Source organism: Bubalus bubalis, chromosome 16 (genome assembly GCF_019923935.1).
Source record: "Bubalus bubalis isolate 160015118507 breed Murrah chromosome 16, NDDB_SH_1, whole genome shotgun sequence".
Lineage (NCBI taxonomy): Eukaryota > Metazoa > Chordata > Mammalia > Artiodactyla > Bovidae > Bubalus > Bubalus bubalis.
This window is the reverse complement of record NC_059172.1, coordinates 66,651,939-66,724,027: the sequence shown is the minus strand read 5'-3', so window position 1 is coordinate 66,724,027 and position 72,089 is coordinate 66,651,939.

Below are 72,089 nucleotides of genomic sequence, written 5' to 3'. Positions count from 1 at the left end.
CCTTTCTTTGAATCAAGCTGCTTCTGGACTGCAAACTCACAATGCTGCTTTTCAGCTTGGATTGAATTTTTACAGCAAGTCATAAACCCTTGGAAATAGGATTTATAATGGAAACGCTGATACAGGCCTAGCTAGCGTGGCCAGAGAAGTGTTCAAATAATACTGGAGAGTAATATTCTTCAAATCTAATACTCTATAGATTTTTCTCCTGCTGTGATTCAAACTGACCCAATTCTTTCTCTGACTTCTTCAGTGCCAAAGCCTATGTCCTGCCATGTCCCTGACTAGAATGTCTGGGTCACATTGATATGTGACAGAACATGACACAGTTAATTCCTGTAGGCTGAGACCATCTGGGCTGAATACATGACTGAACCCCATTAAAGCCTTTATACAAACTTTTAATGTTCTGGTGGGGGTGCAAAAACCAACTTGTCTTTTGGGCACCCAAAAGCTAGCTAGACTTGGGGAAGGGGGAGTTCTGGAAGGAGCTGAGATCCCTAGAGTGAGGGGGGCTTGGGATGGAGGGGACAGGCATGGCGAGCTGTGCTAGTCTAGGAGGCAGACCCTCACGGGAGGGAGAGCAGACAGGTAAGCAGACAGGCTGCCCTGGCAGGTGTGCAGAGTGCAGTGATGGGGAGCCAGGAAGCATTCATAGAAATCCAAGCAGATGGCTCCCAGAAGGGAAGTCTGGTGGCAGGTAGCACAGTTTCAGATCCTGGCCATGATTCCTAGGGAATGGGGGGAAAGTTGGAGTATAATTTAAACAACAACAAAAAAAACACCATAGCCTTTGCCCTCAGTTCCTGGCACAGAGATTCCAAAGCCCTTGGAATTTCCTGAGTGATGGGAGTGTCTTTTGTTATTGATAAAGAGCCCCTTTCCTCATACCTGAGTTCCTGCTAGTGAGATGACTCAAGGTGGTGCTTCAGACAGTTTCCAGGGAAAGGCTCGCTACCTATGGTGACTAGAGTTGGCACTTTCAGCCCACTCTTCATTTTCTGAGGAGGTAAGGAGGGAGGGGGTTTCCCAGGTGGTGCTAGTAGTAAAGAATCCACCTGCCAAGGCAGGAGACAAGAGACACAAGAGACGCATGTTCGATCTCAGGGCCAGGCAGATCCCCAGGAGAAGGGCATGGCAACCCACTCCAGTATTCTTGCCTTGAGAATCCCATGGACACAGGAGCCTGGTGGGCTATAGTCCACAGGGTAACAAAGAGTCAGACACGACTGAAGTGACTTAGTGAGCATGCATGCACACAAGAAAGGATGGAGATTAAGTTCAATCACCAATGTCTTACCAATCATGCCTATGGAAGGAAGACTTGATAAAAACTCCTGAAGAGCAAGTTTTGAGGAGATCCCAAGTTGATGAAGACTTGACATGAGGGGAGGCTGGTGCACCCAGAGAGATCATGGAAGCTCTGCACTCCCTCCAGCCCCACACCCTGCCCTGAGCTTCTCTTCTAAGTGACTGTCCTGAATGATAAGTATAGAGTTTCCTGAGTACGTGAGTAGATTTAGTGAGTTACGAAACCGTAGAGTGAGCCATAGGAACTCCCACAATTATAAGTGGCTGGGCAAAAGAGCAGATATCCTGGGGACTCCATTTACAGTTGGTGTCTTGTGGTGTCTTATAGCTGTGGGGTCTGTGCTAGCTTCCATAGTTGGTTCATGAATTGAATTAAATTGTAGGGCACTCAGTCAGAGAATATGAGAATTGGTTGTTGTTTGGGAAATGATATAGGGATCGAGGGAAGTGAGGTACTGGCAAAAGCAAGGTAGGACCCAAATCTCAGAAGGAGGGAGACCCAGAATAAAGGCTACTTCTGCTATTTACTAGGTGTGGGGTGACTGATGAGAGAACCTCTCAATTTCTGTTTCCTCATCTGTAAAATGGGCATAATGACCTATTTGTTAATTGATTGCATTTTCTCTTTTTCATGATGAATACGTAGCCAATAAGAACTGTTTATGAATGAATGAGTGAAGAACTCAGAGTAAATAGGTAATCTATGTAGGGTCTTAAACTCAGGGAACAAATGAGGAACTGAGCTATGCGTCTGGGTACAAGATTAGAGCTACAGAGGAGGGTGTCTTTGTCTCAAGTATATGAACGAAGCCCTCAAATCCCTTTTCCATCTTATGCCTGAGATCAGAATTGGGTCTAGTGTCTTTGAAACCTGCAAGTGGAGGTTAGAAGACCCACCTTATGGGGAGAGGAAGGCTATAGAGGCTGGGACATAACTAGGGCCTGGCTGGCACGGTGCAGAAGAGGAGCGAGCACAGCCTCTACCCTCAAAGTGCCTGGGTTCTAATCCTGGCTCTGCTAACTAGCAAGAAAGAGGCACATCTCTCCAGATTGGTAGGTGGCAGGTTTAATAAGCAAGGAACTTACATATGAGGCTCGTCTTGGGCAACCAAAAGAGAAGATTTCCACACCCCCACCAGAACATTAAAAATTTATCTAGAGGCTTTAATGGGGTCCAGTCATGTATTCAGTCCAGATGGTCTCAGCAAAACATTAGTCTGTCTAGGCTGCACCCCTGAAACCATTGTGGGAATGGTGGGCATAAGGGTACTTAAGGATGTATGTGGATGAGTGAGGAGACTCCACTGCCCGGGTCCAGCTCACAGGTGAACCTTTGGTCACATCCTCTCCTGCAACAGTAAATGGAGACTGTATCAGGCACACCTCTGAAGCATGGGACTTGATTAGTTACTGTTACTAGGTATTATTCTTGCTTTTGTTCTTTCTGAGAGAGCGAGCTCAGTAGTAAAGCAGGGGTGGGTGCTAAGGGGCACATCCTTAGCAGCTTCCAGAAAAATCAGAATCCAGCAAAGAAGATGAAAAGAGCAGACACCTCTCTGCAGCAGCTCCAATTCATCCCAAACTGAGTGGAAAAGTTCAAAGGTAGGGTCGGAGGCACCTAAAAAACCTCCCATTGTTCATCATTTCTTGTCAGAACCTGGAAGCATGGTTTCTTTCTGCCAGGGCTTTGTTTGTGTTCCACTGGGCCCTGACCCAGGTTAAAAGGCTGATGAAGGAGCCTTGAGCCTTGTGAACTCCTGTTCGAATGAGGTGTTGGGATGGGTTACCACAATACCAGGGTGAACCGAGGATGGAAGAAGCATCTACTTTGCTTGTCTCTCTATGAGAGAGCCTCACAGACAGGAAGGAAAGGGGGAGAGCCAATCGCTTCAGCTCCAGAGATCTACACAGGTAGATGGACAGTTGTTGTGGTTCAGTCGCTCAGTTGTGTCTGACTCTTTTGTGATCCCTGGACTATAGCCCATGAGGCCTTCTGTCCATGGGATTTCCCAGGCAAAAACACTGGAGTGGGTTGCTATTTCTTCTCCAGGGGATCTTCCCAACCTAGGGATCGAAGCTGCATCTCCCATATTGGCAGGCTGATTCTTTACCACTGAGTCACCAGGGAGGCGGATGGACAGTAGGTCGGTTTAACTCTACACACAGAGTCTCACCTCTCAGCCTTCAGGTGAAGAACCGGACACCCAGAGGGAGGTGAGTTGCCTAAGGACACCTGGCTAATTAATGCTCACTTAATACAACTGGGAAAATCAGTTGCTGACATAGTTGTTTTTATAAAAGCTTTTAATGAAAATTTGCTGACACTGTTTTTGAACAAAATAGATCACAGAGGGTCTTCTGTGGATAGTGAACAGGCAATTAGTGGAGAGCAACAGGCCATGCAGGTCCTTGGGAGCTCACTGGCCACAGGGGATGAGGTAGAAGCTGCGGAAGCTCTTTCGAAGGAGGCATCTCAGGTACGATTGTGGGGTGGGGGCTCACAGTGCCTCTGAGTGGGCTCCTTTCCTAATGTGACCTTTTGCAAGATTCAGTGGAAAACTTCTTTTTTCCCTGCTAGTGTTTGGCTCTTCTTTTGATTCTCTTTTAAAGCTTTAGGTAAGCAAGAGCAGCAGTTGGAGGCTGGATATTTTTCTTCTTGTTTAGCCTGAAGGCTGTGTGCAGCTCTGGCAGTTAACCTCATAAATTAAGGCCTTTGAAGAACATGCCTGTTTTTGTCCAACTTGGCAAGTCTTAAGAGTCAGTATTTTCCCAGAGAGGCTTCATCAGTATAGAATGAGAGAGACTGAGGGCTGAGAAACATTCTTCCTCTTCTCCTTGTGCTGATTTATTCTGGCCTCCATTAAGTCAGCCTGGCGCATATGGCCTCCCAGGCTATGCACTGCACAGCTCCAGGGTCATGATCCTAAGACATGACTGAAGCCCAGTATGTAGTGCTGGCACTCTGGGCCTGACTGTCTCTGCGATGCTACAGTTTTAGAAGCCTCTGAGTTCACTAATGATGGAGCTTCTGCACTGGCCTCTGCTTCTTTTGGCTTCCGGGGTAGCGCAGCTAATAAAGAATCCACCTGCAATGCAGGAGACCCTGGTTTGATTCTTGGGTTGGGAAGTTCCCCTGGAGAAGGGATAGGCTACCTGCTCCAATATTCTTGGGCTTCCCTGGTGGCTCACATGGTAAAGAATCCACCTGCAATGCAGGAGACCTGGGTTTGATCCCTGGGTTGGGAAGATCTCCTGGGGGAGGGCATGGCAACCCACTCCAGTACTTTTGGCGGGAGAATCCCATGGACAGAAGGGCCTGGCGGGTTCTTGGTGTCACAAAGAGTCAGACATGACTGAGCAACTAAGCACAGAGCACAGAGGTTCATTAATGACAGAACTACTGCACTGGTCTCTGCTGCTTTTCGTATTTTAGCTCCAGCTTGGTTGCTCATGTGGGTTCATGGCGTGAGCTCAGAGTTTCTTCCTGCTTCTGTGCTCAGTTGCTTCAACTCTGACACTATCCCAGTTGTGGCGGCCCTTTCTACTTGCCTCTCCCCCTTGGTGTGCTTTAGCCACAGGAGAGAGAACTGTCCAGTTGGTCTGCAAGCAGCCTTTCTTGGTTTTTCATCCTCCTAACATCACCTAATCCTGGGTTGGGCCCCTACACCTCCTCTCTTTTTCCCTTCAGAACAGCTGAGAAAGAATGGTTTTTTTCAGAAAGAACTTTTGTGGTATTTATGCTGGTGAGCCTTTAATAAAAGATGCAGGAATTCTACATAAAATTTTTTCTTAACATTTTCATAAATGGACGAAATAAAAAGAAATTCAGAAAATAAGAGGACTAATAAGTTAAATTAAAGGGAAAGTTATTTAGAAAATATTAGCTAAAATAGACAACTAGAAAGGAATGTAAAGTTAAGTATTGAGCTTGCTCTGACAGGTCAGAGAGGAGACACCATGACCATGTAGGTATAAGTGAAGGGAGAAAATCCATTTATTTGGAAAGTAAAATTTTTCCTACAATTCCAGTGGCAAAACCAAAACAGAACAATTAAAAAAAAATCTAACGGGGTATATTTTGAAATATTTTAATGTGATTTTTTTTTCCGTTTTTGAGTTTCTCCTTACTTAGCTAAGGATATCTATCTGCTTGCATGTATGCTAGAAATATTTGGTAAGGAATACAAAAGATCAGACATATTAAGTAGTATTCAACTTTTGTCATATAAAATAGAACACATTTAAACAACAGGTTTGAAAACCAGGCATTTGAGGATGATAAAGTTTTCCTAAATTAATATAGGTCCCATCTAACTAATTAAGGCCTAAGCCTGTAGGATTCACATTATAGCATACTCCTGCTATGTAGAGAAATCATATTTATTCGAAAGAGAGTTCAGATCATAGAAGTCTTTCAGTTTGTAGAAAAATATCCCTTTGTTTGGAATGCATTATAGTTGCAAGTTTGGAAGGGAAGAATACTTCTTACTATTTCTCACAGTGTGGTACCCAGAGCAACAGTATGAGCATCATTTGGGAACCTGTTAGACACGTAAATTCCTTGGTCCCACCTCAGACCAACTGAAAATAAACTAGGGATAGAGCCCAGGAATTTATTTTTCAAACAAACCCTCTGTACTATGCTTATGTACACTAAAATTTGAGAAGCAATGATCTAGAAAAGACTTCAGCACTTTCCAATCTAGGATGTTTGGGAGGATGAAGAAAAGAGGCACAGCAATTGTGTATCCCTATTTTTCTCTTCTCTGAACTTCAGCTCAGAAGTGCGATATGGTTTAGAGCAGTGAGAGCAACACAGAGGAAGCAGGATGCTCTCACTCACGCTCCTTACCTGTAACTCTGTGTGGTGGCCACCCATTAGGATGACCTAACCAGTTAGGCCTAAGGAGAGTTTGGGGTTGGTGTGGTTAGGCAAAGGAACTTTGCATTTTCAGTCTTTCTAAGCCTCCCATGAGTCCCCTGTGACATAGACAGGTCTCAGACCAAGCTGAGAATCCAGCTCAGGGGTTTGTCCACAGGAATGTCTATCTTTATTGGGGATGAAGGAGTTTTGAACAAGGACTGCATGAGGGTTCTCCAGGTCAAGGTGATGGGAAGCACAGTCATATTTCAGGGTTTTCTAGAGTCAGAAAGATCCATGCTTAATTATGATGGTACAGGTCACTTGTCAAACTGACAGAAAATGACAGCAACTGTGGGGTGGACACAGAAGAGCACTCCGGGGTCCAAGACCAAGTCACCCTCTCTTTTCTTGCTACATGAGTTAATACATTCCTTTTTGACTCTAGTTAGTTCAAATGAGGTTTCTGTCACTTGCAATGGAACACATCTGGAGAATATGCCAATTCAAACTCACTAGTGCAAAATGACTTCCCTGATAGCTCAGTTGGTAAAGAATCAGCCTGCAGTGCAGGAGACCTGGGTTCGATCCCTGGGTTGGGAAGATCCCCTGGAGAAGGGAAAGGCTACCCACTCTAGTATTCTAGCCTGGAAAATTCCATGGACTGCTAGTCGGTGGGGTCGCAAAGAGTCAGATACGACTGAGCGATTTTCACTAGTGCAAAATGAAACTCATCTTTCCCAATCTGGTTCTGCTCTTATTCCATTTCCATTAATGATACCGCCGTTGGTCCCATTATTTAGGCCAGATATCTGGGTTTCATCATTGACTCTGTCATCTCCTTTCCCCTCTTCCTATTTTTCTCTTGAATCTGACCACTTTTATTTACTCTATCCCGGTTAGGCCACCACAGTCTCTCCCTTGGATCTCTGAAATGGCTTAATAACTATTGTCCCTGCCATCATCCCTGCCTCTTCCTTTCATTCTCTGCAATCCAGCAGGAATGATCTTTCTAAGATGAAATTTCATGATGCAATTCACTGACCTCTGTTCCACTACCTGGCCTTTCTTAGGCATTGTGCATCTCTAAGACGCTTAATGAGACATGCTATTTCCTAATAATCTGACCACAAAGTTTTTATTCATGACATATTTCATGGGGCTAATGTTCTGCTGCATACAATTTGGGAAACAATATTCTAGAATAATTTAAGGGCAAGGATTACAAAATCTTGTCTCTACTATTAAAATACACTAATTTGATTCTTATAGAATGTGCCATTTTAATAATCATGGTATCTGACACTTACTGGATTTTTATTTTAAGATAGGCAATACTAAATATTTAACATGCATTATCTTATGTAACCTCCAAAATAGTTCTGAGGTTGCTATTATTGTCTGCATTTTATAAATGAAGAATAGAAGCTTAAGTTACTTTGCTCAAATTCACATAGGTGATAAGTGGGAGAATTGGTATTTAGAACTAGAGTTTCCTGATTCTGAAGCGTGTATGCTTAACTACTAGCCAGTATTTTTCAAACCATGTTTTATACAGCCTTGAGGTTCTACACTTATGCCTCAGAAGTAGCCACACAGGAAGGAACAGGGGGAAAAGGAGGTGAGGGGGAGACAAACTCTGAAACTGTGGGTCCCTAATGGCCACTTCAACCTATGCCTTTATCTCTTTTATAAATGGGGGCTCTGTGGAAGACTTTTCTTGTGCAAATATTTGGAACATGTTAGAAACCACTGCATTACTTGATACTGATATTCAAGGGAAGTTTTCTATCAAGAATCCTTTCCTCCCTACTTTTTTTTTCTGATTCTCAAGTTTGCATTTCCATGAATACACAGATGGAGCATTTGACTGACACCGTAGAATTTGCTCATTCAACTGACATCATTGGTAGATTCTGTTTATGTATAGTTTCCTTAGTTGTATTCTAAATTATATGAAATAGAGTAGGGTGAGTATAACAGAATACTCCATCTAAGCTTGTCTGTTCCTTATCTCAGATATTAGAATTAGGGAATTGTAATTTTATTCAGTGGAAAGTTGGCATAGGATATTGAAGGATATTTAGGGGATTGATTGGTCTGAGGAACTTGAAAAGTAAGACAAAAACAAAGCAAAACAAAGAAAGAAAATACAAACTGAATAGAAGAATTTTCAAAGGGCAAGTTCCTTTATGTTCTAAGTAAAATTAGTTGGGAATTTGATTCATCATAAAATCCCTTTTATCTCAGATATCTATCCTCAAGCTGCAGACTGGCTGGCATAGAGCTCTGCCATCTGGCTTGAATCCTTCTCTTCCTCTCCTTATTATCTTCACTTAGACACCATCTTGTTTCCTGTCAGTCAGGAACAATCTGCCTAAAGATGGATTTATGTGCTGACTTCAGAATTTTTCCCCCTTGATGTAAACTTCCCACACTTCTGGGGATTTCTATTTTATTTCAATTTTCTGGCTTGGGACTCATTTCCCTAAACATGGTGGTTAATACACCGGGTTTCAGTGAAGACTCAGATGTTCCTAGTTTAGGTCATTCTAGTAATTCTATAAGTTCTAAGGGATCTATTCTCTACTAATATATTTTTTGACTGAGGCTTCTGAGAATCCATTCTGATTGGTTATTTAACTGGTTGTTAAGTTAATTCATGCTTCTAATGAATTAGATATGTTTGATTGGAGGAGTTTGAGTCCCCTTAATGTGGGGGAATTGTACAATGGATTCAAATCTTAGGAAGAAGATGGTATTAGGTGATCTCCTAGGTCTTCTGATCTACTCATTTCTATTGCAGCTTGTTTGATCCACATAACTCTTTGGATTTATGCATCTCAAGCCAAGTAGGAGGGCTATCATTTGTATTCTTCAATTCATAGGCAGCACATTAAGGCAAGCTTAAGCATAGAATTAAGTATTGTCATAAGCTATAAAGTATGGATTCAAGTTAGAGACAGATTAGGGGAGGATATGGATGGGGAAGTAGTGGGTGGGAGATGTATTGTCAGATTACCTCCTCCCATGTGCTTGTGCATGGAGTTACTTATGTTACTGGGATGTCTTAGCTATTTGGATAAGCTCCAAAGATAAAAAAGTATTGTTGGTGGAAAATTCTTTTTACTGTAGTCCTCTTCATTTAGATACCTTTATAAAGAAAAGTTGTTCAAAAGCCCTGAAGAGATCCCAGGACCAAATGTGTCTGATGAATGGTGGTTAGTTAATTAATTCAGTCACTCAGTCATGTGCGACTCTGTGCAACCCCATGGACTGCTGCACATCAGGCTTCCCTGTCCCCCCAGAGCCTGCTCAAACTCATGTCCATCGAGTTGGTGATGCCACCCAACCATCTCATCCTCTGTCGTCTCCTTCTCCAACCAAACCTTCAATCTTTCCCAGCATCAGGGTCTTTTCCAATGAATCAGCTCCTCACACCAGGTGGCAAAAGTATCAGAATTTCAGTTTCAGCATCAGTCCTTCCAATGAGTATTCAGGATGATTTCCTTTAGGATTGACTGGTTTGATCACCTTGCAGTCCAAGGGACTCTCAAGAGTCTACTCCAACACTACAGTTTAAAAGCATCAATTCTTCAGTACTCTGCTCTCTTTATGGTCCAACTCTCACATCCACACATGACTACTGGAAAATCCATAGCTTTGACTAGACAGACCTTTACTGTAAAGTAATATCTTTGCTGTTTAATATACTGTCTAGGTTTATCATAGCTTTTCTTCCAAGGAGGAGGCATCTTTTAATTTCATGGCTGCAGTAACCATCTGCAGTGATTTTGGGGTGCAAGAAAATAAAATCTGTCGCTGTTTCCATTGTTTCCCCATCTATTTGCCATCAAGTGATGGGACTGGATGCCATGATCTTTGGTTTTTGAATGTTGAGTTTAAGCCAGATTTTTCACTCTCCTCTTTTACTTTCATCAAGAAGTTCTTTAGTTCCTCTTTGCTTTCTGCTATAGGGTAGTGTCATCGGCATATAGGAGGTTATTGATATTTCTCCTGGCAATCTTTATTCCAGCCTGGGCTTCATCCAGTCTGGCATTTCGCACAATGTACTCTGCATATAGGTTAAATAAGCAAGGTGACAATTTACAGCCTTGGCTTACTCCTTTCCCAATTTGGAACCAGTCCATTGTTCCTTGTCTGGTTCTAACTGTTGCTTCTTGAACTGCATACAGATTTCTCAGGAGGCAGGTAAGGTGTTCTGATATTCCCATCCTTTGAAGAATTTTTCAGTTTGTTGTGATCCACACAGTCAAAAGCTTTGGTGTAGTCATTAAAGCAGAAGTAGATGTTTTTCTGGAACTCTCTTGCTTTTTCTATGATCCAGTGGATGCTGGCAATATGATCTCTGGTTCTTCTGCCTTTTCTAAATCCAGTTGAACATCTGGATGTTCTTGGTTCACATACTGTTGAAGTCTAGCTTGTAGAATTTTGAGCATTACTTTGCTAGCCTATGAGGTGAGTGCAATTGTGCGGTACTTTGAATGTTCTTTTTTATTGCCCTTCTTTGGGATTGGAATGAAAACTGACCTTTTCCAGTCCTACGGCGACTGCTGATTTTTCCAAATTTGCTGGCATATTGAGTGCAGTGAATAGTGATAGCATATGTAATCTTGGTGTATTTTTTAGTTAAAATAAAATTGGAGACTGTCAGATACTCAACACCAAGACACACAATTAATCAAACTTAGCACCTCTTTTCCTCAGGGATTCCTAAATCCTAAATCTCAGCTTTGCAAAAGTTACTGCAAAGATCCTAAGGGATAAAAACGGTCATTTAAAAACTCATGGAAGAACATTAATTTAAATTATGATAATATGACCTATTAAAGAGATGCACTCTGGTCTCCCATCAGACCACACTAATGTAAATCAATTTTGGTAATCTTTTGAGAAGAAAATAGAAGCTATTAAACTAGTGGTCAGAAATTAAAAATAAGTGAAACTAGCTACAACATATTTTTTCTTTCTAATGGTGTTTACACAGGGAGTGGTGATCTTTGCCATTTTCTTAGGCTTTTAACACTTTTTTTTTTTAATCCAAGCTCTATATGTGGGTAGAAAATAATCAAAAGCACCACAAATTTAGAGAAATGCTAAAGCAGATTTCTGCCCACATCAGGAGGAATGGACAGGTGTTCACACTGTAGGAGAAACTGTACTTAAAATTAGTAGCATCTGTGCCAATTAAAGCTAATGATTAGAGCTAGACAAACACTATACATGAAAACTCAAATCTACCAACACCCAAGCCATCCTTTTACCTACAATACCAATTACAGAGGAATGTAGTCCCCATGAGAACCTCTCTCATCTTGCCTTTAAGTTCAATAGGCAACCAAAGTCTGTTGTGTTAAGTGGTGGACCTTATAATCAGGATTGGAGTACCTTTATTCAGCATGCCAAATAAAATTTTAAAATGTTGAAGATTTGGGTTGAGTTTGAAGCAAAAATATATTTAAGATGGGAATAGACATTGGAGAAGGAATGCTTTCCCCAAGGTACTAATATCACAGATACAATGTCTTGGAAATAATCTATGACATCATTTAGATGTAGTGAGTATCTCGAGGAGTCTTGACTAATTGTATACATGCACACATGTTTTGTTTCTAATTGTCATGGTCAGCTGAACTATGTTGAACTTACTTTTCATTCACTCATCATTTATTTCACAAATATTTTATTGAGAACTTATTAAATGTCAAGCACTGTTTTAGGTACTAGGTATATAGTGATAAAGCAAAATCCTTGTCCTTATGGATTTTACACTCTTCTAGATAATAATTCCCTTTATTGTAGTCTGATTCCATACTTTTCCCAGATACTTTCATTTACTTAAAAGCCACTATGATCTACTAAGGTTGCCTTTGTTTTATGCAGTAAGCTCTCTATACTACTCTTAATGCAAGGTACAAAGTGCAAACAAGTCAATATAAGCACAAATAGAGGTATAGAGATATGTTTTTGGTTTTGGAATATAGGCAATAGGGAAAGAAGTTGGGCAGAGAAACTGGTGTAGGATAAGCAGGACCAAAAAAAAAAAAAAAAAAAAAACAAAAAACAACACAGACAAAAAGCACAGGATAACAGAATAGCAGTGTTTTAGAGTGAGTGCCATGAACTGGTAGCTGGAACCAAATGAGAAAACCAAAATGAGAAAACCAAATGAGAAAACTGGTAGCTGCAACCAAGTAGAGTTGGACGGAGGATAGATGTGATACTGAATGTCCATTAAGGAATTCCCAAGTCAAAGTCAGGTAGGGAAGCTGGTGGAAAGGCATAAATAACAAATGAAACTCAGATGTGTGTGTCAGAAGCATGTGCAAGCGAACACCAGGGTATGGAGCAAGATCAACTTCACTGGGAAAATAGTCAGAGATTAGTAGACACTGAAGGAGAAGAGCAAAGCCAATGAGAGGCCAGAGGTAGATGGACTGAGTGGACTGTATCCGGGGTTGGGAACCAGGTGGTCCAGGCAAGTAAGATGAGGTTTACTTGCCAGCGATAGGTATAGCAGGGTGTTGGAAAACCTGAGTTGGAACTAGCATGTGCTAATGCAAACTGAATGAGTATTGAGATGGAGAAATCTGAAGTAAAGAGAGAAAATTTTGAAGTGGAAATGAAGGTAGAAATCTAGGTCTGAACCTCATAAGGAAGTTCAAGGGCCTCTTAGCAGGAGGAATAGGCTAGTGTGAGGAAGGCTGGCAGATTGGCTGTCGTAAGGTTGGAAAATCTTTGTTGAGAATAGAAGGTTGACAAACAAGAATACTTTTTTTTTTGTGGGGGAGTATCTCAGAGCATATGGGGTCCCCCTCACTGGGGGACAGTCCCTGAGAAAACATGCTAACATTTGTGAGCACTGCAGTTTCAGTTTATATTAAAGACATTGCATATATAAGTAATAACAATGAATATTTTAAATACAGAGCTTACTGCTTCTACTTTGTTCCTGTTCTCCACATAGCAGGGAAAATTATTGTTTTAAAATATGAGTCCAGATTGAGGCTTCTGGAGTAATGGTATGAGGAGTTCAGTGAACTCCTTCCCTAGAAAACAATTATTTAACTGATGAAAATTATATATTTTATATACCTATCTATATAGTTAAAGTCTATAGAAATTGTCTTTAGAACATACAATAAATGGAGAATATTTATTCAAGAAAATCTACCAAATCTCAGTAAAAACAGTGATTGTGTGGCATTTGAACCAGAACCTACACCCATTTCCCCCTCTCTCCAGTCCCATGCAACACAAGCTGTAATGTGGGCATTTCACTTTGAGCAGGTACAGGCAAGAAGAAGGGGGCTTTCTCTCACCTCAGCTAGTAGGGCTACTGTTTCATTCCACTAGGTTTAGTGTCTCTTACCTACCTTCCACTCTCCCAGCTTGTGTCACAAAACACTATTCCAGGCAGATACAGCTGAGAGAAGGCTTCCCTGTGTTGGCTCATATGGTAAAGAACCCACATGCAATGAAGGAGACCTCCATCTCTAGGTTGGGGAGATCCACTGACAGTATTTCTTGCTATAGAATCCCATGAACAAAAAAGTCTGGTGGGCTGCAGTCCACGGGATAGCAAAGAGTCGAACACAACTGAGCGACTAAGTACACACACACACACACACACACACACACACACAGCTGAGAGAATTGGTGCTCCTTTCCTTCATATAGCTCCTATTTGTATGGAAAGGGCTGTGACTGCCTCCAGCTCCAGTGAAGTGGTGCCAAGTTTCTTCCCAGGGAAAGAGACAGGCTTTAAGGACAGAGAGGCCCACAAGTCTGCCTGAGTGGACTGAATTTATTTTACAGGATATGGAGAAGTTCATGCCTGGGTTTTTGCTGAAACAAATAGATATCGAGGTGGTAAGCAGTTATGGGGGTCAAGTAGTTCCATGATTGCAAGTAGTAGAGAAAGAGCTAAACAAGGAGAGCCCTCCTGGTCACTCCTATCCCTGGGGATCCAGAAGGCTGTGCATACGTGCTTGTACCTGCTCAGGAACAATCAAAGCTGAATGTGGGGCAGACTAGAAAGCATGACCTAAGCCATATGCAGATCCATCAGCAAAGTGTGGGATCCTTAACTGGCTTGAGGGAATGACCAAACACTACTCTGATCCTAGGAAACCAAGCTTCACAATAAAGTTACACTTTCCCTTGGTGGTTTGGAAGACTGTATGCATGCACAAGATTGCCCTCTCAGGAGTTAATGGTGACAGAAACTGAGCTATTAGGCTTGGCTGAACATGGGACAAAATTGCAAACTTCCTGAACTATGAAGCGGCCTCTTAGCCACATACACGTGTAATCTAAGAGTGTATATCTAACTTGCTACAGAGGCTTATGCACAACCTTTAATCAAATGTGATTCACACAGACCTAAGGGTGACAATGCCAAGAGGTAGGAAAAAAGCAAGGAAAAATTCTAGTAGGGACACCAGAGGCTGCATACTATGGGGGGAAATGGGCTTCATATATTAGTCCAGTGGAGTCACTAAAAAAATAAACAAATGATGAAACAAGTTTACTTCTCAAACACTTCCCAAAGAGAGGGAAGGATCAGTACTGAGTTGCTATAATATATTAATCTGGGAGAGGGAGAGGGTGGGAAGATTTGGGAGAATGGCATTGAAACATGTAAAATATCATGTATGAAATGAATTGCCAGTCCAGGTTCGATGCACAATACTGGATGCTCGGGGCTGGTGCACTGGGACGACCCAGAGGGATGGTATGGGGAGGGAGGAGGGAGGAGGGTTCAGGATGGGGAACACATGTATACCTGTGGCGGATTCATTTTGATATTTGGCAAAACTAATACAATTATGTAAAGTTTAAAAATAAAATAAAATTTAAAAAATAAAATAAAATGTACAATTTTCAACAAAAAATGAGATATACAAACAAATGAACCTTAGGAAAGTGTGGTACATTCACAGGGGAAAAAAACACACAACAGAAACTATCCTTGAGCAGACCAGACTTAGCCAACAGAAACTTCAAGGAAGCTAAGTAAATACATTCAAAGAACTAAATGAAACCAAGTTTAAAGATTTACAAGAAGTTACAATAACAATGACTCATAAAAAAGTGTAAAAGAAGATAGAAATTATTTTAAAAAACCAAATGTAAATTATGCTGTTGAAAAGTACAATAAATGCAAGGAAATATTCATTAGTGAGACTCAATAGTAGATTTGAATGGCAAAAGAAAAAATCGGAGAACTTGAAAATTGATAAATAAAGATTACATGATCTGAAGAACAGGAAGTAAAAAGAATAAAGAAAAATGAACAGTCTCAAAGCAATGTGAATCACCATTTATTGCGCCAAAATACAAGTAATGGTAGTACTGGAAGGAGAGGAGAGAAAGGTACAGAAAAAATAAAATATTCAAAGAAATGACTGAAAACTTTCCAATTTAGTGGAAAGCACTAATACATCTAAACAGCTGAACAAACTATTAACGTGTTAAACACAAAGAAATCCATATTCAGAAACATCATAGTCAAAATGTTGAAAGCCCAAGATAAAGAGAAAATCTTGAAAACAGCAAGAGAAAAATGATTCATCACAATAAGAGTAACAGCATCAGAAATCCCAGACACAGGATAATGTAACTCCTCTAGTGGCCTCCCATCTTAAAGTAAAATATTTAAATCAGCAAGTGCCCCTCACTCCCTAATCTCATGCTATCCTTTCCTGAAAATGCCTTTATTTTAGCCCACATTTTGATCTTAGTTTGGATAGGTATAGAATTCTTGGTTGGAAATAATTTTTCCTCAGAGTTTGAAACTCTGCTCTATTTTCCCTTTGGAAGCTTTCAGAATACTGAATGTTTCTCTTCAACCTCAGCTCCGAAATGTCATAAAAATGTTTCTGTGTGGGTTACTTTTCTTTCATTGTGTTGGACACTCAGTGGGCCCTTTTGACTTGTGAATTCCCATGTGTGCATGTGCATGCATGAGTGTTTGATTTTTCTTCCACCACCTCTCAAGTGTCAGGTTTCATTAGTTTTGTCTTAAGATATCTTCCTGTTCTTTGCCAAAGTCTGGGAGGAACTTTCTGCAACCTCAAGTGCACCAGTCTATTCTCTTGATCATCACTTGGCACGCAACTGTGCCTAATAAATATTTATCAATTGCCAAAGTGAAACTAGCTGTTAGGAGTGACTAACAAGATGAACTGAAATGTGATGGGCTGTGCATACATCAAGGGCTTCCCTAGTGGCTCAGGAGTATAAGAATCCTGCAACACAGGAGACACAGGAGACGAGGGTTCGATCCCTGGGTCAGGAAGATCCCCTAGAGGAGGGCATGGCAACCCATTGAAGTACTCTTGCTAAGAAAATCCAAGGGACAGAGGAGCCTGGAGGGCTATGATTTGGACCATAAAGAGTCAGACACAGCTGCAGAGAATGAGCACAGCACACACGACACATACATACATCTCTGCTCTAGGCTGGATGGCCCTGCAACCCTTCTTTCTGTCCTCTTTCTCTTGTTGGCCTCTGTGGGTTCCTGACTCTGATTCTCAAAGATATTATATGTTTCACTTCTGTCTTGATATCACCTTTATTCACCAATTCTCCAAAACTATCTCCGGTTTAGCCCTGACTTCTCCAGAAGTCTTCTGGCTCCAGAATCATGCATTTAATCATTCAATTCTTCTAGCTATAAAATTCCTAAAATTAATAATCATCTAAAAATAATAGTAGTTTCCAGTTATTGAGCACAGGTAGATATTATGATCCCTATTTTTCATATAAAGCTTGGAAACTTGCCTGGGTGAAAAGAGAAGATTTCAATCCAGGTCTGACTCCAGGGCTTCTTGCATTTTTAGCCTCTCAGTCTTCACTGTGTGGTCCTAAGAGTTAAATGAGGTAAACTCTGCACAGACTTTGGTTATATTCATGGAAATGCAAATTCTCTATTGAAATTTTCTTTCTAGAGCTAGAGAGATGAACACAAACGAATGCATCTGTGATGATAAGATGTAAGATGAGCTAGCAGTTATGGGGAGGGTGGAGGAGGCAGACTAGGTTTCTGGGGGGAGAAGAGGGATTTTGGCAGTGCCCTTGAAGAGCCTCATCCAGGTGCTGCTTGGACAAGCAGAGCTAGGTGATAACAGCAGAGCTTTTGTTGGCATTGCTTCCTCCACGGATGACGAAGCCAAGGGCAGTGTGTTCCTGCTTGCAGGGTGGAAACAAGCTGTGCATTAGGAGGTAAATCTCTGGCTTGCAAAAGGTTGAATAAGATACTCCTTTAAAAAACTCACCATTTGGCTAAATTTAGGGTGGTGAACACCAACAGGCCAAGAATATTCTTTGGCCTTGGGCCCATAGCATTTTCATTTGACTGGGAATTGGATGTATTTCCTCTTGACTCTTATCACCTTTGTCTTTGGAGGCAGAAGACTAGGTACTGATAATTGGGTAGGGCCCTGTGATGATGACTAATGTCCCTGTTGAGTATGACAGTTAAAGATGGCCCTGTTTTTTGGGATCCTGTTTTTCTGTGAGTGGTTGAATGTGCCCTGTGAGCTCTTTGTATAAATTTGTTTCATCAGTTATCAATCTAGATGAGCCTTTCTTGACTCTGCTCTTTTTTTCCTCTGAATTTCCTTCTCTGAACCTTATTCTTTTCTTTGAAGATATTTTCAAAGACAAGAATATCATTGGCATGAGGAACCCTTTGCTGGGCATATAAAAAGGGTCTGAATGACTGTTCGTTTGGTTACTGATTCAATGCCACCACTCCATGTCAACTTCTATGACTTCAGGGAGGCCCATCCTCCAAGCCAGCATCCTGCTAATTAGACTGTGAAAATAAACATCCAAACCTATCAGAATTGAGAAGCAATAAGACAAAGGGGAAAAAAAAGTGTGGACTCCGATTAGCAGGTCCAACTTCCAATACCAACTTTGCTATTTATTGGACATATTATTTGCCTCTGTGAGCATCAGTTTCCTTATCTATCAGAAGATGATAATACTTTCATTGAAAACTTTTATTTGGCTTAAAAAGAATGTACTTAGGTGGTATATAAGTGGTTATTCTCTTCCTTCTTCTTTTACAAAGAGCCTTTAGCCTTTCCTCTGCCCTCTGGCATTGCACATTCAGCAGCACCAATCCCTGGCCCTGTCACAGTGCTAGTTCATTGTGAACCCTAGGGAGAGTACTCAGTTTTCATACCTAGGAACCTCTACTTTTCCTTTTCTCCTTTTATTGGTTTGTTCCTCAGTAGACCTTAGTAGTTTTTAACTACATCTATTAGTCTGGTTCAGATTTATTCATTCACTCAGAAAATGTGTATTGAGAGCTTTTATATGCCAACGTTGCATTAAGTGCTAAAGGTATAATGTCTCTGTCCTCAACAAACCTGCAGTTTAGTGGAGAAAACAGTTGAGTCAACACACAACTGCAACTGAGCCAGCTAATGCTAAGACAGTGCAGACACACATAGGAACGCACCAAAGCCTAACGTGGGGGGCGGTCACTAAGGGCTTCTTGAGCTCCCCTAGTGGGTCAACAGTATTCACCTGCAGTGCAGGAGACATGGGTTCAATCCCTGTGTCAGGGAGATCCCCTGGAGGAGGTCATGGCAACCCATTCCATTACTCTTGCTGGGAAGATTCCATGCACAGAGGAGCCTGGTGGGCTACAGTCCATGGGGTCGCAAAGAGTTGGACATGATTGAAATGACTAAGCACAAGAGCTTCTTGGTGGAGGGGACCTTTATACTGAAATCTAAGAATGGGTAACAGTCGACAAGGTTGAAGCCTGGAAGGCGTAGAGTGGTATGAAGAATGGTAATGTGAGGGCAGTCACATTTGTGCAGCATGGAATGGCCTGGGCCTGGGAGAGACTGTGCTCACATTGGAATTGTCTACCTAGAGGCTTCTGAGAGGCTGTGGGGCCTGGAGATGTTTCAGAGAGGCAGAGGATCATTGGGGATGACTGTGAGAATTGTCCTTTTATGGAATATTTTAAAAGATACTTTATTATGTTTTAGATACTATTCTGAAATAGTCCCAGTGTGATACTTGTGTTTGTTAATGGGTCAGTATTTTTGTGCATTTATGTGTGGAGAAGTGCAAAGTGTAGGGGAAAGTCACTTCTCTTAAGTTTTATGGCATGACAGTAAATGTGTTTTCTGTGTAGGCTCTTCATTTTCCAGGCCTAGGCAGTTTGAAGAACAGGCTATGACATATTTGGGCCAAATACCCATCTCTACTTAGGTATTCATGAAACTCTCATTGACCCTAGAAAAGATTCAGCTGCTTTAGACAAGGTTTAGGCTGACAGAAATGAAGGGATATATGATACCAGAAACAGGGCCATGGATCCCTGCCTAGATATGAGAGACATAGAAGAAAAGTGTAAGTGTATAATTGTGTGTGTGTGTGTGTGTGTGTGAGTTGAAGATGAGTGGGAGGCCAACATACCACCAAAGCTGGCTGCCACTTTTTACCTTCCATCTCCAGTGCTTTTCTACCTTGCCCATCCTAGGTGGGGAGCACCTAGGAGCTTCATTATGGAGTCCCACTTGGGTTATCCAGGTAGGGTCAAAGCGGCTCAATAGTTTCAAGTCTTCCTTGGTTATGTAGGAAGCTCTTACACTGGAAATTTGAAGTCATGCACCTCTGAAAAGAGATGGAGGATTGTCTCCTTTATCCTTACCACCTAGCCACCCCCATCTCAACTACCATTGAGTATAATATAAGGATCTGTTTGAAGACCTGGAGTTTACTGTGGCTCAGATCATCAGCTCCTTATAGCAAAATTCAGGCTTTAACTAAAGGAAGCAGGGAAAACCAATAGGCCAGTCAAGTATGACCTAAATCAAATCCCCTATGAATATACATAGGGAAGTAACAAATAGATTCAAGAGATTAGATCTGGTAGACAGAGTGCCTGAAAAACTATGTACAGAGATTTGTCATATTGTACAGGAAGCAATGACCAAAACCATCCCAAAGAAAAAGAGATGCAAGTGATTGTCTGAGGAGACAAATAGCTGAGGAAAGAAGAGAAGTGAAAAGCAAGGAAGAAAGGGAAAGGTATATCCAACTGAATGCAGAGTTCCAGAGACTAGCAAGGAGAGACAAGAAGGCCTCCTTCAGCAAACAATGCAAAGAAACAGAAGAAGAATTGGAGATAGCAGAGGAAAAGTTCATGGAAAGATGGGCACAATAAAGGACAGAATTGGTAAAGACCTAGTAAAAGCAGAAGAGATCAAGTAGAGATGGCAAGAATTCAGAGAAGAACTGTTGAAAAAGATCTTAATGACCCAGATAACCACGATGGCTAGTCACTCACCTAGAGCCAGATATTCAAGAGTGTGAAGTCAAGTGGGCCTCAGAAAACACTGCTGCCAATAAAGCTAGTGGAGGTGATGGAATTCCAACAGAGCTATTTAAAATCCTAAAAGATGATGCTATTAAAGTGCTGCCTGCAATCTGTCAGCAAATTTGGAAAACCCAGGAGGGCCACAGGGTTGGAAAAGTCAATCTTAATCCCAATTCCAAAGAAGGGCGGTACTAGAGAATGTTCAAAATACCAAACAGTCATACTCACTTCCCATGCTAGTAAGATTATTCTCAAAATCCTTCAAGCTAGGCTTCAGTAGTACTTAAATCGAGAGCTTCCAGATGTATAGGCTGGGTTTAGAAAGGGTAGAGAAACCACAGATCAAATTGCCTGTATTTGCTGGATCATAGAGAAAGAAATGGAATTCCAGAAAAATATCTACTTCTGTTTCATTGACTATGCTAAAGCCTTTGACTGTGTGAATCATAACAATTTATGGAAACCTATTAAAGAGGTGGAAACCATCTTACCTGTCTCCTGAGAAACCTGTATGCTGGTCAAGAAGCAACAGGTAGAGCCTTAAATGGAACAACTGACAGGTTCAAAATTGAGAAAGGAGTATGACAAGGCTATATATTGTCATCCTGTTTATTCAACTTATATGCAGAACACATCGTGCAAAATGGTGGACTGGATGAGTTACAAGCTGGAGTCAAGATTGCCTGGAGAAATACCAACAACCTTATATATGTAGATGATATCTCTCTAATGGCAGAAAGTGAAGAGGAACTAAAGAGCCTCTTGAAGAGGGTGAAAGAGGAGAGTGAAAAATCTGGCTTAAAATTCAACATTCAGAAAACTAAGATCATGGCACCCGATTCCATCACTTCATGGCAAATAGATGGGGAAACAATGGAAACAGTGGCAGACTTTATTTTCTTGGGCTCCAAAATCACTGAGGACAGTGACTGTAGCCACAAAATTAAAAGATACTTGCTCCTTGGAAGAAAAGCTATGATAAACCTAGATAGTGTATTACAAAGCAGAGACATCAATTTGCTGACAAAAGGCCATGTGGTCAAAGGTATGGTTTTCTGGTTTTCTCTCACATCATTTATGGATGTGAGAGATGGACCATAAAGAAGGCTGAACACTGAAGAACTGATGCTTTTGAACTGTGGTGCTGAAGAAGACTCTTGAGAGTCCCTTGGACAGTAAGGAGATTAAACCAGTCAATCCTAAAGGAAATCAACCCTGACTATTCATTGGAAGGACTGATGCTGAAGCTGAAGCTGCAGTACTTTGGCTACCTGATGCAAAGGGTCAACTCATTGGAAAAGACCCTGATACAGGGAAAGACTGAAGGCAGGAGGAGAAGGGGATGACAGAGGATGAGATGGTTGGATGGTATCACCGACACAATGGACATTAACTTGAACACACTCCAGGAGATGGTGAAGGACAGGGAAGCCTGGTGTGCTGTGGTCCACTGGATAGCAAAGAGTTGGACACGACTGAGCACATCAACAACAACAATAACAAGATCTTGATTCTACCCAGGTTTATTCTTTGCTTTGGGGTTGCTTAAAGAATTCTTGCCGACTATGGAAGAAATAATTTTAAAACACAGAGCTCACCTATTTCAGAGATAGGTCTCAATTTTTTTTAAGCAGCCTTTCATAATGGCTTAGTGGAAAGACCTCTTCACTTGTAGACTTATAGATCACATTTAATCTCTACCTGGAGTCCTTGTTTATCTCATTACAGAGGCTCTTAGAAAGGGTGGGTATGACTGAAAATTGTAGTTTCTCTCTATTTACAAATAGAAATTTCTCTCTCCTTGTTTTTGACTTGATCACAGCTGATGTGAGTTTTGTGGCCATGCATTCAATTCCTTTAAATCACATCAAGCACCCACAGCATGCAGGTCACTATAGTGAAGACAGTCAGGCTGAGTTATTTCCACTTGTCTTTAGTGTTTAACTTTTGGAAGCTGGAGATCTGGAATGTAGATTTTAAAGGGACCAGGATGGAGTTTGAACAGTATAGTCATTGTCTGAGGTCAAGTTGTTTATGTCAGCTATTTATTTGGGCTTATTTGTGCATTTTGAGTTTGATATGCTTGTCTGTGGTGTGCCGTGATTCTCAGATGGCTTCACGATGTTTCTGATTTTCCTGAAGTCATCATGCATTTCTTAAACATGCTCCTTCTCCACATCCAGGCTCACTTGCCTCTCTTTCATGACAGCAATTTGAGGAAATCCCAGGTCTAAGCACCTTTTCATCTTGGTCTAAAGAGTACAGGGCCAGGCAACTCTCGAGGGCCAGGAGTCCTCGTCAACGCTCGAGGGCTGAGTCCAGCAGGTGCGAGTGAGTTTCTTTCTTCTTTCTTCCTAGCTTGTGCACAGATGTCTCTCTCCTCCCCCAGTCAAGAGCTTTCTGGCTTTTTGCTGAATTACTGACCCACTATGAGCTCTCACATTATCTCAATCTCCCAGACCTGCTGTGGACTGATTTTTCTCAGGAGAGAAGCTCCTGAGTCACACAAAGTGCCAGAAGGCACTGGGAAAGACTACAGCTTATTTGCCCATGTGAATAGTCTGGAGTGGGCTTGGAGGCAAGGTGTGGGGAGACAGTGGTGATATTGGACACCAACCCTTCCATTTTTCAGAATGAAACCTATTCTTTAGGAAACTTCTCTTCTGAAACCCTCTAGGTAATGGAACAGTGTAAGAGGCTGTGGACCTCTGAGTGAAAAGAGAGTGAAGGGGACTTTGCAGTGTGTAAGATGGGCTGGTGGACATCAACCTTGGAATCTTCCTCGTGGAATGTCTTTCTAACCCCTCCCCCCAGACTTGTCTCCCCCTCCGCCCTGACTTTGCTAGCTTTACTTAGCTCTCCTTCCTGATTTTTGCCTTTCTCGATAGCTTACCTCTACCTCAAACTGCAGTGTGGATACTCACTGCAGTGTGTTCTGGGATCAGCTGGGGGGATTCAGTGGCCTTGGAGTAACTTTATTCTTGAGTCTGAGGGTCTCAGAAGTAGAATGCATCTTGGTCTGGGTGTTAAATTAAACCTCTGTGTGTTATTGCCTTAAGATCACAAAGGCCTCAAAGCTATGGAGGCAGCCTACCCTTGTGTGGTTAAGCGGACTGTATCATAGCATATAGTTGTGATAGTTTCTCTGAGGGTCTTAGCTATTTATCTTATATCAGGAAACACTGAACTGCCTCAATACAAATGCCAAGGATGGGGTGTGCAGGTCCCTAAGATGAGATGGCAAAGGAGATTGTTCCCCCTGAAGGCATCTGGCCTAAATTATTGAGATGGAAAGACTGCTAGGGCTGGCTGAACAGCCTCTCTCTTCAATCTTACCTCTTGCAGCTGCTTAGTAAATGGCAAGAGCAAGGAAAAAAATATAGATATGGCCTTACTTCTCTGGAATACATTTATTCAGTAGAAGGGATTCTGGAATTAGATGGTTTTTCTCCTCTTCATTTTTCGTAACAGATTTTCCCTCTCTGTTACATCATAAGATTGATTTCTATCTTCAAAATGCATTCATGAGGATGAGAGCTTTTCAGTGAAAGCATTACAAATCATTGACAAACACTGAGTGTCTTTGGGAGAAGTGAGGTTGTTCCTACAATGCTCATTTTTCACAGACAGCAGTACCACTTGCCATCTTCCTGTATTTCCAATTTTACATTGTCCTTGTCTGTTTGAAGGTTAGGTATGTGAGTTCCAGATGAGCTTGTGCCAGCTTTTAAAATTTGCATTGTTTGAGGAGAAGGAGCAGTGACAGCTAATTGACATAGAAATGGCTAAGGAAGCCAGGCTGAGTTGGAAGCCCTGATTCCAATGAACCCCCTTATTTTCTGAGTGCTGGCTTGTCACCAATGAGACCATATTTCTAAGTGATTTCACAGGTATTGGTTCACTGACTCTTCCTAGCATCTGTGAAAGAGGCAGAGGAGGAAAGATTAAGTCCATGTGGCAGAAGCAGAAGCAGAAGCTGAGAGCTTGAATGTTTTTGTGACTTAGCCTTAACCCAAAGCAGGTTAACGGCAGCGCTGGGATACAAACCTAATTCTTTATGCACGGTACTTGGACAGACCAAGGCCTGGGGAAATGTTCCTTAGAAGTCTATATAAAGCTCTTTGGTTTTTCAGCAGTGAGAAACTCGGATGGAATCAGAACCTCAGCCACAAGAGACCTGGATTTTGAAAAGAATCTCAATGGCAGCAAAAGATGTGATACAAAATAGCCTGAGGATGCCTGCATCTCAACCACAGACCTCTTGTACATTTAATACCATAGGTTTTGAACTGACTACTCCAAGGACTATTTTCCTTGCATTGTCCATTTAGATTCTAGGAACCTCGATCAGGAAAAGAAGCTGACACTTTCTGTCTGACACTTTCCACAGCTCAGCTTCTACAGTGGCCTGTGATACACCTGGCTGGACACATGTGACTTAGAATGTTTTAGAGGAGAATTTATTGGGATTTTATTTTCTTTTTGAAGTCTCCAAACTTTCAAAACTTTAACTGGCATTTTACATTTTCACTGCTTTTCTGACTTGAAATAGATGTATTCTAATCCATCATGTCTCTCAGACACAAGTTCTTGCTCTGGATTTTCTTGATGCCCTTGTTCCTTGGCTGTGATCTTCTCTCACTGAAGGTCTGGGTCTGTTCTTTGGACCCTTGATAGCTTGCCTGATTCCAAACCCCGATTCCATCTGGAACTTTGGCCTCTGGGCTCCTCCAGTCTCTCGCCCTGTGACCTGAACCATGTGTTATTTTCAGTCTTGCTCTTTTCCCTGTGGTTTTACCTGACCACTCTTACCGATCATTGTCCTTGTACAAGAGAAGTTATTTTGTAATTTTGGAGCAAAACAAATTATCAAAATACCATCTTATGGAACTCTGAAAAAGTTTTTGTCAAACTCATCAATTTATTGATGAGAAAAAAGGGCCCAAAGAGGTTTGAGTAAATTGCTTCAGTTCACAAAGAGTGTTGGTGGCTAAGCCAAGTGTAGAACTTAGGTGTTTGTTTCACCACTGTGTATCTATGGTATCTCCTAATTTTCTTAAATTTATAAAAACATCTAAACTCCACTGGCAAAGGAAAGGAGAGATAGAAACCTCTTTTCAAACAGAATGGTGCACATTTCTCTCCTCTCTCCCTTGCCCTTCTTCATCAATCCTTAATCTACTAGGGAAGGAGAGGAATCTCTAATGCAAGTGTTCTGCTTGCCTAGTGATTCTGGTATCCCAAGAGTCAAGGCCATGGGCCATTAGCAGAAAGCATTAGCAGTTGGTTCCCACAAAGGACCAGAGGTGATCTCCATGGCAACCATGACTAGAATAGAAATGGCAGCTAGTAATGCATCCTGGAGCTAATTCTTGGTCATAGAAGACCACAGACCACAGATGCAATGAGCTCCAGGGGACCCATGGTCTCAGACTGGTGACACTGGATCCCAGCCAAAGTTTGTAAGTGAATGAACTTGAACAAACTTGATTTGTTAAGATGTTTGGATGAGAACCAGAGAAACTCAAATTGAGAGCTGGCCTGTATTTTGTCCTGGAGCTGTGTGAGCCAGATTTAGAGGCTTCTCTGTGATGTGGGGGCTTCCTCTGTGCCTTGGAAACAAGGCTGTGCCCAGGGTCACCCAACCTGAGCAGGCTAGATTTGTGTTTCCTGCTGTATTCTCTCTAAGCCACACATGCCCCCATGAGGTCTATCTTAGGGCAGAGCCCAGACTTTTAAGGACCTCCACTTGGCCCCCTAGTCTCTCTCTAGGGACAGTGAGGCCCCAGGTGTAACTTGGGGTGGATGTAATTTAAAGGGGTAATAATCTTGGATGTGGAAGCTGCCATGAGACTAGTTCACTTCTAAGCCCTCCGTTTTTTGGTGGCGGTGACTGCAAATCTAAGAATCCTAGACCAAGTGGTAGGTTGCTGAAAACTAGGAGAGAAGTTGTGGGTTTAGAGGTCAGAAGCATATTTGGTTGTCTAGGCTGCTTCCTGCCCCAAGTACTGTTGTGTCATTTCTCTGCCCACATCATCCCATCTCCTCTGCTGCTATGCTTTCTTACTATCTGCTTCCTTTATTTGTCAGAAAAGAAAACAGGCATTTTCTAGTAGACATTTCCACAGCTTTAGCAGCCTATGACAGATACAGCCTGATTCACATGACCTTAAGCATTGTTAGAGGAGATGTTGGGATGGCTGCAACAGGCTAGGATTGGAAAAAAGAGGACTCTGGTCCTGGATTACAGTGAGAAACCTCTTCCATTCAATATTAAGTGCTAAACACACCTTCACTGAAGACTATGCTGTGTGAGGATACAAAAATGAATGAGGGAAAGCTTCCTGGAGGAGGTGGTACCTGAGCTATATCTTCAAGGTTGAATGAGGCAAGGAAAGAGCAGAAGGGCATTCCAGGTGGCAGGGTCATCAGGAGCAAAAGCACGGAGGCGAAAATGATTGGGGAGTGCAGGGATATCACAAGCATTTGGATTTTGCTACAGTATGTAGTGAATCAAAGTAGGAGATTGAGATAGAAGTGTGGCAATCATTTTTATCATATGCTGTCTGCGCTATTTGTTCTATCACTGTTGTTATTTGAAGAATCTTAATGAAAGCTATTTTTTGATTATCCATGTTAATGGAACTTCAAATACAGAATAATGGATAATTCTAAAGTCTCTGAAATCCGCCCAGGGAAAGTGACCAGATGAGAGTGTGGGGTGCAGGGATCTGCCTGCAGAATTTTCTTTGCACCTGTCCGTGTGTAGGCCTCTCTCAGTTCTCCTCTGGGGCTTTCTCAGGAGCCTGTCTTCTTCCTCCTGCCTGCACGTGCTGGAGAGTGGCTGCGGGAGGCTCTGGGCTGAGTAAAAGGCTTCAGACATGCCCTTGATATTTGAGCTGGGAGACCTCAGACAAGTCATTTTACCTCGCTGCACTTCTGTTCCTTTGTTTTTAAAATGAAGGGATTATTACTCTGAAATCTTGATGGGGAAATTTACTTTGCTCTGAATGCCCCTGGCTCCAGAGATGATGTCAGATATGGTTTTCCTGAATTGCAATTTCATATTATTAAAAAAGTACCATGGCACATTAAAAATGAAATAAAATCCAATTATAAAATATTATATTATACATATATAAAATTTAATATGTTAAATATTAAACAAAACATAATTATAATATTACTTATTTGCATATGTAAAATCATATATGTGTGTGTATATATATATATATAAACACACGCATGCACACATATATACATATTTTATAGTAGTACTGCAGCTATTCTGTCTTTCTTAGCTCACATCTGAAAGTCATCTTAGAATTTTGGATAAGTTTTGGCATCATTACGGATAAGTAAATCTGTGGGGAAAGCCAAAATAAATACTACTGCCACCCCATCCTCTTTTTTTTTTTATATTATTAGTACAACCTAATTGGAATCTATATAAACCATATGTTCTGGGTATGTAGGGTAGGACAGGAGACTTTCACATGGAAAAGTGTTTGTATGAAATTGATCATGGCCTGAAAACATTCCTGGGGCCAAGTGTGGAGGTTGTGAGGGAGCCATTCAGTATATTAATTGTACAATAGCTACCATTTGTCAGGTATAGTGTTCCTTATGTACATCATCTTTAACCTATATACAAACTTGCCAGGTATGTATTATTTTTCAGGTGAGGAAACTAGCTCAGACAGTTTTGGTGATGTGCCCATACCCATAGTCAAGAAGCCAGTGCACCAGGAGTTGGAATGCGAACTAAATTTGCTAGGAAAGCTAGTTCTTCCTTCCTGGTTACCCTGCTGCTCACAGTAATCCTAGTACATGTGACATGAACTACATACCTTCACCTGCCTGAAAGTTCTGGGGGGTGTAGAAACTCTACCTTCATCTGGGAGACGGAGTTGCAATGATTCTTAGATATGATTCTATAAAGGACACAACACTTAGTCAGTGACTGATGATTCTCTATTCTGGCCCTTATAAAATATCGTGCTCTTAGCCCAATAGTTGTAATATGCATAATACACAGCTATTTTATTTATTACTTTGTTTGGTAGTTACTTACTGTTTATATGCTTAGCATATGGCAACCCCCTACTCTAGCTTTAGGATTTCTGCAGAAAGGCCGTGTTTTTTCCTGGCCTTCTCCATTTGACCACCATTGTCTAGTCCAAGGTTGGACACTGATCCAAGCAGGGCCAGCCCAAGTAGCCTGCTTGCTTAGCCACAGTCGACTGGCCCATGTTTGGGAATTTGACTGGGTCTGGGCCACAAAGGTTTTTTTCCCCAGTGTTTTTAATAGGGATCAGAAAAAGCAGTATGTCAGTCTCTGAGGTCTAGAGCATTAAGGCCTACAACTCTGGGGCTCTTGTTGCCCAAGCTTTCCTCCACACTGGTCCATACTGAGAGATGAGAGATGGAGTGCAGCAGGGGCTCAGAGGGAAACAGAGACTAGAGGATGAGAGGAATCCAGGCCATGCATGTGCTGCTGCTTTGAGTTGTTATTCAGGTCTCAGTATTCCCTTTATTAGGTGCCATGAGACACCTCATAGACATTTTGGCCTAAACTATTTCTGGTTGAAGAACCTTTTGATGAGGTGACAGAGGAGAGTGAAAAAGCTGGCTTGAAACTCAACATTAAAATTACTAAGATCATGGCATCTGGTCCCATCACTTCATGGGAAATAGATGGGGAGAAAGTGGAAGCAGTGACAGATTTTATTTTCTTGGGCTCCAAAATCACTTGGATGGTGACTGCAGGCATGAAATTAAAAGATGCTTGCTCCTTGGAAGGAAAGTTATGACAAACCTAGACAGTGTATTAAAAATCAGAGACATCACTTTGCTGACCAAGATATGTATAGTCAAAGCTATGGCTTTTCCATTAGTCATGTACAGATGTAAGTTGGACCATAAAGAAGGCTGAGCACCGAAGAACTGATGCTTTTAAATTGTGGTGCTGGAGAAGACTCTTGAGATTCCCCTGGGCAACAAGGAGATCAAACCAGCCAATCCTAAAGGAAATCAACCCTGAATATGCATTGGAAGGACTGATGCTGAAGCTGATGCTGTAACACTTTGCCTACCTGCTGTGAAGAGCTGACTCATTGGAAAAGACCCTGATGTTGGGAAAGATTGAAGGCAAAAGGAGGAGGGAGCAACAGAGGATGAGATGATTAGATAACATCACCGACTCAATGGACATGAATTTGAGCATACTCAGGGAGATAGTGAAGGACAGGGAAGCTGCAGTCCATGGGGTCGCTGAGTCAGAAATGACTAAGAGACTGAACAGCAACACAACATTTCTTCTTGAGTTTCTGTCTCTTGTAAACAAAATAGCTCTCACTTTGTAACTTAAAAAAAATTAACCCTCACAGTTGATGTGTTGGGTTCTATAGAAGGCTGGTTAGTTGAAGTGTTTAGAATACTATGCTAACGAAGCCAACAGTTTGCATTTCATTGAGACACCCTGTTCCACATTGATTAATTTCACTTCGTTTCTCAGCTTATTGTTTGTAAATTGTCACTTTTGTTTTTCTGAAAAATTTCAGCTTTGGGCCCATTTGTTTAAAAGGTAATATGCTTCAGAACCAGAATTTCAAACCATGAAGTCAAGTAAAAGTGTGCTTGGGAAGTCTCTTGAATGACATTGAAAATGTTCTGTGCTTTGTGCTCCAGTTTTGCTTCTTTCTCTCCCACCTTCAATTTGGTGTTCTGATTGCTGTATTTGTTTTCGAAGCTCTGAGCTTGGCCTCCAATTCTGGCTCTCAAGAAGCTCCATCTACCCTGTGATTGTAATATACTGATGATGTCTAATACCCTAAATCCCGCTAATTCATTAGCTTCTTCTTCCCTTTTCTATTTCTGGGCCCTGGGTCAACTGGGAACTTATTTGAATTAGGACTCAGCTATGTGCACTTTTGGAGATAAGAGAAAACATTCAAAAGTACATGGTAGGAATAAATGTTGAAAAAATGATAGGTTTAAAAAAATAAAAAATAAAAAAATGGAAAAGTAAAAAGGAAGAAGAAAGAAAAAAAAAAAAAAGGAAAATTCCACAGAACTGCAAAAGGCCAACGTAGAGGCAGAGGTTTATAACAACAATAAAAAAATGTGACTGAGGAAAAAAAAAAACAGCTCAAAAGCTTAATTAGACTTCATAGTGCCAGAAAAACCAACAACTATAATGGTGCTGCAGGGGTGGGGGTGGGGAGAAAAAGAAAAAGAAAAAAAAATCCAAAAGAATCTACAGAACAAGTCAAAACATACGAATAATAAATGTTTTTCTGAGTCACTGCTGTCAGAGTCCTTTCCCTCGCTGGGAGTCACAGTCCACCTCACCTCCCTAGGATGCCCTCCAACACTCTGCTGATCTCTGGACCTGCTGTGGGGGCAGCTCAGATTCTAATCTGGTCCTGCTCATGTGTGTTCTTGCCTCCAATGTCCACAGCTATCAGAACTAGTGTGTTTTCTTTTGTGGGAGCTTTCAATGTCCTTTTATATATTCCATAGACACAGAATCTGCCTAGTTGATTGGATTTAATCTTCAGCTTGTACAGCTGGTGGGAAGATTTTGGGTCATCTTCCTTAGCCACTCTGCCCCTGGGTTTCAACTGTGGTTTTATTTCCACCTCAGCATGTGGGTCGTCCACTGGGGTTTGCTCCTGAGGCTGCCCTGGAGGACGTGGGTTTGCTCCTGTGAGGGCCAGGTGTGGAGGTGGTGCAGCTGCTTGAATTGCAGGGGTTCTGGCAGCACCAGGTACTTAGGGGAGTTGGCAGCTAGGGCAGCAGGAAATATGGTGATCTAGAAGGGTATGGAAACCAGTATTGGCCAATACACTCCAGTATTCTTGCCTAGAGAACCCCATTGACAGAGAAGCCTGGCAGGCTACAGTCCACAGGGTCACAAAAAGTCAGACACGACTGAAGCAACCCTGCATGCATAGATGGAAGACATTTTTTTGCCTGTGGCAGCTCTGTCCCAGTGAGCATTGAGCATGAAGGTGGCACAGCTGCTTGGCTTGTGGGGACCCTGGCAGCACCAAGTGTGCAGGGACATGGACTGCCTCCACTGCAGGAGTTATGGCCCTCAACCCAATCAAAAAGTGGGGAAAAGACCTTAACAGACATTTCTCCAAAGAAGACATACAGATGGCTAACAAACTCATGAAAAGATGCTCAACATCACTCATTATTAGAGGAATGCAAATCAAAACTGCAATGAGATATCACCTCACACTGGTCAGAATGGCCATCATCAAAAAGTCTACAAACAATAAATGCTGGAGAGGGTGTGGAGAAAAGGGAACGCTTTTGCACTGCTGGTGAGAATGTAAGTTGATACAGCCACTATGGAAGATGGTTTGGAGATTCCTTAAAAAACTATGAATAAAACCACCATATGACCCAGCAATCCCACTCCTAGGCATGTACCCTGAGGAAACCAAAACTGAAAGAGACACATGTATTCCATTTTTCATTGCAGCACTATGTACAATAGCTAGAGCATGGAAGCCATCTAGATGTCCATTGACAGATGAATGAATAAAGAAGTTGTGGTACATATACACAATGAAATATTATCAGCCATAAAAAGGAGCACATTTGAGTCAGTTCTAATGAAGTGGATGAACCTAGAGCCTATTATACAGAGTGAAGTAAGTCAGAATGAGAAAGATAAATATTGTATTCTAACACATATATACGGAATCTAGTAAAATGGTTCTGAAGAATTTATTTACAGGGCAACAATGGAGAAACAGACATAGAGAATAGACTTATGGACATGGGGAGAGGGGATGAGAGGGTGAGATATATGGAAGGAATAACATAGAAACTTACATTACCGTAGGTAAAATAGATAGCCAATGGGAATTTGCTGTATGGCTCAGGAAACCCTGACAGGGGCTCTGTATCAATCTACAAGGGTGGGATGGGGCAGGAGATGGGAGGGAGGTTCAAAAGGGAGTGGATATATGTATACCAATGGCTGATTCATGTTGAGGTTTGACAGAAAACAGCAAAATTTTATAAAACAATTATCCTTCAATTAAAAATAAATAAATTAATAAATATGGTAGGATCAGCTAAAATTCATCATCACTACTTTTGATCAGAGCTTAGTAATATTACCTTTCTTACAAACAGCAACCTCCATATTCCTGTTTAGATGAGTTCTACTTGCTGTAAAACCTTCTAGATGAAAAACAGAGATAGAAAGGAAAGATAAGGGCCTTCTTCCCCCCTAAGTTTCCTGGTAACATGTAAAGCTCCTCTTTCAAGTCATATTGCACAAAACATTTTCTCTGCTCTTGTTTTTAAATGTATTAACAGTAATTTGGAGGGAAACAGATGAGAAAGTAATTTTTGAAAAGTACAGTTGATAGTCTGCCAATGATTTTTTGTGTATATATCAAACATCACTTTGAACAATAAACTATTTCAACACAATTAAGTGTTTTAATAAATACAGTTACCATTTGGTTTAAAAAAGCATTAGTGCTTAAGTGAGCACTGAATGGTTGTTCTGCAAAATGAAAATAAGTAGCTAATCACTTCTGGATCCTGTGTAACAACACTTGGCTATTACCATTGAAAACTGCCATTGGGATGAAAGAGTAGCAGTGTAATGAGGCTGGCTACCCGGCCCCTTAAAGACCCAACTCTTGTTGGCTTCAGACAGTCAATAAATATATGGAATGGGCATAAATGGAGAGCATAGCATTTATTTATGGGGCTGTGCCTAAAATTGGGTGTGAGAGTCTTCGCTCAAGGGGCATGTCCCAGGGCACCCACAAAGGCCTTCTCTTTATAGACTGAAGGTTTTAGGGGTTTGCTGTATGCTCTGGACCAATGCAGTGTTTATTTAAACAGATTGCTGGTTATTTCTCAGGCATTTTGAAGTGGTACTGTGTATCATAACGCAGCATTGGTTGCTGTTATTTTCAAGTGATGGAAATAGAAGTAGAGTTGGAAGAGGAGCACAGCGAGCACTGGGCAGAGGTGAGAGAGTGTGGCTCACAGGACAGGACACTGATCAAGGGGGCAGAACAGGGAGCCCTTTAGGTTATGAACAATATGACTTTCTTGATTGTGTGTTGGAACGGAGGAGGCTAGGGCTAACTGGCTCCTTAGCTCAACCCTCGTCTAGCCTCATCTTTGCTCCTACGATTTCCCATCATATGTCTTATTTTTCAGTTACATTATTCCCTGAAGAATGGGGAAAATTACATACACTTGATAACCCTCTTTCTCTTTCTAGAAACTCAATTGTTTGAGGTCCAGTCCAAATGTCACTTTCTTATCATATCTTCCATGATTCCTGCAAGTAGCTCATCCTCAGAAGTTCCTGATGTAAATATCATTCTTATTTATCATTTATTCCATCTTGCCATTTAGATAGATGATATCATTCCATATGTGTTTTTCTGTGACTCACCATTTCTTCACTATTTTGCTTTTGATATTCACTTATATTGATGTAGCTGTAGTTTATTTATTATACTTCACTGCTGAAGAATAGTCTGTAGTGCTACTTTGCCACAATTTATCTATTCCCTTGGGGATATATACATTTGAGTTGCTTTCATTTGGTTGCTTTTATATATGTTACTGCTATGTCTTCTGGCGCACATGAGCAAGTGTGTTTAGGATATGTTTCTAAAGATATAATTGTGGTTCATAGTCTTTCCAGATTTAAAGATAATATGCTTCTTAGGTGGCACAGTGATAAAAGAATCCACCTGCCAATACAAGAGGCTCAAGAGACACAGGTTCGATCCCTGGGTTGGGAAGATCCTCTGGAGTAGGAAATGGCAACCCACTCCAGTATTCTTGCCTGGAAAATTCCATGGACAGAAGAGCCTGGTGGGCTACAGTCCATGGGGTTGCAAAGAGTTGGACATAACTGAGCACACATGCAGGCAATTAAACTATTTTACAAAGGGATTGGATTCAATTGCAGTCTCACTCAACAATATATGAGGGTTCCCATTATCCTTCATCTTTACCAAAATTGATACTATTAGAGTTAAATTTTTGCTTTCTGATGGTGTAAAATTACCTTCCATTGCTGTTAAAACTTGTATTTTCCTTATTACTGACAATGTTGACTTATTTTTTAATGTCTGTAATCAATTTAGGACAGACTTCATTTTTCAATTGAATTATGGCTTATTGATATACATCAACTTACTATAGATTCAGGATACTAACCCTGTATTGGTTACATTTGTTGCAACTCTTTTATTCCCCTAGTGTGTTGCTTGTCTTAGTTTTTTAGTTTTTAAGTAGCGTCTTTTGCCTAACAAAACTTTCACCTTTGTCATAGTGAAATACAGCAATCATTTTCTTTGTGATGTTTTTTTTTGTGTGTGTGATTTTTATGTCTTGCCTAACTTCATAGAGATATTCTTCTCTGTTTGAAGCTAAAAATTGTGAAGTTTTGTATTTCATACTTAGGCTTATAATCTACCTAAAACTAAATTTTGTGTTATGGAAGGAAGAAGGAATCAGACTTAACTTTTTCTATATGGATAACCAATTGTAGGAATGCCAGTTTTAAAACAGTCCCTCTTTTGCTGCTAACTTGGCAGGGCCACCTCTTTCATTAAGTTGCTGTATATGAATAGTTGTCTTTCTGAGCTTTCTGCTTTGTCCATTGGTCTATTTGTCTGTTCAAGCACCAATGCCATAATAATTCTATTACTATAACTTTACAATAACTTCTGGCATTTTCATACAGTGTGTTTTCCTCCTCCTCCTTTCTCAGGACCATTTTGGACTTTTGTTTCTTGTATGTTTTAGATTTGGATTATTAGCATCCACTGGAGATGGTGACTGCAGCCATGAAATTAAAAGACACTTGATCCTTGGAAGAAAAACTATGACCAACCTAGACAGCATATTAAAAAGCAGAGACATTACTTTGCGAACAAAGTCCATCTAGTCAAAGCTATGGCTTTTCCAGTAGTCATGTATGCATGTGAAAGTTGGACTATAAAGAAAGTGAAGAATTGATGCTTTTGAACTGTGGTATTGGGGAAGACTCTTGAGAGTCCCTTGGACTGCAAGGAGATTCAACTAGTCCAGCCTAAAAGGGATCAGTCTTGGGTGTTCATTGGAAGGACTGATGCTGAAGCTGAAACTCCAATACTTTGGCCACCTCATGCGAAGACCTGACTCATTTGAAAAGACCCTGATGCTGAGAAAGATTGAAGGAGGGAGAAGAAGGGGATGACAGAGGATGAGATGGTTGGATGGCATCACCGATTCAATGGACATGAGTCTGAGTAACTCCGGGAGTTGGTGGACAGGGAGGCCTGGCGTGCAGAATTCCAAGGGGTCACAAAGAGTCAGACATGACTGAGCAACTGAACTGAACTCAACTGATCAGCATCCATAAAACAAAGCAAAAATAAAACAAATATTAGCATGTTGATTAGAGTTATATTGAAGCTATAGATTAACTTGGGAATATTGATATATTGAATTTAACAGTAACTTATGAATAATAAATTAAGTAGAAAGCATTGATTTATTAATAGTCAATTCATTCTTTCATTCAACAGATATTTACTCTGTATCTACAGGGTGCTAGAGTCTATTCCAGGTTATATTCTAGGAATTTAACAAAATGGTAAAATATCTCTACCTTCATAATTATAATTTACATGGACAACCTCCACCCCCCCACCCCATTTTGTACCTTTTACGACTGCAAAAGGAAGGGTTAGCAGCTAATCTGTAACACAGACTATTCAGGGAAGAGAGGAAAAGAAAAGAATGATATGACCTGGTCAAATCTCCTTGTAAATATCTTGAAGAGTCCTTATACGTGAACTGCTTTTAGCAGGATATGCCTTTGGTTCATGGTAAACAAACCAGTTATTCATAGAGTTATAGGGTATGGCACAGTTGAAAATGTTAGTATTAGCTATGTAATTTTTGGTGTACAAATAGAGATGTTGCACAATAGGAATCACTGCCCTTTATGTAAGTGATGTCCAGCATACATCATGAGAGAACTCAGCCTAAATCTGGACCAGAGGGATTTCTGCCATAATATAGTGAGGAAAGAACTGGGAGGCTGTGATAACAGGGTCAAAAGTATCCATGATCTACCTGCTTCTTGTGGCTACCTTTATTCTTTGAATTAATAATAAAATTTGATACTATGTAATGTCTCAGTTTTGTGAGTTTAATTTGACAAACTGACATTCTTTTTTATTATTAATTAATATGTATTATTTATTATATTAAATGAATATAATATGTATTATTGATACTTATTTTCTATTATTATTTAGTGATTTGTTATAGTACTGAGTATTTTTTAAATTTTATTTTATTTTTAAACTTTACATAATTGTATTAGTTTTGCCAAATATCAAAATGAATCCACTACAGGTATACATGTGTTCCCCACCCTGAACCCTCCTCCCTCCTCCCTCCCCATACCATCCCTCTGGGTCGTCCCAGTGCACCAGCCCCAAGCATCCAGTATCGTGCATTGAACCTGGACTGGCAACTCGTTTCAGACATGATATTTTACATGTTTCAATGCCATTCTCCCAAATCTTCCCACCCTCTCCCTCTCCCACAGAGTCCATAAGACTGTTCTATACATCAGTGTCTCTTTTGCTGTCTAGTACACAGGGTTATTGTTACCATCTTTCTAAATTCCATATATATGCATTAGTATACTGTATTGGTGTTTTTTTTTTCTGGCTTACTTCACTCTGTATAATAGGCTCCAGTTTCATCCACCTCATTAGAACTGATTCAAATGTATTCTTTTTAATGGCTGAGTAATACTCCATTGTGTATATGTATCACAGCTTTCTTATCCATTCATCTGCTGATGGACATCTAGGTTGCTTCCATGTCCTGGCTATTATAAACAGTGCTGCAATGAACATTGGGGTACACGTCTCTCTTTCCCTTCTGGTTTCCTCAGTGTGTATGCCCAGCAGTGGGATTGCTGGATCATAAGGCAGTTCTATTTCCAGTTTTTTAAGGAATCTCCACACTGTTCTCCATAGTGGCTGTACTAGTTTGCATTCCCACCAACAGTGTAAGAGGGTTCCCTTTTCTCCACACCCTCTCCAGCATTTATTACTTGTAGACTTTTGGATTGCAGCCATTCTGACTGGTGTGAAATGGTACCTCATAGTGGTTTTGATTTGCAATTCTCTGATGATGAGTGATGTTGAGCATCTTTTCATGTGTTTGTTAGCCATCTGTATGTCTTCTTTGGAGAAATGTCTATTTAGTTCTTTGGCCCATTTTTTGATTGGGTCATTTATTTTTCTGGAGTTGAGCTGTAGGAGTTGCTTGTATATTCTCAAGATTAGTTGTTTGTCAGTTGCTTCATTTGCTATTATCTTCTCCCATTCTGAAGGCTGTCTTTTCACCTTGCTAATAGTTTCCTTTGATGTGCAGAAGCTTTTAGGGTTAATTAGGTCCCATTTGTTTATTTTTGCTTTTATGTTCAATATTCTGGGAGGTGGGTCATAGAGGATTCTGCTGTGATGTATGTCAGAGAGTGTTTTGCCTATGTTCTCCTCTAGGAGTTTTATAGTTTCTGGTCTTACGTTTAGATCTTTAATCCATTTTGAGTTTATTTTTGTGTATAGTATTAGAAAGTGTTCTAGTTTCATTCTTTTACAAGTGGTTGACCAGATTTCCCAGCACCACTTGTTAAAGAGATTGTCGTTAATCCGTTGTATATTCTTGCCTCCTTTGTCAAAGATAAGGTGTCCATATGTGCGTGGATTTATCTCTGGGCTTTCTATTTTGTTCCATTGATCTATATTTCTGTCTTTGTGCCAGTACCATACTGTCTTGATAACTGTGGCTTTGTAGTAGAGCCTGAATTCAGGTAGGTTGATTCCTCCAGTTCCATTCTTCTTTCTCAAGATTGCTTTGGCTATACGAGGTTTTTTGTATTTCCATACAAATTGTGAAATTATTTGTTCTAGCTCTGTGAAGAATACCGCTGGTAGCTTGATAGGGATTGCATTGAATCTATAAATTGCTTTGGGTAGTATACTCATTTTCACTATATTGATTCTTCCAATCCATGAACATGGAATATTTCTCCATCTGTTAGTGTCCTCTTTGATTTCTTTCACCAGTGTTTTATAGTTTTCTATATATAGGTCTCTAGTTTCTTTAGGTAGATATATTCCTAAGTATTTTATTCTTTCCGTTGCAATGGTGAATGGAATTGTTTCCTTAATTTCTCTTTCTGTTTTCTCATTATTAGTGTATAGGAATGCAAGGGATATCTGTGTGTTGATTTTATATCCTGCAACTTTACTATAGTCATTGATTAGTTCTAGTAATTTTCTGGTGGAGTCTTTAGGGTTTTCTATGTAGAGGATCATGTCATCTGCAAACAGTGAGAGCTTTACTTCTTCTTTTCCTATTCGGATTCCTTTTATTTCTTTTTCTGCTCTGATTGCTGTGGCCAAAACTTCCAAAACTATGTTGAATAGTAGTGGTTAAAGTGGGCACCCTTGTCTTGTTCCTGACTTTAGAGGAAATGCTTTCAATTTTTCACCATTGAGGATAATGTTTGCTGTGGGTTTGTCATATATAGCTTTGATTATGTTGAGGTATGTTCCTTCTATTCCTGCTTTCTGGAGAGTTTTGATCATAAATCGATGTTGAATTTTGTCAAGGGCTTTCTCTGCATCTATTGAGATAATCATATGGTTTTTATTTTTCAATTTGTTAATGTGGTGTATTACATTGATTGATTTGCGGATATTGAAGAATCCTTGCATCCCTGGGATAAAGCCCACTTGGTCATGGTGTATGATCTTTTTAATGTGTTGTTGGATTCTGATTGCTAGAATTTTGTTAAGGATTTTTGCATCTACAACAGACAACACAGAAATACAAAGGATCATAAGAGAGTACTATCAACAATTATATGCCAATAAAATGGACAACGTGGAAGAAATGGACAAATTCTTAGAAAAGTACAACTTTCTAAAACTCGACCAGGAAGAAATAGAAAATCTTAACAGACCCATCACAAGCACAGAAATTGAAACTGTAATCAAAAATCTTCCAGCAAACAAAAGCCCAGGTCCAGATGGCTTCACAGCTGAATTCTACCAAAAATTTAGAGAAGAACTAACACCTATCCTGCTCAAACTCTTCCAGAAAATTGCAGAGGATGGTAAACTTCCAAACTCATTCTATGAGGCCACCATCACCCTAATACCAAAACCTGACAAAGATCCCACAAAAAAAGCAAACTGACATTCTGTGTCATTACAATGTCTCCCCATTTTCTTACTGTAGTGAAATAGGATGATACTCATGGCTATCTATGTTGCTCCTGATTTTATGTATATGGACAACTAATGTTTCTTAATTTAGTATGTTTTCTATATGTTTTTGGTAGGTAGTCTTGACATGTTAAAATTTTCTTCAATTTCCCCCTTTTTTCATACTTACGAATGAGTGTTGAATTTCACTGAATGACTTTTCTCCATTGAGATGATGAAATATTTTTTACTTTTAATCTGTTAATATGGTGAATTGTTTTATTAGTTGTTAAATTTAAATTTCATTCCTGGAATAGCCTATAACTAGTCATGATGCAAAGACTAGTCAAGGTTCTCCAGAGAAATAGAGCCAATAGATTACACATAGGTAGATAGATTGATAGATAGATATGGGGGAGATTTATTATAGAAATTGGCTCACAGAGGCCAATGAAGGCTCAAGAATCCTGTAATCTGCTGTCTGCAAACTGGAAAACCAGAAAAGTTCGTGGTGTAATTCAGTTTACAAAGGCCTGTGAATCAGGGGAGTCAATGGTGTAAAGCTTGGAGTCTAGAGGTCCAAGAACTAGGAACTCTAAATTCAGAGGGCCGAGAAAGACAGACATCCCAGCTCAAAAAGAGAAGGAAAGAGAAAATTGGCTTTTCCTTCACCTTTTATTTCCATCTGGGCCCTCAGTGGATTGGATGATGACTGCCCACACTGTGAAGGGTGAGTCTCTTCACTCACTCTGCTGAATCAGATGCTAATCTCCTCCAGAAACACCTTCACAGACACATCTAGAAATAATGTTTCACCACCTTTCTGGGATCCCTTATCCTAGTCAATTTGACACATACAATTAACCATTATAATGTTTATCTTTTATATACAGTGTGGGATTCACTTTGTACTATTTTTTAAAGAATACATGTTTAGAAGAGAGGTTGACCTATCCTTTTTCTTGTACTTGTCTGATTTTGGTAGCAAGATTATATAGTCTTATATATTTGAATTGCAGGATATTCATTTTTTTTTTCCCCTAGGAGAGGTTTAAGGTATTGAAATTCTATTTATCTTTCTTCGTGGGAAGATCATTAAGTATTAATGCAGCTTCTTTAATGATTGTGGGCTTTTTATTTCTTCATGAGTCACTTGTGGTTTCTTTTTTCCTAGATATTTGTCAATTTTATATGTTTTAAAACTGAAGTTTATGTTATCTTTTAAATTTTCTGCTCTATTTGTAGCATAACTTTCTCTTCATTTTTGCTATTATATATTTGTGCCTTCACTCTTTTTTACTTACTTAGCCTAACTAGAAGTTTAACTTTTATTTATTTACTAATTAATCTATTTTAATTGGAGAATAATTATGATATTGTGATGGTTTTTGCCAACATCAACATGAATTGGTCACAGATATTCATGTGTCTTGCACCATCCTGAATCCCTGTTCCATCTCCCTCCACACCCTATCCCTCTGGCTTGTCCCTGAGTGCTGGCTTTGGGTATCCTGCTTCATATATCAAACTTGCACTTGGTCATCTGTTTTACATATGGTAATATACACGTTACAATCACATTCTCTCAACTCATTCCACCCTCGCCTTCTCCCACGGAGTCCAAAAGTCTGTTTTTTACATCTGTGTCTCCTTTGCAGTTCTGCATGTAGGATTGTTGGTACTGCCTTTCTAAATTCCATGATGCTGTGGCTGCTAAGTCGCTTCAGTCGTGTCCGCCTCTGTGCGACCCCATAGACTGGCAGCCCACCAGGCTCCCCCATCCCTGGGATTCTCCAGGCAAGAATACTGGAGTGGGTTGCCATTTCCTTTTCCAATGCATGAAAGTGAAAAGTGAAAGTGAAGTCTCTCAGTTGTGTCTGACTCAGCACCCCAAGGACTGTAGCCTACCAGGCTCCTCCATCCATGGGATTCTCCAGGCAAGAATACTGGAGTGGATTGCCATTGCCTTCTCCATCTAAATTCCATATATATGTGTTAATACACAGTATTTGTCTTTCTCTTTCTGACTTAAGAAGTTTAACTTAACTTCTCAGAGAAGTGTCTTTTGGTTTTGTTGGTTCTCTATATTGTATCTGTGTTTCCTTTATTGTTTGTGTCAACTCTTACATTTATTATTTATTTCTCTTTACTTTCCTTGGGCCTTTTCCATGTTGTTTTTCCTTGAAAGAACAGGATATTTATTAAAAGTATAGTTTGTTGATTTGTCCATTTCTGTGAGACTCTAATCAGATATTTCAGAAATGACCAGGACATATGCTTAATAGATACCAGAATGTCTCATTTAGAAAAAAATGTACTGTTTAAAATTGTTTTCTGAGATAGACATTCAACTTTAAAATGTTTTGCTTTTTTCTCATAAATATACAAAACTATAATTTTTTCATATTTTAGCATTCCAAAGATTTACTATATATTATTATTTTTTTAAAATTCTAAATATATTTTAATTTCCATTATTTCTTCTTTAACTCAGTCATTATTTATAAATATTCTAATTTTCAATCATTATTGCTGCTATACAGTCACTCAGTCACGTCTGACTCTTTGCAAACCGTGGACAGCAGCATGCCAGGCTTCCCTGTCCTTCACCATCTTCTGGAGTTTGTTCAAACTCATGTCCATTAGGTGAGTGATGCCACCCAGCCATCTCATCCTCTGTTGTCTCCTTCTCCTCCTGCCTTCAGTCTTTCCCGCCATCAGGGTCTTTTCCAATGAGTTGACTCTTCACATCAGGTGGCCAAAGTATTGGAGCTTCAGGTGCAGCATCAGTCCTTCCAGTGAATATTCAGTGTTGATTTCCCTTAGGATTGACTGGTTTAATCTCCTTGAAGTCCAAGGGACTCTCAAGAGTCTTCTCCAATACCACAGTTCAAAAGCATCAGTTCTTCAAAGTGCAGTCTTCTTTATGGTACAACTCTCACATACATACATGACTACTAGAAAGACCATAGCTTTGACTAAATGGACATTTGCTGGCAAGTAACGTCTCTGATTTTTAATATACTGTATAGGTTAGTCAACTGGAATTCTATCACCTCCACTAGCTTTGTTCGTAGTGATGCGTTCTAAGGCCCCCTTGACTTCACATTCCAGGATGTCTGGCTCTAGGTCAGTGATCACAACATCATGATTATCTGGGTCGTGAAGATCTTCTTTGTACAGTTCTTCTGTGTATTCTTGCCATCTCTTGAACAAAGTTAGTGGAGGTGATAGAATTCCAGTTGAGCTATTCCAAATCCTGAAAGATGATGCTGTGAAAGTGCTGCACTCAATATGCCAGCAAATTTGGGAAACTCAGCAGTGGCCACAGGACTGGAAAAGGTCAGTTTTCATTCCAATCCCAAAGAAAGGCAATGCCAAAGAATGCTCAAACTACCGCACAATTGCACTCATCTCACACTCTAGTAAAGTAATGCTCAAAATTTCTCCAAGCCAGGCTTCAGCAATATGTGAACCGTGAACTTCCTGATGTTCAAGCTGGTTTTAGAAAAGGCAGAGGAACCAGAGATCAAATTGCCAGCATCCGCTGGATCATGGAAAAAGCAAGAGAGTTCCAGAAAAACATCTATTTCTGCTTTATTGACTATGCCAAAGCCTTTGACTGTGTGGATCACAATAAACTGTGGAAAATTCTGAAAGAGATGGGAATACCAGACCACCTGATCTGCCTCTTGAGAAATTTATATGCAGGTCAGGAAGCAACAGTTAGAACTGGACATGGAACAACAGACTGGTTCCAAATAGGAAAAGGAGTACGTCAAGGCTGTATACTGTCACCCTGTTTATTTAACTTCTATGCAGAGTACATCATGAGAAACCCTGGACTGGAAGAAACACAAGCTGGAATCAAGATAGCCGGGAGAAATATCAATAACCTCTGATATGCAGATGACACCACCCTTATTGCAGAAAGTGAAGAGGAACTCAAAAGCCTCTTGATGAAAGTGAAGGGGAGAGTGAAAAAGTTGGCTTAAAGCTCAACATTCAGAAAATGAAGATCATGGCATCTGGTCCCATCACTTCATGGGAAACAGATGGGGAAACAGTGGAAACAGTGTCAGGCTTTATTTTTCTGGGCTCCAAAATCACTGCAGACGGTGACTGCAGCCATGAAATTAAAAGACGCTTACTCCTTGGAAGGAAAGTTATGACCAACCTAGATAGCATATTCAAAAGCAGAGACATTACTTTGCCAACAAAGGTCTGTCTAGTCAAGGCTATGGTTTTTCCTGTGGTCATATATGAATATGAGAGTTGGACTGTGAAGACGGCTGAGTGCCAAAGAATTGATGCTTTTGTTTTGTTTTGTTTTGTTTTTTTTAAATTTTATTTTATTTTTAAACTTTACATAACTGTATTAGTTTGGTGTTGGAGAAGACTCTTGAGAGTCCCTTGGACTGCAAGGAGATCCAACCAGTCCATTCTGAAGGAGATCAGCCCTGGGATTTCTTTGGAAGGAATGATGCTAAAGCTGAAACTCCAGTACTTTGGCCACCGCATGCGAAGAGTTGACTCATTGGAAAAGACTCTGATGCTGGGAGAGATTGGGGGCAAGAGGAGAAAGGGACGACAGAGGATGAGATGGCTGGATAGCATCACTGACTCGATGGACATGAGTCTGAGTGAACTCCAGGAGTTGGTAATGGACAGGGAGGCCTGGTGTGCTGCGATTCATGGGGTTGCAAAGAGTCGGACATGACTGAGTGACTGATCTGATCTGATCTGATAGGTTAGTCATAGCTTTTCTTCCAAGGAGCAAGTATCTTTTAATTTCATGGCTGAATTCACCATGTGCAGTGATTTTAGACCTCAAGAAAATAAAATCTGTCATTATTTCCATTGTTTCCCCATCTAATTTGCCATGAAGAGGTGGGACTGGATGCCATGATCTTCATTTTTTGAATGTTGAGTTTTAAGCCAGCTTTTTCACTCTCATCAAGAGGCTCTTTAGTTCCTCTTTGCTTTCTGCCATAAGGGTGGTGTCATCTGCATATTTGAGGTTATTGATATTTCTCCTGGCATTCTTGATTCCAGCTTGTGCTTCATCCAGAGAGGCATTTTGCATGATGTACCCTGCATATAAGTTAAATAAGGTTGACAATATACAGCCTTAATGACTGCTTCCCAAATTTTGAACCAGTCCATTGTTCCATGTCTGGTTCTAACTGTTGCTTCTTGAACTGCATACAGATTTCTCAGGATGCAGATAAGGTGGTCTGATATTCCCAGATTGTTAAGAATTTTCTAGTTTGTTGTGATCCACACAGTCAAAGGCTTTGGTGTAGTCAAGAAAGCAGAAATAGATGTTTTTCTGGAACTCTCTTGCTTTTTCCATGATCCAAGGGATGTTGGCAATTTGAGCTCTGATTTCTCTGCCTTTTCTTAATCCAGCTTGAGCATCTGGATGTTCTCACTTCATGTATGTTTGAAGCCTGGCTTGGAGAATTTTGAGCATTACTTTGCTAGCGTGTGAAGTGAGTCCAATTGTGCAGTAGTTTGAGCATTCTTTGGCATTGCCTTTCTTTGGAATTGGAATGAAAAGTGACCTTTTCCAGTCCTGTGGCCACTGCTGACTTTTCCCACTTCACTGGCATATTGAGTGCAGCAATTTAATAGCATCGTCTTTTAGGATTTGAAATAGTTCAGCTGAAATTCCATCACTTCCGCTAGCTTTGTTCGTTGTTTTGCTTCCTAAGGCCCACTTGGTTTTGCAGTCCAGGATATCTGGCTCTAACTGAGTGATAACACCATCGTGGTTATCTGGGTCATGAAGATTTTTTTCTGTGTGGTTCTTCTGTGTATTCTTGCCACCTCTTCTTAATATCTTCTGCTTCTGTTAGGTTCATACTGTTTCTGTCCTGTTTTTGTGCCCATCTTTGCATGAAGTGTTCCCTTAGTATCTCTAATTTTCTTGAAGAGATCTCTAGTCTTTCCCATTCTATTGTTTTCCTTGATTTCTTTGCATTGTTCACTTAGGAAGGCTTTCTTATCTCTCCTTGCTATTCTTTGGAACTTTATTCAGATGGGTATATTACTCCTTTTCTCCTTTGCCTTTCACTTCTTTTTTTAGCTACTTGTAAAGCCTCCTCAGATAACCATTTTGCCTTTTTGCATTTCTTTTTCTTGGGGATGGTTTTGATTACAGGCTCCTGTACAATTTTATGAACCTTCATCCATAGCTCTTCAGGCACTCTGTCTATTAAATCTGATTCCTTGAATCTCTTTGTCACTTTCCACTGTGTAATCATAAGAGATTTGACTTAGGTCATACCAGTTCAGTTCAGTTCAATCACTCAGTTGTGTCCAACTCTTTGTGACCTGCTGGACTGCAGCATGCCAGGGTTCCCTGACCATAACCAACTCCTGGAGCCTTCTCAAACTCATGTCCATTCATAAGAGGCTTAATTTATTTTAACATTGACTTTTAACAATTTTGGCCAGAGAACGTGCTCTGTGGGATATGGATAATTTGAGATTTGTTGAGACCTATTTTATTTGAGTTGAAACTTTACTTACTTGTTGATGCAGTTTTTATAATGGTCAGTGGACCTTGAGGATAATATATTTTTTTATTGTTAGATGTTTGACACTGTAAATATGCATCAAACCAAGCTTTAATTTTTGTCTAACTACTAATAAATGAGAGAAGAATGCTGAAACCTCCTTGTATGATTGTAAATTTATACATTTATTACCACTCTATTAATTTTTATATCTGTTGAAGCTATTTTTTTTGGTACACATGATCCTTATTAATTGAAAATTTTAATCATTAAGCAATGACCATCTGTATATATGCATTTTGTCTTAAAATTTGACTTTCTGATTTTCTATCAGAAAATTATGACTTTCTTTTGATTACTAGTATATTTATATTTTTATTTTTACCATATTTGTATGTTTTCACTGAAATATAGCTTCATTTATCATATTATGTTACTTTCAGATGTAAAGCACAGTGATTAAATATTTTTATAGATTATACTCCACTTAAAGTTATTATAAAATATTGCCTACATTCTCTGTACTGTACAATATATCCTTGTTACTTATTTTGTACATAATAGTGTGTACTTGTTAATCCCCTACCCTATCTTGGCTCTCCTACCTTCCCTCTCCCCACTGGAAACCATTAGTTTGTTCTTATATCTGTGAGTCTGTTTCTGTTTTGTTATATTCATTCATTTGTTTTTATTATTTAAAAAATTTTAAAATTAGTTTATTTATTGTGATTGGAGGATAATTACTTTACACTGTTGTGGTGAATTTTGCCACACATCGACATGCAGCCATGGGTGTACATGTGTCCCACCATCCTGAACCCCCTTCCCATTTCCCTCTCCACCCCATCCCCCTGGGTTGTCCCAGAGCACCAACTTTGAGTGCTCTGCTTTATGCATCGAACTTGCACTGGTCATCTATTTTACATATGGTAATTTATAATTTTCAGTGCTATTCTCTCATATCATCCTGCCCTCGCCTTCTCCAACATAGTCCAAAAGTCTGTTCTTTACATTTGTCTCTTATGCTATTGTGACCATCTTATATACATATAAACTTACATATATATAGAGAGAAACTTATAGTTTGTTCCTTTATCTGTGAGTCTGTTTCTGTTTTGTTATATTCATTCATTTGTTTTATTTAAGATACCACAAATAATTTGATTTGTGTTTTCCATGTGGTTTATATATGTTGATGTATAATTATATATGCTTATTTTTAGCCTGATAGTCAAAGTTTAATTTCAAACATATTCTAAAAGATGTACACTTTTTATTCCTATCCACCTGTTTTATTCTGATGTCATATTTACATTTTGATGTTTTTCCTTTTACTGTTTATTGTAGTTTTACTTGATTTTACAGTGTTGTATCTTCTAATCTTTATACTTTCTTATTTAAATGGTAGATCCACAGCCATTAACCATTACTATATACTTGTCTTTAGTAGTGGTATTTTACTTTCCTATAGATTTTTTTTTCTTTAAAAAATTTTTTATTGGAGTATAGTTTATTTACAATGCTGTGTTAGTTTCTACTCTACAGCAAAGTGCATCAGCTATATTTATATATATACATATCCCCTCTTTTTTGGATTTCCTTCACATATAGGTCACCACAGAGCAGAGTTCCCTGTGCTACATAGGAGGTTCTTGTTAATTACCTATATTATACATGGTATCAATAGTGTATTTACATAGGGATTTACATATAGGGATTTGCATATGTAAATCCCTATCTCCAAATTCATCCCACCCTCCTTACCCCGTTATTACTCTTGCATTTGTCTTCTACATCTGTGTCTCTATTTCTGTTTTGTAGATAGTATGTTTATACCAATTTTCTTAGATTACATATATATTAGTTAACTGTTTTCTCTTTTGGACTTACCTCACTCTGTATGACAGTGTCTAGGTCTATCCACCTCTGTACAAATAACCCAATTTTGTTTCTATTTTTGGCTAAATAATACTCCATTGTTTTGGTCGACTGTATAGAGCTTCTCCATCTTTGGCTGCAAAGAATATAATCAATCTGATTTCAGTTTTGACCATCTGGTGATGTCCATGTGTAGAGTCTTCTTTTGTGTTGTTGGAAGAGGGTGTTTGTTATGATCAGTGCATTTTCTTGGCAAAACTCTATTAGTCTTTGCCCTGCTTCATTCTGTATTCCAAGGCCAAATTTGCCTGTTACTCCAGGAGTTTCTTGATTTCCTACTTTTGCATTCCAGTCCCCTATAATGAAAAGGACATCTTTTTTGGGTGTTAGTTCTAAAAGGTCTTGTAGGTCTTCATAGAACCATTCAACTTCAGCTTCTTCAGTGTTACTGGTCGGGGCATAGACTTGGATTACTGTGATATTGAATGGTTTGCCTTGGAAACAAACGGAGATCATTCTGTCGTTTTTGAGATTGCATCCAAGTACTGCATTTCAGACTCTTTTGTTGACCATGATGGCTACTCCATTTCTTCTGAGGGATTTCTGCCCTCAGTAGTAGATATAATGGTCATCTGAGTTAAATTCACCCATTCCAGCCCATTTCAGTTCACTGATTCCTAGAATGTCAACATTCACTCTTGTCATCTCTTGTTTGACCACTTCCAATTCACCTTGATTCATGGACCTGACATTCCAGGTTCCTATGCAATATTGCTCTTTACAGCATTGGACCTTGCTTCTACCACCAGTCACATCCACAGCTGGGTATTCTTTTTGGATTGGCTCCATCCCTTCATTCTTTCTGGAGTTATTTCTCGACCTATCTCCAGTAGCATATTGGGCACCTACTGACCTGGGGAATTCCTCTTTCAGTATCCTATCATTTTGCCTTTTCATACTGTTCATGGGGTTCTTAAGGCAAGAATACTGAAGTGGTTTGCATTCCCTTCTCCAGTGGACCACATTCTGTCAGATCTCTCCACCATGACCCACCCATCTTGGGTTGCCCCATGGGCATGGCTTAGTTTCATTGAGTTAGACAAGGCTGTGGTCCTAGTGTGATTAGATTGACTAGTTTTCTGTGAGTATGGTTTCAGTGTGTCTGCCCTCTGAAGCCCTCTTGCAACACCAACTGTCTTACTTGGGTTTCTCTTACCTTGGGCGTGGGGTGTCTCTTCACGGCTGCTCCAGCAAAGCGCAGCCATTGCTCCTTACCTTGGACAAGGGGTATCCTAGGGCTCCTCTAGGCCCTCCTGCATCCAGGAGCTGACTGTGGCTCAGATCATGAACTCCTTATTGCCAAATTCAGACTTAAGTTGAAGAAAGTGGGGAAAACCACTAGACCATACAGGTATGACCTAAATCAAAACCCTTATGATTATACAGTGGAAATGAGAAATAGATTTAAGGGCCTGAATCTGATACATAGAGTGCCTGACGAACTATGGAATGAGGTTCATGACATTGTACAGGAGACAGGGATCAAAACCATCCCCATGGAAAAGAAATGCAAAAAAGCAAAATGGCTGTCTGGGGAGGCCTTACAAATAGCTGTGAAAAGAAGAGAAGTGAAAAGCAAAGGAGCAAAGGAAACATATAAGCATCTGAATGCAGAGTTCCAAAGAATAGCAAGAGAGATAAGAAAGCCTTCTTCAGCGATCAATGCAAAGACATAGAGGAAAACAACAGAATGGGAAAGACTAGAGATCTCTTCAAGAAAATGAGAGATACCAAGGGAACATTTCCTGCAAAGATGGGCTCGATAAAGGACAGAAATGGTATGGACCTAACAGAAGCAGAAGATATTAAGAAGAGATGGCAAGAATGCACAGAAGAACTGTACAAAAAAGATCTTCATGACCCAGATAATCATGATGGTGTGATCACTGACCTAGAGTCAGACATCCTGGAATGTGAAGTCAAGTGGGCCTTAGAAAGCATTACCACAAATAAAGGTAATGGAGGTGATGGAATTCCAGTTGAGCTATTTCAAATCCTGAAAGATGATGCTGTGAAAGTGCTGCACTCAATATGCCAGCATATTTGGGAAACTCAGCAGTGGCCACAGGACTGGAAAAGGTCAGTTTTCATTACAATCCCAAAGAAAGGCAATGCCAAAGAATGCCCAAACTACCACACAATTGCACTCATCTCACATGCTAGTAGAGTAAAGCTCAAAATTCTCCAAGCTAGGCTTCAGCAATATGTGAACCGTGAACTTCCTGATGTTCAAGCTGGTTTTAGAAAAGGCAGAGGAACCAGAGATCAAATTGCCAACATCCGCTGGATCATGGAAAAAGCAAGAGAGTTCCAGAAAAACATCTATTTCTGCTTTATTGACTATGCCAAAGCCTTTGACTGTGTGGATCACAATAAACTGTGGAAAATTCTGAAAGAGATGGGAATACCAGACCACCTGATCTGCCTCTTGAGAAATTTATATGCAGGTCAGGAAGCAACAGTTAGAACTGGACATGGAACAACAGACTGGTTCCAAATAGGAAAAGGAGTACGTCAAGGCTGTATACTGTCACCCTGTTTATTTAACTTTTATGCAGAGTACATCATGAGAAACCCTGGACTGGAAGAAACACAAGCTGGAATCAAGATAGCCGGGAGAAATATCAATAACCTCAGATATGCAGATGACACCACCCTTATGGCAGAAAGTGAAGAGGAACTCAAAAGCCTCTTGATGAAAGTGAAAGTGGAGAGTGAAAAAGTTGGCTTAAAGCTCAACATTCAGAAAACGAATATCATGGCATCTGGTCCCATCACTTCATGGGAAATAGATGGGGAAACAGTGGAAACAGTGTCAGACTTTATTTTTCTGGGCTCCAAAATCACTGCAATTGGTGACTGCAGCCATGAAATTAAAAGACGCTTACTCCTTGGAAGGAAAGTTATGACCAACCTAGATAGCATATTCAAAAGCAGAGACATTACTTTGCCAACAAAGGTCCGTCTAGTCAAGGCTATGGTTTTTCCTGTGGTCATGTATGGGTGTGAGAGTTGGAGTGTGAAGAAGGCTGAGTGCTGAAGAATCGTTGCTTTTGAACTGTGGTATTGTAGAACACTCTTGAGAGTCCCTTGGACTGCAAAGAGATCCAACCAGTCCATTCTGAAGGAGATCAGCCCTGGGATTTCTTTGGAAGGAATGATGCTAAAGCTGAAACTCCAGTACTTTGGCCACCGCATGGGAAGAGTTGACTCATTGGAAAAGACTCTGATGCTGGGAGGGATTGGGGGCAGGAGGAGAAGGGGACGACAGAGGACAAGAGGGCTGGATGGCAACACCGACTCGATGGACGTGAGTTTGAGTGAACTCCGGGCGTTGGTGATGAACAGGGAGGCCTGCGTGCTGCAGTTCATGCGGTCGTAAAGAGTCGGACACGACTGAGCGACTGAACTGAACTGAATAATTAGCATTTATTAGTAACTGGAGAAGGGAACGACAACCCACTCTGGTATTCTTGCCTGGAGAATTCCATGGACAGAAGAGCCTGGTGGGCTATAGTCCATGAGTTTGCAAAGAGTTGGACATGACTGAACAATTAACATACACACACAGTAATTAGTAATGTTGAGCATCTTCTCATGTGTTTGTTGGCTATCTATCTGTTTTCTTTAGAGAAATGTCTATTTAGGTTTTCCACCCATTTTTTGATTGGGTGAGTGGTTTTTGATCTTGAGCTGCATGAGCTGTTTGTATATTTTGGAGATTAATCCTTTGCCAGTTGTTTTATTTGCAAATATTTTCTCCCATTATGAAGGCTGTCTTTTCATCTATTTATGGTTTCCTTTGCTATGAAAAGCTGTTAAGTTTAATTAATTCCAATTTGCTAATTTTTGCTTTTATTTTCATAACTCTAGGAGATGGGTCAAAGAGGATCTTGCCACGACTTTATGTCAGAGTTTTCTGCCTATGTTTTCCTCTACGAGTTTTATAGTTTCTGCATTGTCTCTTGTAACTACTTTGTAATATCTAATTTTATTAATTTGAGTCTTTTCCCTTTTTTTTCTTGATGAGTCTCACTAATGGTTTATCAATTTTGTTTCTTAATATCTTTTCAAAGCATTAGCTTTTGGTTTTATTGATTTATTTTCATTCATTTACTTATTTTTCTTCATTTATTTTTCATTTATTTCTGCTCCAATCTTTATGATTTCTTTCCCCCTACTATCTTTGTTTTTTTGTTCTTTTGCTAGTTACTTTAGGTGTAAAGTTAGGTTTCTTTTATGTTTTTTCTGTTTCTTGAGGTAGGATTCTATTGCTACAAACTTCCCTCCTAGAACTGCTTTGCTGCATCCCATATGTTTGAGTCATCATCGTCATGTTTTCATTGTCATTTATCTCTAGGTGTTTTTTGATTCCTCTTTGACTTCTTCAGTGATCCATTGGTTATTTAGTAACATATTGTTTAGCGTCTATGTGTTTGTTTTTTATTTATTTATTTATTTTTGTATTCTTTTTTTTTTTTTTAACCACCAGAACAACTTTATTTATTTGTTTTACTTTACAATATTGTATTGGTTTTGCCATATATCCACATGAATCTGCCACAGGTATGTGTTTGTTTTTTAGAGTTTACTGTCCTGTAATTGACTTGTAATCTCATAGTGTTGTAGCCAAAAAAGATACTTTATACTTGATGTGATTTCAATTTTATTAAATTTACTGAGGCTTGATTTGTGACCCAAGATGTGATCTCTCCTGGACAATGTTCTCTTTGTATTTGAGAAAGACTTATATCCTGTTGCTTTTAGATGGAATGTCCTGTAAATATCAATTAGGTTTATGTGGTATAAGGTGTCATTTAAGGCTTTCATTTCCTTATTTTTTCGTCTGGATAATCTGACAATTGGTGTAAGTGTGGTGTTAAAGTCCCACACTATTATTGTGTTACTATCAGTTTCCCATTTTTTATGTCTGTTAACATTATATCTTACACAAATACATTAAAAATTTTGTACCTCATATATTCTTATTAGATTCCCAGAGTATTTCCAGTTTTTAGTTTAGAAAGTGAAGTGAAAGTGAAGTCACTCAGTCATGTTTGACTCTTTGCAGCCCCATGGACTGTAGCCTACCATGCTTCTCCATCCATGGGATTTTCCAGGCAAGAGTAATGGAGTGGGTTGCCATTTCCTTCTCCAGACAATCTCCCCAACTCAGGAATTGAACCTGGGTCTCTCACATTGTAGGCAGATGCTTTACCATCTGAGCCACCATGGAAATCACTTTTAGTTTAGAAGAACTGTCTGAAAGATAAACATTGCTAAATTTCAAAAATTAGAATTCTTTATCTGTGATTCAGTTATACATATCAGATCAGATCAGATCAGATCAGATGAGTCGCTCAGTCGTGTCCAACTCTTTGCAACCCCATGAACTGCAGCACGCCAGGCCTCCCTGTCCATCACCAACACCCGGAGTTCACTCAAACTCACGTCCATCGAGTCAGTGATGCCATCCAGCCATCTCATCCTCTGTCGTCCCCTTCTCCTCTTGCCCCCAATCCCTCCCAGCATCAGAGTCTTTTCCAATGAGTCAACTCTTCCCATGCGGTGGCCAAAGTACTGGAGTTTCAGCTTTAGCATCATTCCTTCCAAAGAAATCCCAGGGCTGATCTCCTTCAGAATGGACTGGTTGGATCTCCTTGCAGTCCAAGGGACTCTCAAGAGTCTTCTCCAACACCACAGTTCAAAAGCATCAATTCTTCAGTGCTCAGCCTTCTTCACAGTGCAACTCTCACATCCATACATGACCACAGGAAAAACCATAGCCTTGACTAGACGGACCTTTGTTGGCAAAGTAATGTCCCTGCTTTTGAATATGCTATCTAGGTTGGTCATAACTTTTCTTCCAAGGAGTAAGCGTCTTTTAATTTCATGGCTGCAGTCACCATCTGTAGTGATTTTGGAGCCCAGAAAAATAAAGTCTGACACTGTTTCCACTGTTTCCCCATCTATTTCCCATGAAGTGGTGGGAACGGATGCCATGATCTTCATTTTCTGAATGTTGAACTTTAAGCCAACTTTTTCTTTCTTTTTTTTTTTTTTTAAATTTATTTTATTTTTAAACTTTACATAACTGTATTAGTTTCGCCAAATATCGGAGGGAGGAGGGAGGAGGGTTCAGGATGGGGAACACATGTATACCTGTGGCGGATTCATTTTGATATTAAGCCAACTTTTTCACTCTCCACTTTCACTTTCATCAAGAGGCTTTTGAGTTCCTCTTCACTTTCTGCCATAAAGGTGGTGTCATCTGCAAATCTGAGGTTATTGATATTTCTCCCGGCAATCTTGATTCCAGCTTGTGTTTCTTCCAGTCCAGCGTTTCTTATGATGTACTCTGCATATAAGTTAAATAAACAGGGTGACAATATACAGCCTTGACGTACTCCTTTTCCTATTTGGAACCAGTCTGTTGTTCCATGTCCAGTTCTAACTGTTGCTTCCTGACCTGCATACAAATTTCTCAAGAGGCAGATCAGGTGTTCTTATTTTTGAAATTATTTTCCATTATAGGTTATTACAAGACATTGACTATAGTTCCTGTGCTATGCAGTTAACCTTTGTTGCTTATTGCATATCTATATTTTAAAAATTAGAAATCTAACATTCTATTTATAGTAAGTCAATCAAGTGAAATAAAAATGTCATAAATTTTTTAGTTAGGCAAACTTCATGTTTTCTAAAATATATTTATTATGCATATTATTTCAGAGAAGGCAATGACACCCCACTCCAGTACTCTTGCCTGGAAAATCCATATATACAAAAGCTTTTCTACTATGCTTGAGAAAGAACATCAAAAAAAAAAAAAAAAGGAAGACAAGGTGGAGAAATTGGAAAATGTAAACTAAATGAATTGGAAGTAATGAATATGAAATAGAAAAAGTGAAACAAACTAGATAAAAGTAAAATATCCTCATATGGTACAGTTGTTTTTAAACACGGCTGCCCATTAGAAACATATCTGGAGCTCTGGCAAAAGAAAAGCAATACCTGGGCATTTGTATTTTTCAAAAAGTTCCAAGATAATTCTTTTTTTTTTTAATAAATTAATTTTATTTTATTTTTAAACTTTACAATATTGTATTGGTTTTGCCAAATATCTAAATGAATCCACCACAGGTATACATGTGTTCCTCATCCTGAATCCTCCTCCCTCCTCCCTCCCCATACCATCCCCCTGGGTCGTCCCAGTGCACCAGCCCCAAGCATCCAGTATCGTGCATCGAACCTGGACTGGCTGATATGCATTTGGATTTTAAAAAGTTATTACAGGTTTTTCTATTAAATCATAGTTTTGGTAATACAGAGTTCTTTTAATTTTCTGTTGAGCAATCATGATACAATAGTATTGAGTGAATAATAATTACATAATCACAGTAGTGAAAGATATTTTTCAGTTTTAATAATCAATAGCCAGACAAGAAATAAAAGATAATTACAATTGCAAGCCATAATGGGAACATGATTAACCTAACAATATAAAATAATTACATAAAATTTGTTGGCTCAAGCAGAGTGATGTGGTAAGTGGAAATGCATACACGCACAAGTTTTCATCTGCACAGACAGTCTATGTCTTTTTGTTGGTGTATTTAATTCATTTACATTTAAGGTGATTATAGATATGTGTGATCCTATTACCATTTTCCTAATTGTTTTGGGTTTATTTTCTATAGGTAGGTCTTTTCCTTCTCTTGTTTCCTGTCTAGAGAAGTTCTTTTAGCATTTGTTGTAAAGCTGGTTTGGTGGTGCTAAATTCTCTAAACTTTTGCTTGTCTGGAAAGCTTTTGATTTCTCTATCAAATCTGAAGAAGATCTTGCTGGGTAGAGTATTCTTGGTTGTAGGTTCTTCCCTTTCATCAATTTAAATATATCATGTCATTCCCTTCTGGTTTGTAGAGTCTCTGTTGAGAAATAGCTGATAGCCTGATGGGCGTTCCATTGTATGTTATTTGACATTTTTCCCTTTTTTAAAAATTATTTTTTTATATAAATTTATTTATTTTAATTGGAGGCTAATTATTTTACAATATTGTATTGGTTTTGCCATACATCAACATGAATCTGCCATGGATGTACACGTGTTCCCCATCCTGAAACCCCCCTCCCACCTCCCTTCCCATACCATCCCTCTGGGTCATCCCAGTGTACCAGCCCCAAGCATCCTGTATCAAGCATCAAACCTGGACTGGTGATTCGTTTCATATATGATATTATACCTGTTTCAATGTCATTCTCCCAAATCATCCTACACTCTCCCTCTCCCACAGAGTCCAAAAGACTGTTCTATACATCTGTGTGTCTTTTGCTGTCTCGCATACAGGGTTATCATTACCATCTTTCTAAATTCCATATATATGCGTTAGTATACTGTATTGGTTGGAGAAGGAAATGGCAACCCACGCCAGTGTTCTTGCCTGGAGAATCCCATGGACAGAGAAGCCTGGTGGGCTGCAGTCCATGGGGTCCCACAGAGTCGGACACGACTAAAGTGACTTAGAAGAAGCAGCATACTGTATTGGTGTTTTTCTTTCTGGCTTACTTCACTCTGTATAATTGGCTCCAGTTTCATCCACCTCATTAGAACTGATTCAAATGTATTCTTTTTAATGGCTGAGTAATACTCCATTGTGTATATGTATCACAGCTTTCTTATCTATTCTGTCCATCTATGCTGATGGACATCTAGGTTGCTTCCATGTCCTGGCTATTATAAACAGAGGTGCGATGAACATTGGGGAACACGTGTCTCTTTCAATTCTGGTTTCCTCGATGTGTATGCCCAGCAGTGGGATTGCTGGGTCATAAAGCAGTTCTATTTCCAGTTTTTTATGGAATCTCCACAGTGTTCTCCATAGTGGCTGTACTAGTTTGCATTCCACCAACAGTGTAAGAGGGTTCTCTTTTCTCCACACCCTCTCCAGCATTTATTACTTGTAGACTTTTGGATAGCAGCCATTCTTACTGGCATGAAATGGTACCTCATTGTGGTTTTGATTTGCATTTCTCTGATAATGAGCGATGTTGAACACCTTTTCATGTGTTTGTTAGCCATCCTTGTTGCTTTTAATATTTTATCTCTGTCTTTAATTTTTGTAAGTTTGGTTGCTAGTCTTAGTGTGTTCCTCCTTGGGTTTATCCTGGCTGGGATTCTCTGTGCTTCCTGGACTTGGTTGACCTCCCCATGTTAGTGAAGTTTTCAGCTATATCTCTTCAAATATTTTCCTGAGTCCTTTCTCTCTCTCTTCTCCTGTTGGGGCTCCTATAATGTGAATGTTGGTGCATTTAATGTTGTCCCAGAGGTCTCTTAGGCTGTCTTCATTTCTTTTCATTCTTTTTTCTATATTTTGTTCTGCAGCAGTAATTTCGCCATTCTCTCCTCCAGGTCATTTATCCATTCTTCTGCATCAGTTATTCTGTTATGGATTCCTTCTAGTGTATTATTCATTCCTGTTTGTTTGTTCTTTAGTTCTTCTAGGTCTTTGGTAATCATTTCTAGCATTTTCTCATTCTTTGCCTCTATTCTTTCCCCGGGATCCTGAATCATCTTCACTATTACTATTTTGAATTCTTTTTCTGGAGTGTTGCCTATTTCCACTTCATTTAGTTGTTTTTCTGGGGTTTTATCTTGTCCTTTCATCTGGGACATAACTTTGTGCTTTTTTCATGCTGATTAACTTTCTGTAATGTGGTTTTTGTTTTAGTTCCTGTGGGACTGTGGTTCTTCTTACTTCTTTTGTCTTCTCTCTAATGGAGGAGGCTAAGAAGCTTGTGGAAGCTTCCTGATGGAAAAGACTGCGGTGGGAAAAACTGGGTCTTGCTCTGGTGGGCAGGGACTTACTAGTAAAGCTCTAATCCAATTATCCGCTGATGGGTGGGGTTGAGTTCCCTTCTTGGTAGATTTTTGGCCTTGGGTCTGGCTTGTTTGTAGAGTTAGTGGTGACCTCCAAGAGGGCCCAAGCCAAGCGGGACTTTCCCAGACTGCTGCTGCCTGTTCCCCTCTTCCTGTGGTGAGCCCCTGTCTATCCATGCTTCCACAGGAGACCCTCCAACACTAGTAGGTACTTTGGGATCAGTCTCCTCTGGGGTTACTGCTCCTTTTTTCTGAGTCTTGGGGCACATAATTTTTTTTGTGTGTGTGTGTGCCCTCCAAGCCTGGAGTCTCTGTTTTCCTCAGTCCTGTGGAAGTCCTGTGATCAAATCCCGCTGGGCTTCAAGGTCAGATTCCCTGGGGATTGCCAGTGCCTTTGTCAGATCCCCAGGCTGGGAAGCCTGACCTGGGGTTCAGAACCTTCACAACACTGGAGAACTTCTTTGGTATTATTGTTCTACAATTTGTGGGTCACCCACCTGGTGAGAATGAGATTTCATTTTATTGTGATTGTGCCCCTCCTACCATCTTGCTGAGGCTTCTTCTTTGTCTTTGGACATGGGTATCTTTTTTTGATAGGTTCCAGTGTCTCCTGTCAGTGGTTGCTTAAGAGCTAATTGTGATTTTGGTGCTCTTACAAGAGGAAATGAGCACACATTTTCTACTCCTCCAGCTTGAACTGGAATACTTCCTCTGCCTTTTCTAATTCCAGCTTATACATCTGGAAGTTCTTGGTTCACGTACTGCTTGAAAGATTTTGAGTATAGCCTTACTAGCATGTGAAATGAGTGCAATTCTATGTTAATTTGAATATTCTTTGGCATTGCACCTGTTTTGGATTGGAATGAAAACTGATCTTTTCTAGTGCTGTGGCCATTGCTGAGTTTTCCAAATTTGCTGACATATTGAGTGTGGCACTTTAAACAGCATCATCTTTTAGGATTTGAAATAGCCAACTGGAATTCCATCACCTCCACTGACTGTGTTTGTAGTAATGTTTCTTAAGGTCCACTTGACTTCACACTCCAAGATTTCTGGCTCTAGGTGAATGACCACACCATCATGGTTATCTGGTTCATTAAGACATTTTTTGAATAGTCTTCTATGTATTCTTGCCACCTCTTCTTAATCTCATCTGCTTCAGTTATATCCTTTTCATTTCTGTCTTTTATTGTACCCTTCCTTGAATGAAATATTCCCTTGACATATCCAATTTTCTTGAAGGGATCTCTAGTTTTCCCCATTTTATTGTTTTTCTGTACTTGTTTGCATTGGTATTAATGTTCTTGTTAAAGAGACCCCAGGGGGCTTCTTTGCCTCCTCCTTCTATGTGAGGACACGGCATGAAGATGGCCATCTGTGAACCAGGAAGCAGGTTCTCGCCAAAGACCAGCACTACTGGTGCCTTATTTTTGTACTTCCCAGCTTCCAGAATTGTGAGAAGTTAGATTATGTTGTTTATAAACCACCCAGTCTATGGTGTTGTACTATAGCAGCCTGAATGGACTGAAGCTACAGTTATCAAAATACATAAACAAATGTGACATATTTATTATGTTCTTCTTTATTCATTCATTAAATAATGAAATCTAGTGATTTGTCTAGTTAATTACCATAAACAGTTAACAGTCATAATGAACATAAACATTATTTCAAATGATCTGTAGTACTCTAATATGATATGAAATATCTATGATTTCTATTAAAGGCAAAGATAGTTATTGCTCAAACTACTGCGATTTGTTCCTTACATTTTATAATGAAAGGAAATCTCATAATTAGAAATTTATGAAAATAAACACATAATTTTTATCCCTATCCAAGTCCATGAACAAGAAAGTGTTAGCCACTCAGTTGTGTCTGACTCTTTGTGATTCCTTAGATTGTAGTCTGCCAGGTTCTTCTGTCCATGGAATTCTATAGGCAAGAATACTATAGTGGGTCATCATTCCCTTCTCCAGGCTGTCTTCCTGACCTAGAGATTGAACCCAGGTCTCTTAAATTGTAGGTGAATTCTTTACAATCTGAACAATCAGGGAAGACTCAATATTCAAAAAACTAATATCATGGCATCCAGTTCCATCACCTCATGGCAAATAGATTGGGAAAAAGAGGAAGCAGTGACATAGTTCATTTTCTTGGCCTCCAAAACTGTGGACAGTGACTGCAGCCATGAAATTAAAAGTTGCTTGTTCCTTGGGAGAAAACTTGTGACAAACCTAGACAGCATGTTAAAAAGCAGAATCACTTTGCTGACAATGGTCCATATAGTCAAAGCTATGGTGGCATCACTGACTCGATGGATGTGAGTCTGAGTGAACTCCAGGAGTTGGTGATGGACAGGGAGGCCTGGCGTGCTGCGATTCATGGGGTAACAAAGAGTTGGACACGACTGAGTGACTGAACTGAACTGAACTGATGGTTTTTACCAGTAGTCACTTACGGATGGGAGAGTTGGACCATTAAAGAAGGCTGAGTGCTGAAGAATTGATGCTTTTAAACTGTGGGGCTGGAGAAGACTCTTGAGAGTCCCCTGGACAGCAAGGGGATGAAACCAGTCAATTCTAAAGGAAATCAGCCCTGAATATTCATTGGAAGGACTGATGCTGAAGTTGAAGGTGTGATAACTTTGGCCACCTGATGCAGAGTTTACTCATTGGAAAAGAAAAGACAAGACCCTGATGTTGGGAAAGATTGAGGGCAGGAGGAGAAAGGCATGACAGAAGATGAGATGGTTGGATGGCATCACTGACTCAATGGACATGAGTTTGAGCAAAGTCCAGGAGATAGTGAAAGACAGGGAAGCCTGGTATGCTGCAGTACATGAGATCACAAAAAGTTAGACATGACTTAGTGACTGAAGAACGACAACAAGTCCATGAATATTTTGACTTCTGTCATGAATGCTTGGAGAACCCACAGACCAAGGTTTAGAACCCCTGGAAAGAACTGACTTCTTATTTCCTTCTGGCTAGTCTCAGAACTCTAGGCTTTTGATTTTGGCACTTTCTTCCCAATTACCCCTGGGTTCTGCCTTACAGGTCATGACTGGCCTAAATGTAGTTTAAACCTCATTTTCCTTTTCCCCCTCTATAAAGATTCTCTTACTTTCTTAGAGATAAACAATATGTTTCAAATTTTGCTCTTTTTACTTCTGTAGGAGCCATTTGTATTATATTAGAAGAACTCTTTTTATTATAAAGATGTGGTATCATTGGCCACACAGTGAAGAGTAGAATTATAGGTTTCTCCTCTTTGATAAGATCTTAGAAGACAGAAATCTTTTTTTTTTTGTTGAACCCACAACAATGGAGAAAATGTTTACATGTAATGGATACTACATGTAAATATTTGTTGAATGGGTAAATAAAGGCATGACTGTGGGACTTAAAGATCACCTCTGACTTCTCACTTCCCAGGGCCAACTCTGAACTATTCAAAGAATTTTATAGTTTCAAGGGGTGAAGATGCAATTCTCCTGTGAATGCAGTCTGACCTATGTTCACAGTGAATTTTCTATCTACAGGTCTCTATATATAGAGATAATGAGTGAAGCATATACCAGGGAGCTATATATAGATTTATCTAGCTCCAGAGAGCAAGGGATATTAGAACAGAGCTCTTACACAACTTAAAAAAGATTACACCACTTTCTACATTTTTAATTGCTCTAATAAAATCATTTTTAAGGAGAAACATTTTACAAGATTGTCTCAACTTTAAGTACCACTCTTCCATCTGAAGATATGTTAGTTTTCATTTTTGTTCAATATCTTAACCTCAAGGGCAAAATCTGCCAGACTCTCACGACTGCTGCTTCCTTCTAAGCTTCTGCCAAATGGAAGATAACTGATTATAAATCAAACTTCGGGACAACTTTAGTAGAAACCTAACAGTTTCCCCAACTGTCATTATTTCAAGCTACTATAAAGAACAAGCGAAAACACCCAGATGTGTTAGTGACATTTTCTGTTATGAAAGATTAAAACTGAGTTCTTTCTATGTTTGGTTCCCACTGTAATTAGTCTTTCCTTCATAAAACATCATTGCTCTATTACTCCTCTGCTATTTGTTAGTAGCAAATTATGTATTACTTTTAGCATTTCATTCACCTTTTATCTACTAAAATGTGGTCCTGAATAAGAAAAGGACATTTTGTTCAGAACGTTCAGTGTTCTAGAATGCCAAGTGTCTATAGAAAGATGAAAAATGGGAGTGCAAATGGAGAAACCACAATAGAGCTGTTTTGGATTTATTATGTTCAAGCATAACACACTTGGGTACATACATACATATCTATTTCAGAGTGCAGAACAATGGATAGCTCACACATCCCTTCAGCTAAAAGGTCAGAAAAGAACTTTTCCTCTCTGTTTACTGCCAAATACATAGTTCTTCCACCTTGTGGGAGTTACTCAGGGAATATTCAGCATAAAATAAGAAGATGAAGCAGGGTAGCTGGTAACATTTCCCTGGATTGAATTTGGAGAGGTGCATAATTGATCTTTGGTAAATGATTAATGGTTGAAAAGGGGCAGGTTAGTGGGTATTTATTGCAGCATGAATTGTGTCCCTTTAAAATATGTTAAATTTCTTAGGGGGTACCTATGAATTTGACTTTATTTATAAATAGTCTTAAAGATGTAATCAAGTAAGGTGAGGTCATAATGAATTAGCAAAGCCCCTAACTCAATGACTGGTATCCTTACAAGAAGAGTGAAATTTAGACACAGAAACATGAGGGAGAGAACCAGGTGAAGATGGAGGCAGAGACTGGAATGATGCATCCATAAGCTAAGCAGCACCAAGGATTGCCAGCAACTACCAGATTCTCCTTCAGAACCTCTAAAAATGGAACCAGCTAAGGTGACACCTTGATTTCTGACTTCCAGACTCCAGAATTCTGAGAATAAATGTCTGTTGTTTTAAGTCACTCAGTACTTTGTTAGGGCAGCTCTAGGAAACTAATTCAATATTAGTCACCAGTGAAGTGCTTTCTGGAATTCAATAAGTGAAAAAAATTGTTGTTATTTATTAGTATAAGATTAGCATGCATATTGAACAGTGAAATAAGTTAGATCTTGACTCTTTCCAAATTCTGGAAAGTTTCTACCTTTTAAAAATTATGATATAGGAATCTGAAAAACAAAATAAACAAATATAACAAGACAAAAATAAAAAAAATAAAAATTATGATATAATTGACATATAACATTGTATTGATTTCAGGTATATAATATAGTGATTCAATATATGTACATATTGTAAAATGTTCACCACAGAAGTCTACTTAACATCCATCACCATGTGTAATTACATGTTTTTCCTTTTGAAGAGAACTTTTAAATTCTACTCTCTAAGCAACTTTCAAATACATAATATAATATTATTAATATAGTCACCTTACATTACATTCCCATGCCTTATTTATTTTATAATTTGAAGCTTATATCTTTTGACCACCTTTTCTCATTCACTCATTTTGCCCAGCACCTCTTTAGATTACACACATGAGTGAGTGAGATCATGCAGTATTTGTCTTTCTCTGTCTGACATATTTCACTTAACATAATGCCCTCAAGTTGTGTCCATGTTGTTGCAAATGGCAAGATTTCAAGTCACAAATGACAGAACTTCAATGATTCTTGTTTTATTTACTTTTTTTGTTTGTCCTAAAACCCAGAAGGCCAGTTACTATATACCTCAAGGCCCACAGGGCTTTTTGGGTTGCAGCTACATTCACTTTCTTTGTCGTTTTATTTTTATTATTAGCAAAGCCAATACAATATTGTAGAGTAATTAGCCTCCAATTAAAATAAATAAATTTATATTAAAAAAATAAACAGTGGGTATTTTGATAAATTGAAAACTACCCCCCTCCCACCCCAACTCCTGCTTGTTTCTGGTGCCTCTTCCCTGGTGAACAGTAAGAAATAGAAGAAGGAAAGCTTGCAGAGTCTCAAATGCTGTTAAGTAAAATAATGGGTACATGCTGTGAGTTTCTGAGTAGAGGTCTTTTGGGTAATCAGAGCTGGCCTGTGTGCTAATGCCTCCTTTCTTCTTCCTATAGGCTGTTCCCAGGCCAGGCCCTGCCATAACTCCCCCTCTGTCCAGGACATTCCGGGCTTGCCTCTTTCAAGCACCACATTTCACTGCAATGGTCTTTTAGCTAATTTTCTCTCTCTGTTCCTGGTTTTTCTCTCCCACTAGACTCTAAGGGCCTGGGGCAGGGTGCTGTTTGCATTCCATCTTTTTATTGTTTGTTTTCAGCATCCAGTCTGGCAAAGAGTAGGCTTTCAGCCTTGGAAGAGTCTCTGCCCTCAAGGGTCCCGGAGTGCAATCTGGAACCTCTTTTTCATAGCAACATTGACAAATGGCAACAGTTTTCTATTTGAGCCTACATTTGCTAGTGCTTCTTTCAACAAAAGGTGCCCCCTTGTTATACTGGCACATACTCCCCCATAAAAAGAAAAGAAAATCATCTACAGAAAGCAGAGTTTATCCTGAGATAAGCCCTGAGTCCAGGGAGGGAGGTGCAAGAGAGAAGAGGCAAAATATTTACAGGTACATTGAGGATACAGGAGGGATGCTGAAATTTCTGGTTATTTATGTTCTTCTACACAAGTCTCTCTCTAGCAGTGACTTTGGTTAGCTATGGATGCTCTGGCTTTAAATTAGTGATGGTGCTGCTATTGACTTTTGGGAGGAAATCTAAGCTACTCCATATTTTATCTGATCTGTCAGGTGTTGCCAGCAGCTGTGAATTAATCCAGCCCCCCCATTCTGCCATACTCGTTGGCCAGGATTTACTGGCTGTGACTGCTCTGTGTTAATGCACTTCTTGGAGTGGGGATGTCCCAGTGATTATTTATTTTCAGGATGTGGCCTTCTCACAGGAGCCCATCCGTCCCCATGTTGAGGCACCCTTGTCCACCAGCTGCTGTGGCTACTGCAGGCATCCTGCCAGCTGAGCACTGCAGGCTGAGTGGGGCTTTCTCTGCTTCCTCTAATTCTCCTTCTCCTTTCCTGCCTTGTGTATTTCAATGATAAATCACCCAGAAAAGATTTTCAATGCCTTTTGACAGGCTGAAGCTGTGTGATTTGGCTTGATCTTGTTAAGAGCCCCATAACTAAATCCCTCCAAAGCACAGAAGACAAGGAAAGCTTGCGAACTGTGATGACTTGTCTTTCTAGCTGAGGGAAAGACACTGAAAGACCTTAACTGACACAGCTGACTTTCTGCCCTTGACCTAAAGGAGAGGGGTATGTTTATTGCATGTTTTCATTTGCAAAGTCCCTGTGTAAGTGAAGTGAAGTATAAATCAGTGAAGGCATTCCTGTAAGGGATAAGCAACCAGGGTGGTAAATGACATTTTATTCACTAAGATGGATATCCAATATTCTGTGCCTTGAACTGAAACTCCAATACTTTGGCCACCTGATACAAAGAACTGACTTATTGGAAAAGACCCTGATGCTGGGAAAGATTGATGGCAGGAGAAGAAGGGCATGACAGAGGATGAGATGGTTGGATGGCATCCCTGACTCAATGGACATGAGTTTGAGCAAACTCTGGGAGTTGGTGATGAACAGGGAAGCTGGTTTGCTGCAGTCCATGGGGTCTCAAAGAGTCGGACATAAATGAATGACTGAACTGAACTTGCCATACATTGACATGAATCAGTCATGGGTACATATGTGTTCCCCAATCCTGAAGCCTCCTCCCACCTCCCTCCCCACCTCATCCCCCTGGTTGTCCCAGAGCACCAGCTTTGGGTACCCTGCTTCATGCATCAAGCTTGCACTGGTTATTTATTTTACATATGGTAATATACATGTTTCAATGCTGTTCTCTCACATCATCCTACCCTTACTTTCTCCCACATAGTCCAAAAGTTTGTTCTTTACATCTGTGTCTCTTTTGCTGTCTTGCATACAAGATCATCATTACTGTCTTTCTAAATTCCATATATATATGTGTTAATATACTATATTGGTGTTTCTCTTTCTGACCTACTTCACTCTATATAACAGGCTTCAGTTTTGTCTACCTCACTAGAACTGACTCAATGCATTCCTTTTTATAGCTGAGTAATATTCCATCCTGCATATGTACCACAACTTCCTTATCCATTCATCTGCCAATGGACATTTCTAGGTTGCTTCCATGTCCTAGCTATTGTAAACAGTGCTGCAATGAACACTGGGTTAAATGTGTCTCTTTCAATTCTTGTTTCCTCAGAGTGTGTGCTCCAGCAGTAGGATTGCTGGGTCCTATGGCAGTTCTATTCCTAGCTTTTTAAGGAATCTCCACACTGTTCTCCACAGTGGCTGTACCAGTTTGCATTCCTACCAACAGAGTAAAAGGATTCCCTTTTCTCCACACCTCTCCAGCATTTATTTTTTGTAAACTTTTTGATGACAGCCATTCTGACTCGTGTGAGATGATGCCTCATAGTGGTTTTGATTTGCATTTCTGTAATAAATGTGTGATATTGAGCATCTTTTCATGTGTTTATTAGCCATCTGCATGTCTTCTTTGGAGAAATGTCTTTTTAGTTCTTTTGCTCACTATTTGATTGGGTTGTTCATTTTTTCTGGTATTAAGCTGCATGAGCTGCATGTATATTTTTGAGATTAATTCTTTGTCAGTTGTTTTGTTTGCTATTATTTTCTCTCATTCTGAAGGCTGCCTTTTCACATTGCTGTAGTTTCCTTCATTGTGCAAAAGCTTTTAAGTTTAATTAGGTCCTATTTGTTTATTTTTGTTTTTATTTCCATTACTCTCAGAGGTGGGTCATAGAGGATCTTGCTGATCTTATGTCAGAGAGTGTTCTGCCTATGTTTTCCTCTAAGAGTGTTGTAGTTTTGGTCTTATATTTAGATCTTTAATCCATTTTGAGTTTATTTTTGTGTATGGTGTTAGGAAATGTTCTAGCTTCATTCTTTTACATGTGGTTGACCAGTTTTCGCAGCACCACTTGTTAAAGAGCCTGTATTTTCTCCATTGTATATTTTTGCCTCCCTTGTCAAAGATAAGGTGTCCATAGGTGCATGTATTTATCTCTGGGCTTTCGATTTTATTCATTGATTTATATTTCTGTCTTTGTGCCAGTACCATACTGTCTTGATGACTGTAGCTTTGTAGCATAGTCTGAAGCCAGGAAGGTTGATTCTTCCAGTTCCATTCTTCTTTCTCAAGATTGCTTTGGCTATTCAAGGTTTTTTTTTTTTTTTTTTTTTTTTTATTTTCATACAAATTGTGAAATTGTTCTAGTTCTATGAAAAATACCATTGGTAGCTTGGTAGGTATTGCACTGAATCTACAGATTTCTTTGGGTAGTGTACTCATTTTCACTATATTGATTCTTCCAATCCATGAACATGGTATGTTTCTTCATCTATTTGTGTCATCTTTGATTTTTTTCATCAGTGTTTTATAGTTTTCTATATACAGGCCTTTTGTTTCTTTAGGTAAATTTATTCTTTTTTTTTTAAAATTTTATTTTATTTTTAAACCTGAAACACTGTATTAGTTTTGCCAAACATCAAAATGAATCCGCCACAGGTATACATGTGCTCCCCATCCTGAACCCTCCTCCCTCTTCCCTCCCCACACCATCCCTCTGGGTCGTCCCAGTGCACCAGCCCCAAGCATCCAGTATTGTGCATTGAACCTGGACTGGCAACTCGTTTCATACATGATATTACACATGTTTCAATGCCATTCTCCCAAATCTTCCCACCCTCTCCCTCTTAAGTATTTTATTCTTTCTGTTGCAATGGCGAATGGTATTGTTTCCTTAATTTCTCTTTCTGATTTTTCATTGTTAGTGTATAGGGATTTCTATGTATTACTTTTATATCCTGTAACTTTACTATATTCTATTGATTAGCTCTAGTCATTTTCTGGTGGTATCTTTAGGATTTTCTGTGTAGAGGATCATGTTATCTATAAACAGTGAGCGTTTAACTTCTTTTCCGATCTGGATTCCTTTTATTTCTTTTTCTTTTTTGATTGCTGTGACTAAGACTTCCAAAACTATGTTGAATAGTAGTGGTAAGAATGGGTACCCTTGTCTGTTCCTGAGTTTAGGGGAAATGCTTTCAATTTTTTGCCATTGAGGATAATGTTTGCTGTGGGTTTGTCATATATCATTTCTATTATGTTGAGGTATGTTCTGTCTATGCCTGCTTTCTGAAGAGGTTTTTTTTTTTTTTTTTTTTTTTTTATCGTAACTTGGTGTTGAATTTTGTCAAAGGCTTTCTCTGTATGTATTGAGATAATCATATGGTTTTTATCTTTCAATCTTTTAATATGGTGTATCACATTGATTGGTTTGTGAATATTGAAGAATCCTTGCAACCTAGAGTAAAGCCCACTTGGTCATGATGTATAATCTTTTAAATATGTTGTTGGATTCTGTTTGCTAGAATTTTGTTGAGTATTTTTGAATCTATGTCCATCAGTGATATAGGGCTGTAGTTGTTTTGTGTGTGTGTGTGTGTGTGTGACATCTCTGTCTGGGTTTGATATCAGGGTGATGGTGGCCTCATAGAATGAGTTTGGGAGTTTGCCTTACTCTGCAATTTTTCTGGAAGAGTTTGAGTAGGATAGATGGTAACTCTTCTTTAAATTTTTGGTACAATTCACCTGTAAAGTCATTTGGTCCTGGGCTTTTGTTTGTTGGAAGATTTTTGATTATAGTTTCAATTTCTGTGCTTGTGATGAGTCTGTTCAGATTTTCTATTTCTTCCTGGTTCAGTTTTGGAAAGTTATACTTTTCTAAGAATTTGTCCATTTCTTCCAAATTGTCCATTTTATTGGCATACGGTTGCTCATAGTAGTCTCTTATGATCTTTTGTGTTGTCCATTGTGATTTCTCCATTTTCATTTCTAATTTTATTGATTTGATTCTCTTTCCTTTTTTCCTTGGAGTCTGGCTAACAGTTTGTCTATTTTGTTTATCTTCTCAAAGAAGCTTTTAATTTTGTTGATCTTTGTTATAGTTTCCTTCGTTTCTTTTTCATTACTTTACTTTCAGAAGTAATTCTGCTCTGATGCTTACAGTTTCTTTCCTTCTACTAACTTTGGGACTTTTTTGTTTTTCTTTTTCTAGTTGCTTTAGGTGTAAAGTTAGGTCGTTTATTTGATGTTTCTCTTGTTTCTTGAGGTAGGCTTGTATTACTATGAACTTCCCTCTTGTCATTGCTTTTATTGAATCCCAGAGGTTTTGGATTGTCGTGTTTTCATTATCATTTGTTTCTATGCATATTTTGATTTCCTTTTTGATTTCTTCCATGATCTGTTGGTTATTTGAAAGCATGTTGTTTAACCTTCATATGTTTGTGGTTTTTATAGCCTTTTACCCCCTGTAACTGATATCTAATTTTACTACATTGTGTTCAGAAAAGATGCTTGAGATGATTTTCATTTTTAAAAATTTACCAAGGCTAGATTTGTATTTTTATTACTCTAAGAGGTAGATTGAAAGAGATCTTGATGCAATATAAGTGTTCTGACTATGCTTTCCTCTAAGAGGTTTACAGTATCCACCTTACATTTAGGTCATTAATCCATTTTGAATTTATTTTTGTGTATGATTTAGGTAGTGTTCTCATTTCATTCATTCACATGTGAGAAATGTAAAGCTTGGACAGGCTTTACACTTATTGGACAGGCTTTCTTTTCTCCATTGTATATTCTTGCCTCCTCTGTCAAAGATCAGGTGCCCATGCATATTTGAGTTTATCTATGGGCTTTGTATCCTTGTTCCACTGATCTATATTACAGTTTTGATCTATATTGCAATACTATATTGTTTTGATGACTAGCTTTGTAGTATAGTCTGAAGACAGAAAGCTTGATTCATCCAGTTCTGTTTTTTCCTTCTCAAGATTGCTTTGGCTATTCACAGTCTTTGTGTTTGTATATCAATTGTAAATTTTTTGTTCTACTTCTCTGAAAAATACCATTGGTAATTTGATAAGGATTGCAATGAATCTATAAATTGCTTTGGCTAGTATAGTTATTTCCACAATATTGGTTATTTTAATCCAAGAACATGGTATATCTCTCCATCTCTTTATGTCAGCTTTTTTTTTTTTCCCTATCAGTATCTTATAGTTTTCTGAGTACAAGATTTTTGCCTCCTTAGGTAAGTTTATACTTAGATATTTTACTTCATTTTTTTTTATGAGATGCGACTGTTTGATTTATCTTTCTGATCTTTCATTGTTGGTGTATAGGAATGCAAGAGATTTCTGTGTGTTAATTTTGTATTGTGCTACTTCACCAAATTCATTGATTATCTCTAGTAGTTTTCTGGTGGCATGTTTAGGATTTTCTATGTATAGTATCATGTCATCTGCAAACAGTAACAGTTTTAAGTCTTCTTTTACATTCTGTATTCCTTTTACTTCTTTTTCATCTCTAATTGATGTGGCTAGGGCTTCCAAAATGATGCTGAATAATAGGAACAAAAGTGGGTATCCTTGCCTTGTTCCTGATCTTATAGGAAATTCTTTCCATTTTTAACCTTCGAGGATGACATTTCTTGTGAGTTTGTCATATATGGGCTTTGTTATGTTGAAGTAGGTTCCCTCTAAGCTCACTTTCCAGAGAGTGTTTTTCATTAATTGGCATTGAATTTTGTCAAATCTTTTTCTGAATCTATTGAGATGATCATATGGCTTTCATTTCTTAGTTGATTGATGTGGTATATCACACTGATTGATTTGTGTGAACATTGTGTGAACATTTGTTGTGAACATTGAAAAATCCTTGCATCCTTGAGATGAATCCCACTTGATCATGAGACATGATCCTTTTAATACACTGTTGGATCCAGTTTGCTAGCATTTTGTTGAGGATTTTTGTGTCTGTGTACATCAGTGATACTGGCCTGTAATTTTCATCAATATCCAGGTGATGGTGGCCTCATAGAATGAGCTTGAGAGTGTTCCTTCCTCTGCAATTTTTTTGAAGAGTTTCAGAAGGATAGGTTGTTAACTCTTCTCTAATAGAATTCACCTGTGAAATCATCTGGTCCTGGACTTTTGTTTGTTTGAAGATTTTTAATTAGTTTCATTGATCTTTGCTATTATTTCTTTGTTTCTGTTTCATTTATTTCTGCTCTGATTTTTTAAAATGTGACATTGTTGCCTTACAATGTTGCATTAGTTTCTGCTGTACAACAAACTGAATCAGCCACGAGTATACACACATCCCCTCTTCCTATACCTCCCTCCCAACCCCCCATCTCACCCATCTAGGTGATCACAGAGTACCAAGCCAAGCTCCCTGTGCTATACAGCAGGTCTCCACTAGCTATCAATCTTACACATGGTAGTGTGTATATGTCAGACTCAATCTCCCAATTCAGCACATACCTCCCCTTCCATGTCCACACATCCATTCTCTATATCTGCGTCTCTATTCCTATCCTGCAAATAGGTTCATCCATATCATTTTTCTAGATTCTACATATATGCATTAACATAAGACATTTGTTTTTCTCTTTCTGACTTACTTTACTCTGTATGACAGACTCTAGGTTCATCCCTGTCTCTACAAATGACTCAGTTTTATTCCTTTTTAAGACTAATATTCCACTGTATATATGTACGACGTCTTCTTTATCCATTCATCTGTTGATGGACATTTAGGTTACTTCCAAGTTCTGGCTATTGTAAATAGTGCTGCAATGAACAAATGGTTCCTGTAGCTCAATAAGGGGGAAAAAAACAACAGTCAAAAAATGGTGGCGGATTCATGTTGATGTATGGCAAAACCAATACAATATTGTAAAGTAATTAGCCTCCAATTAAAATAAATAAATTTAAATTAAAAAAATATAAAAATAAAAAAATAAAAGAAAAGTTAAAA